Source organism: Acinonyx jubatus, chromosome B1, assembly GCF_027475565.1.
Source record: "Acinonyx jubatus isolate Ajub_Pintada_27869175 chromosome B1, VMU_Ajub_asm_v1.0, whole genome shotgun sequence".
NCBI classification, from domain to species: Eukaryota; Metazoa; Chordata; class Mammalia; order Carnivora; family Felidae; genus Acinonyx; species Acinonyx jubatus.
In genome coordinates, this window is record NC_069382.1 from 169,702,089 (window position 1) to 169,774,177 (window position 72,089).

At 41.7% G+C, this 72,089-nt stretch overlaps 1 protein-coding gene across 2 annotated transcripts; it reads right to left on the minus strand.

Moving 5' to 3' along the window:
- Positions 1-3,472: 3,472 nt before the first annotated feature.
- On the minus strand, positions 3,473-37,917 carry KLF3 (KLF transcription factor 3). 2 transcript variants are annotated; one of them, XM_027054819.2, is made up of 6 exons: positions 37,661-37,917; positions 22,946-23,041; positions 15,491-15,977; positions 14,661-14,811; positions 9,538-9,698; positions 3,473-7,485 (listed from the first exon to the last, which is right to left on the minus strand). In XM_027054819.2, the coding sequence occupies exons 2-6, from the start codon at positions 23,000-23,002 to the stop codon at positions 7,304-7,306; spliced, it is 1,038 nt and encodes a 345-aa protein (XP_026910620.1). In that variant the 5' UTR covers positions 23,003-23,041; positions 37,661-37,917; the 3' UTR covers positions 3,473-7,303. The 2 variants fall into 2 exon arrangements, with proteins under 2 accessions (XP_026910620.1, XP_014932437.2); XM_015076951.3 differs by lacking the exon at positions 37,661-37,917 and adding an exon at positions 28,230-29,730.
- Positions 37,918-72,089: the final 34,172 nt, after the last annotated feature.

The following is a 72,089-nucleotide window of genomic DNA, read 5'->3' on the forward strand; positions in this document are numbered from 1 at the left end:
ACTTGATCTGTCTGTGCCTCAAACTCCATCTTTACAGAGAATGATGCCTTACAGTGTTAAGAGGCAGATAAATAATTAATACTCACAAAGTGCTCAGAACAGTGCTGAGCATACAATAAATGCTCAGTTAATGTTAGTTACTATTACCCACTTCCTCCTTCAAAACACCTTCCCTAAGTACCATTTTGTGCCCTGCCCTGATACTGAACATTGCACACCTTAACTAGACTCATCTTTGGATGATCTGAGATCTAGTGAGGGAAGGTGGCAGACAGGCAAACTGACAATGCAGAGTATTGAATGCTAATAATTGAGGAAAACACAAAGATTATGGGGACACAAAAGGAACTAGGGAGAGAATATCTTCAGAGGTGGGGAGGATTCACCCAAGGAAAGCCCAAAGGGAAGGTAACTTTTGAGTGTCATTTGGAAAGGTAAGTAAGAGTTTGGTGAGTATCTTCCTAAATAGCTTGTGCACCTATCAAGTCAGAATCCGGAGAGTGTTTGAGGGTGCTTTGGGAAAAAAGAACAAGGAAAAGAAAAGTTTAATAATTATAGGTGAGGCTTTAAGGGGACTAGGGCTGAATTAAGAAACCAGAATCACATGATCAGATTTTTGTTTTGTAAGGATAGTCCTGGTGGCTGGTGTGGAGAGGATGGTCGGAGTGAGATGGTGAGTGAGGGACTCCACTGATAGTCCCAGAGGCCTGGGCTAGGGCAAGGGACCAGCAATGGACATTCAGGAGAGGTTTCAGAGGTGGCTAACTGGATGTGAAGGGGTGAGAAAAGATGTTAGTGCCAGGGCTTGGACCAGAACTCAGATTCACCTAATCTGTCAAGCACTTCTGATGTCTCTGTGTGTGCTGTGGAGGGCATGAGGTGAACAAATCTCACCCCAGCCCATGGGGTTTTCATTCTGGTGGGGAAGGGAGTCTTAGACAAATAATCAGAGTGTAATGAGTGATTTCAGGGAAGGCAGGGTCAAGTTGTATAGCATGAAGGAGAGGCTTGAGGATGATGTGGGAGAAGCTGGTTTGGCTGTTTGGAGGGATTACATGAGGAAAGCCATAGAGGCATGTAGCTGGCAGGGAAGCAGTTGGACTTTGCAGGAGGAGATATGGAGCAGATTGGCAAGCCTTGAAGGTCCTCAAAGGCCTCCCTCTAAGTTCTCTAGAGGCTGAGTTCTTAGCCTGCTGGAGTTCCTGAGCATAATGGTTAATTTTATGTCAACTTGACTGGGCTACAGAGTGCCCAGATTAAATATAATTTCTGGGTGTGTCAGTGAGGGTGTTTCTGGATGAGATTAACATTAAAAAAAAATGTTTATTTATTTTGAGAGAGAGAGAGAGAGAGAGAGAATCCCAGGCATGCTCTGCGCTGTCAGCATAGATCCCAACATGGGGCTTGATCCCAAGAACCATGAGCTCATGACCTGAGCTGAAATCGAGAGTTGGATGCTTGACTAGCCACCCAGATTAATATTTTTGAACCTATGGACTCAGTCAAGTAGACTGTCTTCCCCATGTGGATAGGTATCATCCAATCCACTGAGGGCCTGAATAGAACAAAAAGGTGGAGAAAGAAGGAATTTGCCCTTTTGCTTCTTCCCTGTGTGCTCAAGCTGGGACATTGGTCTTCTTCTGCCCTTGGACTGGGATTTACACCATTGGCTCTCCTGGTTTTGGAACCTCCGGATTAGAATTAATCACACTATTGGTTTTTCCATGTCTCTGGCTTGGGACTTCCTAGCCTTCATAATCATGTGAGCTATTTCCTCAATACATCTCTTCATGTTCTCTTTCTCTGGGGAACCCTGATTGAGTCACTGAGTCTTAAGAAGTGTGAGAGATATGGTCTAGGAACCTGAAGATCCAGCTTCTGTCTTCTATCTTTAACCTGGACCACTCAGGATACCAATAGGGAATGCAAAACCAGCACTCACAGCAATAAACCTGTCTAGATTTAATGAGAACTGCCACTTGCCAAAGTAGTAAATTTAAAAAGAATTCTAATTTATAGCATCCACCACTCTAATTTAGGAGTTACTATGTATACAGAACCATTACCAATGACTATGATTATGATTGGGTCATGTATAGGACCAGGTTAACAGGCTGTTTATACATCCTAAAATGAATGGACCCTTGAAGGACAATCCATTGTTTTGTGCATACACACAGGTCACTCTTGTCTCTAACAGTTTAACTTTTACATCTCTATGTAGGTGTTTTTACTATCACCTCAATTTGTCCTTCCCTGAACAGTCACTTCTTTCCTCGTAGGAACCCTAGAATTGATAACTTGCCCCCAAGAAGTCTCCTAATCTCTTCAACCTGACAGCATTTAAAATATTGGGCAATAAGTATGCATTTGTGTGTGTTTGTGTGTGTGTGTGAACATGCTTTGCTCACGCATTCCTCAAAAAATTTGGTTTCTTTGCATTTGTCACCATTCTGATCACTCACCCAGGCAGAATCCAACTTTCACATGGTATCTCCTGAGAAGGATGGGTCTGCTTTTGAACTCAGCAAATGCCATGTCATTCATACATGAAATATGGTGGAAGGATTATAGTTAATCACCTGCACTAATGCAAGCCAGTGTTCCATTGGGATGTAATGGTCATATGTTATACTTTTTGAGTTTGCAGTCAACTATCTCAGTGTAAAAGCACTGAAGTTTCCTGGAGAAACCTGATAGAGTACCCCAAAGTTTGGGTTCAGCCTTCTCCCCAACCTCCTTCCCCTCTCCAAGCTGTGGTGTCATGTAGTAAATGCCAGCCAGACATCATCTCATGTTATGCTAAGATAAAGTCCAGGCTCAAGGTAGCTGCTGAGAGATCAATAAGCCAGTATCTTAGTTTCAATTACATTTAAGGGAAGGGGGAGAGTAAAGAGGTTATTCCATTTTCCTTTAAACGAGAACTCTAAATCCCCATCAGAAACTATTTGTTGTTCCTGGGATGCTGAGGACATAGCAGTGTCCACGGACATGGCTTACTGAAGGCTTGAAAAATAATCATGTTTACCCAGAATTACTTAATGCTGTTACTGTCTTGCCCCCCAAGCTGTGAATCCTGATCTTGTACTTAAAAATGTAAAGTATTATACATTGTATCTTTTAATACAAGGCACTGAAAACCCTTGTTGGACGAAGGTGGGTGTCATAGACAAAAAAATATTCCAAGAATACAGCAAGTAAGTTTGTGGATTCGTGGTGGGTTGTCTACAAGTTTATGGTTTGAAGATTCCCTGTTGCAGAAGACTTTCCTACCAGAAAACCAGGGACATACCTTCAGAGCTAAGTTCACTCATTCAGTTCATCTTCCCATTAGATTGATTTTTCTTTCCCTGCATCAACAATTGCCTATCAATGATTCACTTTGAACTTTCTAAGTGACGTCTCTTACATGTCACATTGCTAAGTTTTGCTCTTAGGGGTCACTGTATGTATAGTAATCACATGATCTCACTTAATATTCTGATGGTTTTATTAACAAGTATATAATACATATATTGCATACTGTATATAGTATATGAGGACTGTACAGTACAAATTTATGTTCACAGTTTGACATGACAAAATGTCATTACTGAATTCCCATCGGACTACAGAGTAGAAACAGAGAAGGTACATTAAACATTCACATCTTTAGTAAGAAAGATTACCAAAATGTTTCAGTATTTGCAAGTATACTAACGCATGCTAAAAACCTTTACCCATTCAGTCTTATTAGCTTATAAAATATATTACACTTTATTAAAAATTTCTGCATAGTTTATACAAGTATTAAAGTACTGTAAATGTAATAATCCTGCTATAGTTGCAGGTATGGTTTAAGAGATGCTAAGCAGAAAGATTACTTTGACCCTCTAACACTAAGTACATGACAGCAAAAAAAAAAAAAAAAAAGTGCTAGTATTTGTAAAACGTAATATTATTGTAGCCCTCGTTTAATGCATGTAAAATGGCTTTGTAAATGTATTATTTAAGTGAATTTGCGATCATTTAGAAACTGTTAACCTTGACCAAGAAGAGAATAAAGACAACGCTGAGCAACTTCATGTATAACAGCAATTCCTTCAAGATGACTGTATATTTTCAAACCGAATTATTTTAAAATCTTAGATCTTTGAGATTGTCTTTAAAACAATCTAATCAGGAATGACGTGCAGATATACAGTATCAGCAATAAAGTCTTTCAAATTCCACATTAGTGCAACACTGATAGTGCAGATGGGTGTTTAATAAAATATACATTTACATCTACAGTTCCCTATAAATCTGTTCCAAGGCTCTTGAAACTTCCACGTATTTAGCATTTCCTTAGTTGAACACAGCTATGCTAACACATTCTCCATACCAGGTGATTTAGAATGTTAATGCCCATTTATGGTGTAGATTCACATTTTAGAACTCTAAAATATGATGGATTCAGCCTTAAACTTTCTGACTTCCCCAAGACGACACTTGGACAATAATCAAAAGAAACTCTAACAGAATTTATACAACACTAACCTCATGTTTACAGATCATTCGCATCAATTTAAAATATTGCAATTAAAACCACCTTTGATAGTAACATGGCACATCATTAAAACCACATGTTGAAGGGCATCTTATCCTGTATTTGAGGTCTTCCACGATAACAGCTAAAAATGTCTAAGAGACTAAATTTCTCAACTATCATAGTAAATACAAATATATATATAAAAAAAGAAAAATTTGGTTAAGAGCCAATTGGTAACTAAAGTATGCAGACCAGCATGGGAACAGAGAATGGCTTCTCTGGGTTGCCTTTTCTTTCAGAGTTAAAATGGATCTGTTAATGAACTGTTACCACAATCTAAGCAAGCTGAATAGTCATGTAATAGTCTTTGCAGGGTCTTGCTTGCTCTTTTCAACAAAATTTAAATATGCCATAACAAACACATCAAATTTCATGAGAACCTATGAAGCTTTCTATTAACTGGACTCTCACACTCAAAGCTAATTATTCAAAGATGATCGACTCTACCCTTTCTTGCCTTTTTTCCCCCTACCTTCTATATGGGTTGGAACACATAATCTGGCTATCTCCATTAAACAAAAAAGTTCCTTGCATTCCAACTTGATTCTTCAGTGTGTTGTATAAGAATCACTGCTAGAAACAAACACTTTGGCATGAATGTGACAAAGCATTTACAGTACAGACAATACCTACTTTCCCAAGAGCCATTTTTATCTTTCAATTCATGTCATAGTTGCAACAACACAAACAAACAAAAAAAAAGCCCAATTAGGATGTTTTAATATTCTAAACAAATTCTGCAGTGCTTACAAAAAAAAAAAGAGAGAGAGAGAGAATCACAACCAAGTGCCAAGAAGGTAACAAATTACTTTGTGTCTCTCCACATTTCCTTTCAGCTGGTTCAGAGGGCTGATGAGTGGGATCTCTTAGGTGCACAGTCCCTACAACTAACTTTTATTAACATAGCGCCGTCAAAGTAAGCTCCCCACATGATTTGCAGGCCTCCAGAATCACTCATTCACTGATGTTTTAAAAACAGTTGAACAATGTATTCCTCCCAGTTAAGGTTGTGTTGGATCCTGAGTCGCGCCTGGGCTGAATCTTCAGGATTCCATTCTCTCTTCTCTTCCATCCTTTATCGAGGGGTGAAGGCGCATTTCGTTGTATGCACCCACACTTGACCACCGTCGCCCACTTTCTTCAAATTGAGGACCAATGACATTTCTATGCATGAATTATTTTTATTGGCATTTAGACTATGGTGCTCAAAAGCCAGCTTTTGAAAACAAAAACAAAAACAAAAAACTTCCCCCAAATAATGGCGCTATTTATCTTTAACATAAACACGAGTCATTTTCAGCTTCTTCTGACGGGATACTTGACAATGATTGATTTCCAGCTCCTTAACAGTAAATGCTTGGGAATTTTTGAGCTATTAATATGCGAATCCCTGAACTGTGGTTTTCTTTATTTTTCAGAAATCTGTCCCCCGAATGAAGGTATGTGTGCTTCACAACTAGGTATATTTACAAATAGTGTCACTCGGGTCTCAAATTGAATGAATCTACTACAGCATTAGCAGATCCTTATTTATGATATGTATCACAAACACAAATGACGGCCACCTTGGCACCTTACAGTTCACACAGAAGAGCTTCTGTATAAAAGCCGTATGATTCATTTGATATGGGAATACAGTTACTGCTCAATGTTTTCCCTGTTTGCAAAAAACCCTGTGAGTAGGTTGGGTAAAAGAAAGGCCATCATCCATACTCTTATCTGAAAGATTTTTCTTACCATTACTGGGCAAATATTTTTGTGTCCCTACTATCAAATGCTTGATGATCCACATTAAGGACATCAGAGGAATGGAGACAGGTGCACGGACAACCCCATCAGCATCTGGCTCTGCTTCTGCACAGCCAAACACAGAGACGGCCGCTCTGGGAGAGCACTGCACAGCTAACCACACGATGAAACCTCACTGAACGAAAAGCCCCAGCCCAGGAGGAATGGCCGGCTTCCTCCTTTGCCCCCGCTGCTTCTCCCCTGATGAATGCCCCTTCGTTCAGGCTCTGTGCCATCCAAGTATAGCATCCAGCCTTTAACTGGCAGACATCACCGAACTAAATCAGCAACTCTGGCTCACCTCCAGGGGTGGAGAGGCCTCCTTACTAGCTGCAGGCACAAAGGAGTGTAAGGGACTTAATTTAGATGAAGTGAAATATCCAAGTTGACAAGCAGGATTTGTGAAGGACAATGGACGAGTTGACTGTCCTACCTGAAATCTTGCTGCACTTCTAGTTAATCTGAGGAAAGGGTCCACCCTTCTTGCTGGCGAGCACAAAATACGATCACAGGGCACAGAGGTATGAACGTCCCTGGCAAGGACTAGCAGGCTGGATACTGTATTTCTAATACATTTACTTTGACATTCTTTTGAGAAATACATGGAGGAACCGACAATTGGTTATTTTAAGTTTACATGTTCCCTTGTTCTCATTACATTAAACGTATCTGTAAGAAGGGTTTGCTTAGCATCCCCGGAAAAAAAAAAAAAAAAAAAAAAAAAGTGTTCACATTCTTTAGGTCTGACCCGTGGTAAGGAGAGGAGGATTAGAGAATATCTACTACTGACCATATGGAAGCTTGAATGATATAAATTCAGAGATTCAGGCCAGCTGAATCAAAATTAAAACGTACATGTAAAAAATGAGTTAGATAATGGGAAGGAGGACAGAGAGAGAGAGCCGGGAGAACGGGGAGCCACGTTGAGGCAGGGGACGGAGGCATTCAAACTAGCATGTGGCGTTTCCTATGTAGGGCAAGGTGGTCAGAACGGGAGAAGCTTCGGTCACAGTCTGGGCACTGGAAAGGTTTGATTCCAGTGTGTTTTCGGAAATGTCTTGTTAGTTCATCAGACCGAGCAAACTTCCATGTGCATCCTTCCCAAGTACATTTGTAGGGTTTTTCTCCTGCAAAAAGGAAAAACGAAAAGAGCTTATTTTTTCTGAGGGCAAAAGGCTATTAATTAGTAAAAATAGTGAAGCTAAGATTTTTGAGCTAAAACTCTTGGCAAATAGTTTCTCCAAGGTAAGTTCATCTAAAAAAAAAAAAAAGTGGGCAGCGGAGAAGGATGGGATTTTAAGAGTTCTTAAAGTATAAAGCCACTGAAATCCATTCTGAGGAGCTAGCAAATAATTTTGGTTTTGCCCTCAAGGGTAGGGATGAGTACCTTAGGCAACAGCTGGTGATCTGTATTTGTTTATCTCCAAGTCTTAAAGCTACCGAGGTGCTTAGTTATACGCGGTGCTAGCGTTTGTGGGATTTTTCTTACTATTTCAACAGTTTGCTAAAAATGAGAAGCCTCTATCAACCAAAAAATCTGGCAGCGATTTCAACATCTTCTCTTTTGTTTCATCGACTGCAATTATGCCTAAGTATAATGCTCTAATTCAGACATACTAAAAACACAGTAATTCCTTCCTGCCCTGTCAGAAGCCGGGTTTCTCCAGCCCTGTACTGTGGGATAATGGTAACAGGCAGCTGAGGAACAGGAGACCCTTGGGGGAAATCTTAGGGAGAGCCAGTACGAAGGCCCTTACAAATGAAAAGTATTGTTCGTGGCAATCTTACATGTTAATGGGCAAATGGGCATCACCACAAATTAATTCCCATTTACTATCACTTGTTCTCTAGACATTTTAAGGATTGACATCCCTTGGTATTTCAATGAGATATTCAGAACTGTATTGTCTGCTTTGCTTCACTGAATATAAACGCTGAGGTATGTTTCCTGCATCTAAATTCTTACTCAAATATTCAATGTCTTTTTAATCTTAGGTTGGAAATTTGTAATGTCTACCTGTAGGGTCCCATTAATGCCCTGGGGATGCTTTTACTAGTTTTCTTGGCATTGCTGATTGGATGTTCCTCTGAACACAAGGCTATCGCCCTCAGTTCCCTCTGTAATTATACCGCGACAAAGCCCAAGAACTCAGTGGTACACAAGCCGACTTCCCCTCTGCTTTCTCTCTCCCGGGGAGTCACTGAAAACTTTACTTCCACACCACCACCACTTTCCTTCCCCTGTCTCTTCCAAATCCCAAATTCTCCCTTTTTGTAAACATTCCCAATACAAATGACTCACAGAAGGCTCAAAAACAAACAAACAAACTACATGCTGAGTTAAGGAAACGTACACAGGGGACCACTGCTGTTATACTAGAATTTCACACTGAAGGGTTTGAGGTTAGGTCAGATGAGGCCTATTATAAACATTAAGGACCAATACTGACTGCAATTAATCAGGCGGTGTAAATCGTTTGTGTATGGGTTCCTTAAGATGTTTTGCTTACAAAATGTTCAAGAGCAAACGCAACAGTTTTATGTTTTCTTCACCCATATGATGAGTTTTTGTAAGATCCGGCTGCATGGTCGACAGTCGATACTGGACAGAATAAAAAAGACCCTAGAACAAATACGCAGGCAACAGCACAGAAGTTCCCTCAGTTTTAGGAAGACACAAATCACCCAAATATCTTTACTTTTCTTTCTTTCAATAAGTCTTCCATTTGAATTCCATTTCTGTAAACTGCTACATTTGTTTGTTCTGCATAAAAAACTGGGTTTTGCCATTGTGAATCCGATGATGGGCAACACTGATTAAATGATGGCCCATATGAAGGCCACATCCTTGATGAGACAGGCCCATGGTTAAGAGTACTTTTCTCTCTGCTCCCGCAGCCTTTCCATCCCTCTCTCTGTCCCTTAAACGCAGAGTACAGAACTCCACTGTTAACAGAATTAACCTTTAATCTACTGTAACTTATTACAAAAATAAGCCCTTCATCACAAGGCTCATTTTTCACGATGAGCAGAGACATCTGTAGACAACTCTGCTAACTTTCAAGACGCCTGGAACAATTTCAGTACAATAACCTCTGAGAGCTAGAACGTTTGTTCTTGACGTTCCATTTTAGTATTTCTTAAGAAGCAAGATGGAGTGAGTCTTATATTCCCGATACCTGTGTGTGTTCTTCTGTGCGCTTTCAAGTGGGAGCTTTTAGTATACACCTTGTTGCATCCGTCATAGTCACACCTGTGTATCCTCCGCTTCCTCTGGGTGTCCGGAGATTCCACAGGTAAAGGTCTCTTCCCCGGTTGCACTATGACTGAAGGGTGATTCCTATGAAAGCCAATGTTAAACGTAAAACATTGAGTGAAAGGCTCTTCCTTTTCTTCCGTCTACCAAAGGCATTAACGACACTAGGCAAAAACAAACAAACAAAAAAACCCAACGAAATAAATAAAAGGAAATTAGCGGATCAACCCAAGAAGCACTGCTATATTCATTCAACAAACATTGAGTGAGCACCTACCATGAGCCAGGCACTGTGCTTGGCACCCGGACACAAAGATGAATAAAAACAGGGTTCCTGCCCTCGAGGAGCTCACACTCTAGGGGGAGACAGACATGTAGATAAGTAATGACAGTAAGAAGGGTTAGGTGCTATGCTAGAGGGAGATGGAGGAGCTAGGAGAGTCTCTTTCCCTCAGTAAAAAGTTGCCTATTTATAGTAGCTTGTGGCACTAAGCGATGCTCAGCACTGCGAATGTCTTTTCGCAGGCTGTCCTGATTTTCATCACTGTCCTTTAGGGAAAAATGAAAAAGGTCGAATTCCCAAATCTCAGGCAATGCCTACTGTATCTACATTTTATCCTTTACCTAATTGGCATTTTGCTTCTCTCAAAGATGACCAATTCACATTTGAGTTTCAAATTGTGGCCCTTCAAAAAAAAAAAAAACAGAAAGAAAAAGAAAATAATAATGATAATAACAGCACTGCTGTTTTCACCACCTCAAACCTTTACTGGTACTGTTATTCCTGCCTGAGGGAGAATTTGGGTGCAGCGCTAGCAGTCAGGCAAGGAAGTGTCTCAGTCCTGACAATGGCTCCCAAGTGCAGCCCTGGGCTCTCACGGGACCTGGCGTCTCCCTGCCTTCCTGAGGCCGCTCACCCAGACCCACTCCTGCGTCGGCTCACCTTTCCAGGGTGGGTTTGAAATCAAATCATGTCCAACACCATTGCTCTAAACTTTCTCTTTTTCTCAAGGAATCTGGTGGAGAGAAGAGGCAGATGGGGAAGAGCTGGGGAAAGTCTGTAAAGCTTTCTCAGGCTTCCTCTGCTGATTAATGTCAGTAATTAAAAAATTCTAATCTATTCATTTGCCTTCCTAACGACTAATTACTTGATACATTACAAGCTAATGGAACTGGCCTCCAACAGTAATGAAAGACTCGTCTTATAAATTTGAATCCAAAGTTCTTAAAATGTTCCAAATAACCCATGAATTTTCTGTGCAAGCATGGACGAGGAGAGAGGGAATCTGATGAGCGTAAATGCTCAAGCTTGTGAGATTCAAAAAGGATGATAAAATTTCGCCATAAAAATCAAAAGGGAGCTCCTGAAATGAAACTTGCTTTTATCTTGGTAAAAATCTGAATACATGTTCCTTATCAGTAACTTTTCCAGGCATGCTAAGAAGTAAGTGGAAAAAGAATAAAAGGGGCATTGATTTTAAGTGATTTTACTTATTCCTCACATCTATTAGTAGCAAAGAAAACTGTCAGTTTTGAGTATCACTTTACCTTCCTACCTTGATGTTTAGTGGGAGCAATACAGAAGGATAAAATAGCCAAGTTCAGATACATGGAAAAGTGAACATGAACTAGTGGGGGAGGGCAGGGGAACAAGGACTTCAATTATATAGATGTAGAAACAGAGAAAATAGAGAAGTGACAGGTCTATGGACACGTTGCGTTTATAAAGCTAAATTATTAATTTAAAATCCTTCAATAAAAAGAAGAGTTGTCAGTTTATTTTATTTCTAACTTTCAACCTTAATGCCGTTGGTTGAAACGTTTCATCTTCATTAAGAAAACTTCAGGAAATAAAATGCTGGGGGAAAAAGCTGAATGGTTGGTTAATTTGTATCTCCTATGCCTCTGGGATACTGAGGGAGTATCCCAGGTGACTCTGGAAGTCTCTCCCAATTATTAGATTTTATGGGTTGGGAATGTGTCTAACAGTTTCTGTGCACTGGTTTTGTCTGCCTTTTCCAGCTCATTTTGCATACAAAGGTACATTACAAGGTTGTGTGCTCCAACATCAAATCCCAGCTCTGTCACTGCGAGTCCCTGTGACCCCGGGCAAGGTATTCTCCCTGTGCCTCTCTGTAGAATGGGGACGATGATAATAATGTGATCCTAGAAAGTTGTGGGTAATGTATACAACACACTGAAGGATAACATCTGTTCCAGATGTAAATCTACTAAATATTATGGTTAATTACTGTTACTATTTTGAGGTTCAGAAACCCAATTGCAAACTTTGCCCCTACGGCTGTTGAATCTCGTGAAGAGCTCTTTTGGGATGTCCCCACACCACAAAGGGAAATCTCTGCTCAAGCTGACATCTACCTTGAAAGGTGGCATCATTCACGCCCCATTTCTAAAGAGCCAGATACTGGTACAGGCAGGGGTTGGAGGGCAGGGTCTATAGAACTCACTCTTTCTGTACTCCCCACTTTTAAAGACGCCGTTTGGGATCCTTACAACCAAGAAATAAGAACAGCTATTACGTATCAGATACCTGGTCATTGTTTTGAGTTAAGCCGACCCCCCCTTAAGTTTGCTAGAAGTCACACGCAATTACATGGGGGAAATCTGACCCTCAAGCTCTTCACTCTAAATACACTTCACATATGTAAAGATACAAAAAAAAAAAAAAAAAAAGGAAGCTGATAGCCATTTGAGTGCCTTTAAAAATAATTCTAAAGCTGTCACTCTATGTCCAAGCAAATGGGTTTCCAAACTGCACTTTGTATTCCACCTTTGGCAAGGAAGGGTTTCAGAAGGCAAATATTATCGGGCCTGCCTCACTGCAATGGGACTAGGCACTTGATTTCAATCGATTCTTTCCTGGCTAGCTGGTTTCCTATGTGGGCTGCTACTGGGCACACTCCAAGACATTACTTAATCACATCTGTGAGAGAACGGCTTAAAGACTACACGTCCCAGTTGTGGCTAATCTGTTGAATTTCTTGAGGAGCAAAATGCATTCTTGGGTCAGCATTAACATAAGCATATTACTCATTAATCATTAAAAGCCACTGAGCTTGAGATCGTCAAAAGAATCTTAACTTAAAAGGAGAAAAAATATTTTCTTTCAGTAGCAGAATACAGCCTTCAAGTATTTTTCTTCTGTAATGTTTTACAATGTAATTCATAATAACCTCGACTTTGGAATAACCCTTCTTCAGTCAAGGGATTCCTCTCTCTTGGGCACGTGGCTTTATTTAGTTTTACAGCATCTTTTTCATCACCTGTGCAGGAACAATGACACGTGCAAGTCATGTTGCCAGTTAACTTGCCAGAGATGCCTGGCATCATAAAAAAAAAAAAAAAAAGGAGGTAACTCAGTCTAGAAGATGTGTCTATTTTGGCTAGTCCTTCTGTGTTCCCTTTCACCTGAGAGCAGGAGTGGGATGCACTGGTTAGATATGGACAACGTGGCAGGAAGAGCAGTCATCTGGTGACAGGAGGTCAAACCCAGGCCCCCCTGCTGTTCACAGTATGATTATAAGGCGAGTTATCTCATGTCTTGGCTCATCCGTTCTCCATTTGCTCTGACTCCCACATGCTTGTTATGGGGGAATGAAATAACTCCTTTGAAAACATCTGGGAAAGTTTCATGGGGGGACGGGGCATCATGCAATTGTGAAAGGTAATAATGTACAAGTCCATCAGACACACTCTCTCCCTGCTGATGTGGGTGGTCATAGGATTCCATTCTCTTCTTCGCCTATCAGGGAGTAAAGGCCAACTACCTCCTCCCCCGAAATAACTACGATTTGGTACAATGGGCAATTAACGTGACCTACTACGAAGGCACCTACTTGGGTTGACTGTGGATAGAACTAGAATATGTTTTAAGTTCCAGAAAATAGCTGTTTGAAAGCCAGAGAATTCACATTCTGTTGCAGAATTAACTGTGTAAGGGAGAGGGGAAAAGATGACGTAGGAAGGTGGGCAGAACATTGTTTCAAGTTGGAAAAAAGTGATATGGGAGAAAGAAGATGGAAGGGTCCCGGAGGAAACAATAACTGTTGCCTTTGTACTAGGAAGCTGGTCATTAAATCCAACCTTGAAAGAGCCATAACACAAGACAATTACAAGAAAAATAATTATAATCAATAATGCAAATAAAGAGGAAACAAGGCAAGATTAAGTGACAAGCCCAAGGTCATACATATGGTGGAGAGCAGAGCTGGGATCCAAGATGTCCAATCCAAAGGTCACCTTCTTAGCTACTACAAACACAGCCTCCAGTGTAATCACTGGTAGAAGGCAAGGATATCTATTGTTGCAAATCCCATCAATGATGCCATTTAACTTGGGTATGACGCCACCACATTATAGCGAGTTAGACCTAACACAAACTACAGTTCAGTGCTTGGATGTAGACTGATACAGAAACCTTCCTACTGGACGGCAGTTCTGAAGCAGACTGAACATTCCAAGGGCAGATGTGATTTTCAAACACGAGAGATAGTGGGTGGGTTACTCCAATGCTTAACTTCTCTGAGCTACATGGGCAACTTTCTGTTGCCACCACTATTCCCAGGCCTTTTTTGGAGTGACTCCTTTGGGCTTGTGATGCCCCTTCGTAGAAACAGTATTAGAAGTGACAATTGGAAGGACGATGTATGTCCTATAAAGTTTTCGTGATTCAACCTTAAGTAGACTATCTGGAATACCAAATTCAATCCACATGGGGATTAAGATTATGGGAAACCTATGTACAGTCTGGAAGGATTTAAAAAAAAAATAAAAATGATTTACATGACAAGGTGGCAAAATCACGAGTGACCGATTTACTGCAAACTTGACGTAAATGTTATAAGACAGTCCATATAGTGGGACACATTGTCTTTGGAGATTTTCCCGTTTTCCCAGTGGCGGCCCCCTACTGCAAGGTGTCCCTGGCAATCCACACCACACCCTGAGTTGGAAGCCTGCACTTCCATTCCAGGTCCCAAGATGCACGCTGCTACGCCAATGTCGGGTAGACCTGAACATACTTACTCTTGCAACAGTGCTTGCGGGGGGGACACTGAGTTCATTAAAGGGGGTGACATTTCTTCAGGATAATAATCTGTCCTCTGTGGTTCAATCCCAGGTTCTATTTTAATTTTTTTCTGTAATATAGGCTTCTCATAGGATTCAATTACAGGTACTAAAAAATAAAAATAGAAAAGTCACTCCATGTACAATTTACCAATTTCAGCTTTTAAAAGTTTAGTGCACAGCTTCTACCTACAACGCTGATGTGTGGAGTATCTGTTTGCCTTTAGCAAAATTATGGCAGAAACAAATCTGCGGGGTGTGTTTCCCCTGACAACCACTCTGGCAGCAAGTGGCATGCATAGGAAGCTGGACTTTGAGCACATCAGCCCCCAAATGGTTCTTCCTTAGGAATTTGCGTTATCACCTTTTAACCCCATAGTCTTCTGCCTCCAAACAGCCAGTAAACGAGGCGGCTTTTAGTAACCTTTAGTTATCACCATGATCAAAGGCATTTATTAAATTAATGTCTTTTTTGGTTGGCATTCAATGAAGCAAAATATAAAGTTGGGATCTTTAGTATCTCAAAGTTGACAATTACGCAGTAAAAGTAACCATTTCATGGCATTCATTAAACAGCCTGATTCTTGGGAGCTCTTCCAGTATCAACACTTGCCCCCCCCCCCCCCCCCAACAAAAGGAAACGCCTCAGGCGGGCAGGCTCTAAGGGGAATGGCTCCTTGAAGAGTACAGGGGCGCTGTCGCTGCCTCCTCTGTGGCCCCCGCAGAGCCGGTGGGCGCAGACCCCAATGCTAGGCGGGAGCCGCGGAGCTGTCCCCAGTGGCGGTTACCTTGCATGCTGCTATTTGAGTTTTCCATCTCCTCCGACAAGGAGACCATGAGCGGCTGCTGGAGGTGGCTGGTGTACATGAAGGGGACCGGCTGCACCACGACGGGCTGGATGACGGGCAGGATCCCGGGGCTGCGGATGCCGTGCCGGGACAGGGCGGCGGCCATCACCGGGGGCATGGACAGCGGCACGCCGAAGGGCTGCACGCCCGGGGGAGGCGGCGAGTACTTCTTCATCGGTGGGCTGGAAGAAGGCATGCTCAGGCCAGGCGAGGCTCTCCGGTGCGAGGGCTGGAACTTCAGTGAGGAAGGAGAATTCCCCGCAGAGGGCGGCGAACTCCGCTTGTTCACGGTCAGGTCCACTGGCTCCATCTGCATCCCGTGAGACAGGGCCTCCGGGGTCTGGAAGAACTTATCAGGTAACGGCGTGGAGTAGATGACTCCGTACTTGTTGGGCTTCATTGACTCCATGTAATTAGATGGGTATGACTATTGGGAAGGAGAAACAGAAACGTACGAGCAGTGACACAGGTGCATTCGCCTGAAACATGAACTAAGACGAAAATGTGCAAGAAGGTGCTCTCAGTTACATGGACCTCCAAAATTGGTTTACATTTAGATACCGACCCTGAAAACGCTAGGAGGGGGCTGGTCTAGTAAACTTTAAGGTTAATGGGATAACCGTGAAAAACCTCACATTTAATTCTGTTTCCCATGCCAAATGTTAAGGTTGAGGTTGACACCCGGCAAAATTCTGAAACAGGTTATAAACAGAAGACTCGTGGGCCTTTATCGGGAGAAGTTCCGTGTTGGGGTTCACCAACAACCAGCCAAGCCAATGAACCTCGTTGCTTTGCTGATGGGGCTTCTGGGTCGGCAGGAAATGCTCTCCATCCTTCACCTCAGCAGGGCATTTACAGTCTCACGACACACTTGTGTATAATACGGAGAAACAGCTGCACAGTAGTACCTTTGCGGGCGGGGGGCTTTAGTGGTGACCAACCGTGACTAGAGTGACCACAGTCCTGGTTTTCCCGGGATGGTCTGTGGTCTGGTTTTAGCAGTAATAGCCCTACATCCCAGGAGACATTGCAGTCTCAGGCAATCAGGATGGTCAGTCATCCTCCCCACCTATATTTTGAAGGTCACCCACCACAGCGTAATCATATCCATGGCCCCAACGCATTCAATGGTCTTATTCCAACAGTTTGAATGAAGCTGAAGGTGACCTGATTTCCAAATCTGTGCGTGACACAGAACTATAAGAAACAGCTAATATGACACAAACAAGGTCCCGTGATGCTTGAAGTGACTTTGACTTGCACACAAACCAAGGCCCAGTGTCTGCACCTCTATACCTTGCTACCACCTCATCAAAAGAGGATGATCAATGGTCTGTTTCCTCCAAAAAACTAAGGTCTGTCTTACAATTGACCTAATTTATCTTTAAATACCTTTCTCTCTTATGGATTCAGAATAATGGAATATTACCAACTTTAAATACAAATCAATCTTAATCATTGCATACTATGGGTGTGGTCCTTGGCCAGGGAATTCACTAGAGTTACTTTTTAAAAAAATGTTTTTTAAAGTTTATCTATTGATATTTTGAGAGAGAGAGAGAGAGAGAGCACCAGCTGGGGAGGGACACAGAGAGAGAGAATCCCAAGCAGGCTCCACACCATCAGTGCAGAGCCTGACACAGGGCTCAATCTCATGAACCATGAGATCACTGCCTGAGCTGAGATCAAGAGTCAGACACTTAAGCGACTGAGCCACCCAGGCACCCCTACAAGAATTACTTCTATTCCTTAACTAAACTTGAAAAAAAGTCTTTGTTGTTGGATGCTTTTTAAAAAATTAAACTCAATATAAGCTATTTCCTTTACTTGTAGGTATTTTAGGGAAGCTGAAATTTTTAGTGATAACATGTCAAGTCCATCTGCAGAAAACTACTTGTATTTGAATATTGTATAGTGAAAGTGATCAGCAACATGCTATGCCTCTCTTCCAGCTCTAAAAGCCTATACATTCCAGATTCTGAGGCAGTACCAGCTCATGACGCAACCAAGAAAACCCACCAATGGAGCTTAAATGCATGATAAATTTCTGGGCTACCCCAGTCCCACAGTGGCCACTATTGTGAGTAATAAATAATTGTGGGTCAGCAGTGGTGTTTTTTGTTTTTTGTTTTTTTTAACTGGGATTACTACCGAGATCACATCCTTTCCTTTCTGGGACTCCACAAGTGAAATCTCCACCTGGCTATGCATCAGAATCCCCAGAGCTGCTTCTAAAACTCCCTTCTCCTGGGCAGCATGGGACCTGGCAGTATTTATCTTTATCTGCTTTTGAAGTCATTTTCTCATCGTTAAGATTATGTGTTTTGTTCTTTTGTCCCTTCTTTATCCCTGCCAACGCAATCTCTGTAATCTCGTAGAGCAATGATTCTTGCAGTATGGTGCACGTCTCCCTGGGGGTACCAAAGATACTTCAAGAATACACAAAAAATACACAGTGCTTTACAATGGTTACGTGTTTATTTAAATGCGCAAGAAAAAAAAACTTTTTTTTACAGTAGTGATATAAACTTCCTTTTCAGAAAAAATTTATTACGTTAAAAAAGCAATTCTACAAAAAAGAGGGCAAGAAAAATTACTAAATATTAGAAGTGCAGGTGCCACGAGGATATGGCAAAACTTGTCAAGGTGACATTGAACACCCGTATCCTAGGAGGTCGTGAGGTTAAAATTAAAATTGGATTCAATGAGATAAGGAGCTTAACACACACTGTGGTGCTCGAAGTCCCTTCTCTTTCTAGACAAGGAGTTGCACTATAATGGATTTGAACTTCCCAATCAGGGCTTCTCAAACTTTACTGTGCACGAAGTCACCAGACGATCTTGTTAAAATGCAGATTCTGAATTTCTGGGGAGTGGCCCTAGGTGCATAGACCCCTTTTGAACAGCACGGCTGTAAATGATAAAGAGATACAGAATAAAACCACTGATTTCTAGTATGAAAATTTGGTAAATCATTCAAATACAATTTAGAAGGGGAAAGAATTTTCACTGATAATACTGCTTGAAAACAAGGATGTGGAAGGATATACAATCAGGAAATGCAAAATATGTAAGTGGTTGTCTTTAAAGACAGCTTTGAGTTAGGTATCAAGAATCAAAAGGGGAAAGGATCAAAAGGGTTCTTTAGAACCAGGCACACATAAGTCTACCAAAGGTGAGAGACCCAAACATGCAGCCATAATAATATTAAATACATTTACATTTAAATATTAAAATAAAGAACGTTAAGAGGCACAGATTCACTAACAGAAAAAAAAAAAAGAAAAGAAAACAAATTCTAGTATGTACAATAAGGGTTTGAAGACATAATTAAATACAGGGGGGAAACGATTTCTTCTGGTTCTCAAGGTTAACATGCCTTCTATAAATCTCAAAAGGGCAAAAGTTCTGGTGCTAGAAACAAAAATTTAGGAAGTGGAAAGCATTTTCCCAATTGTTTCTACTCACCAAAATGTAGCTGCTCCCATATTTTCAGCCCTATTCTTCAAAGACCTCCCTATGACCTAGATTTTAATGCCAAGTTATTGGCAGTTAAATAGAAAGCAAAATGAGGACACACTTTTATTGCTGTCATTGCTGGGTTTTTTCTAACTGTGAGGTGAGTTTAAGGAAAGTAGGAATTTAGAACCTGGGAGATTTGCAAATTTAATAATATTCTCAGGTTTCTCAAGCCATAAAAAAAAAAGAGAAAGCCATACATAAAGCCCAGGTTTAGAAACATGATGCACATTTCTGCTGAGTATGCTCTCCAGTGAATGCCCCCCCACTCCGTCCCCCATTCCAATGTGATGGGCGGTGTTTGCAAGGCTATGGGGCCAAAAGGAGGAGGGTACACATTTGGATACACAACAGAGTACACAATTAACTATCTCCAGTCTGACTGCCTTGTAAAAGGGTTAAGAAATGTGGTTTCTCAAACCATCTCACTAGAAAATTCCTTAGCAATGTTCATCAGAACCTTCTATAGGACGTATGTGCTTTAGTTATTTGGGTGGAGCACACAAGCTACTACAATCAGCCTGCAGCAATCTGGTTCTCCACAGCCTAAGGACCCATCCAGGGCTTGCTGTGGGTGTGTGCCTTAACTGAGTACACCCTGGTAATAGTTGCTTCTGCTCTGTTCCAGACCTTTCCAGTCTTCTAACAAAGCAGTGCAAATAAGTGCCGCACTAGCACCAAATCCAAATAGGAGGCAAGTGCTGATGAAGTAGAAAAGGCTCCTCTGGCCACTGATGGACACCCAATGCCCCGGTGCAGACTGCTCACCCAAGGATGCCTGATATGCTGGAGCAGAGCAGCCTGCAGACCAGACTCTGGCAAGGGTCTCTAGGACCTTCTGGCCTTCACTAGGGGTGGCCGTGGGTTGTACTTTCTGAGTTGTAACTGACATTCACGTGTTCAAGCCGCACACCACATGTAATTCATTTGAGGATCGCTTCCTCTCATTAGAATGAGAGATGAGGGTCTGGCATGGGTGCTCACCAAACACTTGATGAATGAATGAAGTGAATTAATGCACCCTCTGAGCAAGTTTTTACTACTGTCAAGACTAAGGAAAGTATCAGTTCTTTTGATTCTCCAAAATAATGATTTTAATTGTGACGGGGATAAAGGCACAGGGTTTGGATGATTTTTCAAAGCTATCACTGTACTTAAGTGAGAATTTCAGTCATTTCTTGTTTTATGGGGAATGGTTTTGGTGAGTTTTCCATCCCAAGACAGTTTAAGTGGATGGGGTGACTGCATGAAACATGGATGGAGTCTCTATTTCACTGCTCATTCATATGAAAAAAAAGAGTGAACATCCGTGACAGGGCAATGGCAAGTCAAAGGAATCTTCATACCAAGGGTGGGGTTCCCAGTGCAAGAAGGCGTGGTGCGTGTATAAACAGACACTCTGGAAACAGCAAATGTCATACCCTTCTATGCAAACAAAAGTAGAAAGCTCTCTTTCTACCAGGCTCAGAAAAGTCATGTGTTTCTGTTGGAACAGAACAGAGGCACTACTGATTTTAAGTACTTCTCAACCTGGAAGGAGTCTGTTAGAGGGACAATTTTCATTACAAGAAAAAAACAAAAAACAAAAAACAAACAAACAAAACCAAAACACTTCCTTTCTTCAAAACTAATCTTCCTATAGGGTGTAGCAAAATGCCAAATAGGTAATCAGCCTTCAGGTCAAAGGTGGAATTAAAAAAAAAAAAAAAAAGGAATAAAGGAATAATAAATTAGGTTTAGCACACTCCACCTACAGAGGCAGGAGAGATAAAATTTGAAGATTCCAGAGTGGAAACAAAAGCTTTTTATTTAACTTTGTTAACTAAAATAATAACAACATCCCACTCCCCAAATGTTTCCACTAACTGAGGTTTTGCTGAAGCAGGAAAAAGAAATTTCATTGTAAGGACTGACACTAACTTTTGGTGAAATGATCTAATTAAATTCTCTAAGTGCTAGCTGAAAGTTGAAAACTAGAGACCATTAATTGCAAATTTCCTTCTACATATTTTAACTTCATATATTTATATAAGTTACAGCATTATAACTGTTACTTCAAATTCATTTTATTTCCTTTTTTTTCAGTCAAGTGCATTTCCTTACACTTAATTATATCACACCAACTTAGCAATGTGGATCTTCATTTGAGCTTTAAATTGGCTCTTGAGCCATATTTTCATGCTTGATTAAAAGCATGGGAAGTATACTGAATATTAAATGCATCAAAGATGGTTCTGCATCATTTATAAAATTAATCATCTTCTCCAGTACTAAAAACCTATTCATATTTCAAGGATATAATTAATAGGGAAATTTTACACCTCAATTTTCCTCCAATGTGATCATGCAATAGTTTGGTGTAAGGGGTTGATGAATACGGGGACAGCACGAAATAACATCAGAAGTCAATTTACTTTTTTGATTAATGAAGTTCTTACTGCTCGGTTATTATCACATTCAGACACTTGGTTATCCAGTTATCATGCTGGAATGTAAATGTTATTTCCTTAAAGCCACTTGGACCTAACTTTTCATTGTACACAGTGGTAAACACTTCACTGGCTTAGTAATATCCATGGCAACTCAGTTCCAAGGGCCTCCGAGTGACCCCTGTGTCTTGTATAAACATTTTTGGCAGAAGCCTCGGCAGCCGATGCATAAGGATGATCTAATTTTGCAAGCGTGTCATTACCAACCTTCAGATACACAACGCAGGCCAAGTTTTTCCCCTTGTGACCATTTTCCAAGCCATGGAAGAAAAGAGCAAGGCACAGTGGGAGCACTGTCTTGTTACTTCATATTCACTCAACCAGATCACCGTAGGTGGACGCCACCCCCTGACTCGAAGTCCTTGGACCCCTTTCTGTCCTTGTCCGTGCCCCATGTTCACAGCACCAGGGCTGTACCTACGGAAACACCTGGCCAAACTCCTAGCCACCTGCGGGCAGAAGCATCTAGATGGGCCGGGCCCACAGAGGGCTAGCTTGGCACAAAGGTGTTGAAAGACACACGGAACAAGATTCCCTCCCAGCCAGACTCTCCCAAGTGGAAAGGAATCCCGTTCTCCCCGCCAAGTTCTCTCCTTCGCTAGCTTCTCCTCAGCCATCTCATACAGTCACAGCTCAGCATAGCTGCTGTCATAGGTTTTTAAGCAAATCTTTTTATTCTGAATGCATTTACATGCAGGAATGAGGACTTTTTTTTTTTTAGGTTTCATCTTTTTAAATCAGCTCTGTGAAGGACATGCTGAACGCCAAATGAGACAAACTGGAATATTTTTTTTCTTCCTGTATTAAAAAAAGGACATTCACAAACATTTTAAAGAAAATCTTCTTTCTATATAATTGGGGTGATCTTCAATTAAAAACAAAAACAAACCTCAAAATAATCATGTTCTTGATGCAGATTTCTTATAAAAGTACATTCGAAAATTGCTTCCTAACCATGATAAACATTGAGTACAGGATTTTTCTTCTTTTTTAATGTCCCCAGATCCACATTAATTTTTAAAAATCAGTCTGGCTGAACATTTTTTGGCTGAAACCAATAATCCCGAGAGCCCAAACTAAAAAGCTGGTAACTGAGGAGTTTCTGTAAGTCTACTTCTGTCATGACCAGATTCGCCTATGACCCAAGTTCGGTGCGATCACACCCTGAGGAGCGTTGGGCACAGGTCTTGAGATGTGGATCTCATTTATACAAGGGCGCACGGTTGCTGGGGGGTATTTGCTCCACTTACTCCCTGAGGCTTTGAGAAAAGTTTGTTCACCAAATGCCTGTCAAGTGATGAGTAACTTTAAGGAATAACACAACACACAATAATGTTCTTGCCACTTGGAATAGATAAGAAGAGGTGTTCAATTTTGGAAAACTTACCACGGAGACAGGGTCCATGGCCTCTTGCTTGACAGGGACTGGGTCAAACATGAGCATTCTCTTAGTTAAGCTTTCTAGGGTGCTCTGGTGTTTGGCCTAGAAAACAAAACAAGGTGTCCAAATAAATCCCAAGGTTACCTTAATATAAACCAGTAAAAATAAAACGTAATATTCCTCAAGCCCCCTCTCTGCTCCTTCCTCTCCCCTAGCCCCGGAATGGCTGGAATTTATTTTCCTTACCTATGAAAGATGCCATTTTACATAATTAAAACCAGATTCCATGGTCATAAGTAGATGAGAGCCAACTGGCATTTCTAACTCAAATACATAAACCCTGACATTTCTGGAACAATACGTACAGCCCCTTCTGAGCAACAAAGCTTGCTTAAGACTGCTGTACAACTCAACAGAAGTTCACATCACATATGAATGTGAAACATTTTTGCTTATGTTCATTACAGAAAACTCAAGAAAAAAACAAGACAACCAAAAGAAAACCTAGAACCAATCATCATTGATATCTTTGTTTTTATCCTTCCAAACTCTCTTTTTAAAAGGATTGTAATATGCATGCTCATAATTTCACTTGACAACTGACTGGGCAAATATTTTTCTGTAAGTGTGGTTCCATACCATCAAATTCCGTGTGCCACTGTGCGAACAGATCAGGTTATTTATATTATCCCTTTCTGTTGGGCAGTTAGCTTGCTTCTAAATTTTCGCCATTATGGATGGCAGTGTCTTCATACTCATGTCCTGCACATTCTTAAATGGGGTAAATTTTACGTAGGGGAATTCTTGGATGAGAAGCACGTGTATTTTCCAAACCATTTGATGTATCATCCAGGAAAACTGCTCTACTATTCCCACAGATAAAATAGAACCCATTTCCCAACATGCCCACCTGCAATGTGTATTACCACTTAAAAAAATAAAAACTGCTAGTTTGTTTCAAAATGGCAAACTATTTATATTCGAAATTGATGTGATTATTCAAGTTGAATCTTCTCCATCTTTATGTAGCACCTGTATGTCTCCTCGAGTGAAATGCCTATATTCAGGTCTCGAGCCGCCCCCCCCAGCCCCCCTGCCCATTGTTTTCTAAGCACGTTTCACACATGAAGACTGTTAGTCTGTATTCACTCCAATTCCTCATTAGGAAATAAGCCAATCTTTAGCCTGATGTAAAGGAAATGTCCATCTTAATCTTGTCTGGCCTTCCTCTTCTCTTCTACTGTTATGCTCCTATTATCCCTTCCCTCCTGTGTTCTGTACGGGTTCACTTCGGCAGTAATCGACATCAAGCCAACCCCTTCCCCACAAGACAAGATATTCAGTCTGCTCAACATACAACTGCATTCCATAGCTTTTGGAATCACTGCCTGGCTACTACCCAGATCTTCAACAACCTGCTTCAGGCACCTACTATTCAAATTTGGTTTAAGGGTTCAGAGCTTTGGTTAAAGGCAAGATCTTTATTGGACCACTTTGGTTCGGGTTGAAAAGTGAATTAAGTTCCGGACTGCATTCTACCTGAAAAAGCTGCAGAAGTCTCTAGTTCTAGGTTACTTCCTGTATTTCCGTGTTAAAACTCCCCATTCCCACCCCAACTTCCACGACAGCGGTCCTGTAGTGCGTCATATCCATGCACGCTGCGTTATATACTAAGAAACCTTCACGTACAATTATAAAAGTAATACTGTGCATTCTTAGTGCTCCCTTGCTCTGTTGAAGAAACACTGTTCTGGGTCTCATGACAACACGTGAGTCTCATCGTTAACTCAACATAAGGCTCTGACTTCGAATTTTATTTTCCTGCATCACAGTATGTATTATAATCTGTGAACACAATTTGATACCAGGCTGCTCAAATCAATGGTGCTAATACCCTCTTATGTGTGCCAGCAAAAACAAACCCCAACAGCCAGTGAAAAATGGATGATTTCATAATGAAGGATGAAAACCGCTTTTGTGTCTTAGGATCTATTATTAACCAGTTCCCAGCCTCGCAGCTGCAGAGATGGATAGGGTTCTAAGAATCGCTGTCCAGTGCCTTGCAGTGGAAACAAAGGATGTGAGATCTCCTGCTTGCATCAATGAGGTCAGGTAATTCAGCAGCCCTGACCCTTGGCTGGCCACCCCTCCCCCAAGCCTTTTAAATTTAATTTACTCTTAGGGATTCATCCACTCTACTAGAGGGTATCTCGATGAGAATCCTTCTAAATAAAAGCACTCTTCTTCTCAGGTGCACAGTGAAAAAGCCCTGTTCTCCGGATTCAAGCAGGAGTTGTGCCTGAGACCTGACACAGGACTTAGACCCACCATAGGACAACCCTTCTCCCATGTTAAAATGTAGATGACCCCTCCTTTACCTGTAATGTTTTAGGAAGATCAAATGAAATTTAAAGCAAAACATAACTCTTTGTGCTGTGAATAGTTTCTACCAACAAATACGTACACAGGTTTTGGATACACATGCTGTATACGTGATACTAAATCTGTTGGTTCCAACTTCTGGAGCAATGCCAAGTATTTGCCTCTTTGCTAAGAGACCTAGCCTTAGAGATCCGTCCCCTCCACCCTTAAAAAAACTCACACTGAATTTAGTTCAAAAGTGACTAGCTAGGCAGCTACATCCTGCCTGAGGTCACATGAGACCTTGTCACTTCCCAGCTGTACTATGGCAATAGCTTCCCAGCACGTGCACGCCTCAGGGTACCTTACCCTCTTGACTACCAGCTAAGAGCACACAAAGGCATCAGGAGATGGACTCTGGGTCAAATTCTAATGCCACCATTTAGCTCATAAAGCCTTTAATGACGTTTCCTACTGCCCACGGCAGTGACGACTAAATCCATTTAGAAGTGAATGACACATTAGCCTACTATATCTCTTATCATTTCAAGACATTATACAAATCACTGGCATTTTCAATTTTTACCTTTTATCTAAATTTAAGGAAATTAATGCTTCATGAGACTTGTAATCATGAGAAAAAAGTTTCGCAGAAAGCATGTGCCCTAAGGAAACTGGTTTATCTAATTAAAAAATAATTGTAAAGGTATGCTTATTTGTTCAGAACTGTACCTCAAGAGTAACTCAATCGCCGGCCAAGGGCTATTTCTCATTATAGAAGTATTTCAGCTAGTAAATGAAAAATGAGTGGTAGAATTAGAATATCTCATTTTGAAACTCCTAGCTGACCAAGGCATCGCTGGACAATAAAAATCTGTGCAGAATTCGAGTATCACTGCAAACAGAAGGAAACTCACTCACCATTCCATCTACATGTCTAACTAACACTCTGCTCCCAATTTGGTTGTTTCTAAAATGACTGACCATACTTTCAGTGGTAGCTACAGGATATGGAACAAGAGAAGGTGAGGGACACACAAAGAAAATGGAACACTCTGAACTGTTCACAAGACAGCCCTTCCTGGGAGGGGCGGTGGGATGGGACAACTTCACACAAATCTCTGTGCCAATTTTTAAATGTATTACTTCTATAATTAAAACTTTTAATAGAAACAAGAGAGGGAAGCTAAGCTAGAAAGAAACCAAATTTAGGAAGAGAATCAAACACATTAACACAAATCGGGCTTCTGTTTATTGATTTTCAGGAAAACTTATACTTTGTAACTACTGTGCCTATCTCTGAAGAGACCACTTTTGCTACTGGCATTGACCTTGTCTTTGGATTTTGGTCTAGAATCGGAAGAATGACTGCAATGTCTCCAAGGTGCATTCCGTAGAACTGAGAAGTAGTTTATGCACTGAAAGAATTAGAACTTAGTGGCTTTTGTTACACATGGGCACCTCATGTACCAGGGATACAGCCCTCCTTAGAAAAGAAGGCTAAGTAAAACGCAAATGCTGTAGGAAATCTAGTTCACCAACACTGACCGCAGTCTTAAGTAGAACCAGTAGGTGGCGCACTACAACAGGTATTAGAGGCCAAGGACGAAGGAAGTAAAATGAGTTTGCCAACCTCAGGGTCTTTAAACCTAGTGGGTTTTAAGCAGGCCCAGGAATTCTGGTAACCATTTTATGTAGGTATCCCAGAGATGAGGAGCCCCAAATGTGGTTCTGTTTTTTTCTAACAACTATTTTCCAATCATTAATACATTTCCATCTTAGTTGTATTTAACTTGCCAAAATCATTTTCCATAACTGGAACAATGTCATCTTCCCTGTTTTATTTTGCTGGGAAGGGCTGATACAACTGCATTTTCTCCCAAAAGGAAGAAAAAGATTTCCCTTCACTCTCTCTACTTACGCTTTGGACTCTTCAGAAGTCAAAATAAGGGCCAGATTTTTGCCAAAATGAAAGAATGTGTGATTTATGTATTTAAAAGCTTTGGTGAATCCATTTACATAGTTTCAGAAGCAATATAGTTCCATCTCACAGTCCTATCCAGTCCACCACCACCCCCCTACCCGACAGTTGCTTTACGAGGGTACAAATGAGGGACAGAGCTTAGAAACAAACATAGCCCTTAATGTAAGAGGTAGCTATGATGTCACCAAACTTCCTTTGAAAGTAGCTTGTCTAGAAGCTAGAGCAAGTTTTATTATAAAAACAATCTTATAAGTGATTGCCCCTTCCTTAGAAGCATGACAGAGACATAGAGAGAATGTGTGTGTGTGTCTGAAGCGAAGTTTCTTGTGATATAGCAAGATTTGCTTCTGACATTCTCCCTTCTGGGGCACTTTCCATATCTCTTTCCTCAGATCCTCAAAGGGTCCCTGCATTTTCCTACGTGGCTTGTTTGTAGTAATCTTTGTTTCCCAGCTGACCTCAGCAAGGTGTAGGGAGAAAAACAGTGAGACCAAAGCGAGACACCATCTGCAAGCACCTTAACTCTCCCGGAGTTTGGATGTAAAAGAGGAAGTGCACCGCCTTCCCTCACCCTTTACTCCCCAAAGGAACTGCAGGGGATAAAAGAAAAAAAAACCCAAAAATTGTGTGTGTGTGTGTGTGTGTGTGTGTGTGTGTAATTCTTGATCAGGAGAAGAAAAAGGGCAGGCAGGCATCCTTGCAGCTGAAGTTCCTCTCAAAAGAAACACTTCTTTCTTCACTTCTGTACCCAAACTCTTCCATAGTTCCGGAAGAGTCAGATATTTAATGGCAGTGGCCCTGGCCAGGAGTACAGGGGGCCAGGCAACAGATGTGAGAAAGCATTTTTAAGTTGGAGGCTCCTTCCAGAACAGCCAGATGCTGGCACCTTCCTGGAAATGCCCCCCCCCACCCCTATTTTCATATTCCTGGTTGAGTTTCACCTACCTTTGTCTTCTATTGTTGGTTTGAAAGGAAAAAATTCCATGGAGTGTTTCTAAATCTTTGCCCCTCACAAATTAGATTTAGCTATTCTGCATCAAAATGTTTTGTAAATGGGAAAGAAGTTAATTATTTAGTTTTAGATTAAATATAATGATCCAGTGAGCAAACAATCCGCCCTCTCTCCTCTCTCTGCTAACAAGCCACCCAATTTTACTTTCCTGCCTCCACCCATTTGCTCCACCCTATGGAGCGTTGCCAAGGCGAGTTCGACTTGTCCAAACAGGACATGGCTTCAGATAAGATTCTGTCCACACCCTGTACTTCGGAAAGACCGAGTGAAGCAATTGATTTTGCATGTAAATAGGGACAGGTGCAAAGGTAACAACCAAGCAAAATCCCTACACATTTCTAGACCGAGGCCCGGCGAAGCAGGGGTGGGAGCTGGGAAACCCAAACCCATATCCTTCAGGTAAACTCTCAAGTTCAAGGCTACCTGGTTAGTAGCATTCCACACCTTTCTTAAAGAAATTTTCTCGCAAATGCAAATCATTCTGCCTACTAAGGTTACACAGCTGTTTTCCTTCTTTATGCTCTCAGACAATTCTGTGTTTTAGTTTACTGAAAAATGCCCATGATGTGTAATAATCAATCCTTCAGTGTACGTATCTTACGAGGCTAGGCTCAGCCCTCACAATTCTCTTCTGTGAAGCGTTATATAATCAAACCCAGACGGGCTGCGTGAGGCCACACTGCCTCCCACTGGTGCCCTATCACTGGACACCCACCCCACTCTACCCCAAGGGGCCTCCACCCATGGGGCCCCACCCGGGAGGCAGTGGGAGGCTGGGAGGGGCCAGCTGGCTCCCGTCAGCAGCCAGTTCCTGGAAATTCCGGCCTGAGCAGGGATGGCTGGAACCTTAAAAATAACCAGAAAGAATTGTCAGGGTGGTGGTAATTCCCTCAGCTCCTGAGGAGCCTCCATTAAAAATTTTACCTCTCAGAGCCACCAAGCCTCTGGATGTGAAACCGTGAGCTAATACTGCCCTTAAGCTTCAAAAGTAAACAAAAGAGAAGAGAGGAAGGCATTTCGAACCACTGCTATGTGAGAGAATTAATTCAACATGTCCCCAACCCAAATCCTCCTTCTCCTTGCTCCTGCCTCAGAAAGGCTGCTTGCAGCCCCCCACCCACCCCACCCCCCAACCCATTTGCGTTATTTTCTGGTCATTCACCATGGAAACCTAGAGGTCATCTTTCAAGTCTTCTTCCTCACCAACTTGTCTTTCCATTCCCTACTACTGCCACTGGGAGCCAGGCCCTCAGTGCCTCAAGACTGTGTTACTGGATTTTCCCTCCACTGGTCTCCCCACCGCGACCCTTGGTCCCTCCAATTCGTCCTGATCTTGCTACTTGCTCCTGACAGTTCTCAAAGCCCTCTTCTCACCCAAGCTCACAAACCTTCCTCCAAAGGGACCCCCAGGGCGTGCAGAGTGGGTCCAGGCGCCCATGCTCCGCACCCCCTTTCTAACCGGCTGCCCCCCACTCCCCCCCTGCTCAAAGCGCCCCTCACGCTGGCGACCCCGTTCCCCCCACCCCCGTGCCTTTGTTCATTTTTGGCCCTGATGCTGGGCAACCAGTGTGGAATGCCCCGTCCCCTTCCGGCTTATCTAAATCCTCCTAATTCTTCAAAGACCAGCTCAAGGCCCTCCCCACGCAGTGCAGCAGGCTGACTGCGCCCCGGCTGATCTGAGGCCACCCCTTCTTACCTAGATGGGCGGGTCTTTTAAACGGTTTGTCTCTCGACCACCACCTGGATTGGGAGCACCTGAAGGACAGGAGTGCCTTACATTTCCTTAGTGGCAAATGGGCGCCCCCCTCCCAAGTCCTCAGAGGAGGTGAGGCTTGCTCACTAGTTTTCTGGCAGGCCTGAGGAATGGCTCTAAGAGCACTCAGCCCGTAGTAGGACCTCCACGGCCTTTGCTTTTCCTTTTGCCCTTGAGAACACTTGAAATTTCCCCCTACATACGTAACAGGGGTTAGAGGGCCTAACCTGAAAGGAAACTTGTTAAACCAAACTTTCTTAGAAAATGTTACGGCTCCTACCCTTGACTTGACTGTTAGGGGTCCTCTAGAGACCTTATTAGTATCATCCTCCAATTATTTTGTATTACCTACCCAGGGAGATCTTCTAAACAAATCGAGTGTCACGGTCTCTCATCCTCTGTTTTAAAACCTAGAATAGAAGAGGCGGGAAGAAAAAGAAAGAGGAAAAAAAAAAAGAGGGAGGGAAGAGGCAATATTGCGTGAGGAGGGAGGGGGAAGGAGAGAGAGTTTGTAGGTTTTTTAAGGATACTTCTATTGACCAAGGAAAGCAAGGGGCTAGGTGATGTCACAGGTTTCCTGCCATCACAGGATGATCACCATCTTCATGACTGAATCTCCAGGTGCTGTTCTTTACATGGACTGTGTCACTGAGTGCCTATCAGGTGGGTGGGTACTATTTTCCCATTACTTCTGAGAACAACGGAACAGAGAGGTAAAGCAATCTGCCCGTGGTCATACAGCTGCTAAGTTGTACAGCCAGGATTTGAACCCTAAACAGTCTGACTTCAAAACTGGTGAACTTGGCACTCTACTCTGCTCCCTCCCCAGGCAGAGGACAACATTACACCACAAACAGCGATCATGGGCTAGCGATTCCTTCGAACACATCTGTCCACAGGGGATGTGGAATGCAGGGACCCAGTAGTTATAGTAGTGGCGACTCAACTCCTCTCAACCGGCCCCTGCTGCTGACCCAGTGTCTTAGTGTGCACGCTTGGACACAAGATCAAAAGACACATTCTGAAGGCCCCAAACTAGGCTATTATTCTTCCTAGCCAGTGCACCTGCAATTGGTCCATAAAACTGCTTGGAAAAAAACTGGCAGCTTTACCCAAGTAAATACGGAAACCATCATAATAGCTGTACAAAGGCGGAAGGGTCAGGCCCTCACCCCCATTTTAGGAATGAGGAAATGGAGGAACAGGGGTGAAATGACTCGCCCAAATTTGCAGAGCTGGTTGGAGCTGTAGCCAAGACCAGAAACGCATCTGCCTGCAGACCCAGGGCGCTTTCTGCTCTGCTTCAGAGTCTGGGCCATGGGAAGGGTTTTTTTAAGCAGTCATCTCACACTGGGGTCACTCCCCGGGTAACAGAGGGTATGGGATGTGTGCAGTGCCTGCTGGCCCAGGTTAGGCAGTGCCGTGGGGAGGTTCCAGAGGGTAATTAAGATTTCAAAATGCCTTTTCAGGTTAGATCACTCGGGACTTACTCCATCCTGTGGCATAACTAATAATAATGACTGCACATAATTTGAGATTAGCCCTAATGAGTACGTGCTCAATAAATACTTATGAGATGAATAAATGAATGGATGTCAAACTACCCTTCTTACACGTGAGGATAAAAAGAAGGGCAAGGGCCTTGCAACGATTGTGTACCAGGTACCATACTAGTGAAACTTGCCAGGGGCCAGTGAAGCTAGCTAGCCTGAAGATCATCTTCTAAAACCTAAAACGCAAAGTTAGTGTGAAAAGTTTGGGAGGCTCGGGAGAGGAAAAACTTCCTTGTTTGGAGAAAGGAGCAGAATAGGAACTTGAAGTTGGTAAGGAAAGTAGTTTTAGGGTGCAAAACTTTGGAAGGTATAAAGCACAAGAAGAGCTGAAGGAGTGGATTTCAGTGATTAGACCGAAGCACAGAGGTTAGTAGACAGAAGGTGTACAGGCCAAAGGAGAAAAAACCCACAGTTCATTCACAGGTCGCTCTCCAGGGTAGAATGCACTGCCCTCAGTGTCCACTTGATCTCTTATGTCTAGATTTGGCCAAACTCCACTGATCTGGATTGAGACTAGCCCCAGGCCATCCCTGGAGATCCCCAAGCCTTCCAGAGATTGGTAACCCCCTTAAGCATGTCCCAGGCTAAGCTGGGCTCTCTTGAGAGTCCTCTGGGTCAGGGGGCTACCTTGGAAAGCACCCCCTTCCTAAAATTCAGGGTAAGAGTTAGACCCAGGTTTGTTCGGAATGCATGGGCTGAAGGGCCACTTAACTTGCCACATTCGGTCTCCAGCTCCCCTTAATAATTAGATGGAGGAAATGATAATGTATTCAGCCTGCCAGCACAATAGAAGGAGTTTCAAAAAGCTCCAGGAACCTGTTTTGCTAGAAAATGAACTCTACTATTGAACACCCTGACCAAGGGATACAAATATACGGATCCTAATATATATATTTTTTTAATGTTCCATTGAACTGGTAGGTAACATTCCAGAAAAAGCACAGATCCAATTAAAAGGATACTTTTGCTTTGGGAGAAAACAGTCCCAGTTAGGGTGCAGAACTGTGTCTATAGCATAGTGTCTCTTTTTCATTACTACCAAATTTCAAGGAAGGAGAGTTGGGGGGGCGGGGGGCAAAGCTACCTCCTTTAGACAATGCTCTCCCTTATCAGGGCAGACTGCTGTCTGGTTTCCTGTCTCGAGCTCTGGCATTACCGCTTCAGATGAGAACTGGGGTCTAAGAAAGGGACAGATCAGGCTTGAAAATGAGAATGCTAAAAAGCACCACAATCCTCCTGCAATTCACTCTAAGATGAATTTCGACCAGAACATTACACATTAGCAAACCAGATAGCAATGGTTTTATGCCTCTAGGGATTTTTTTTTTTTGAAACCTAGAACCAGTAAATATGAAGCACTTCAGAAAGAAACCCAATTTCCAGAATAATGTAATTCCTAGTATTTCAAGGAAAAGGATGCGTATATTTATTTTTTCTTAAACACAACTGGTGTGAAAAAACAGAGTAAGAAGTACGACCTAAGAAAGCTGTTCTTTACAGCAAAAATATTGACTTGGAAATATTAAGAAGGCAAGCATCTAAAGGGGAGATGGAAATAAAATTGAATTAAATTAGGAATAATGATTTGCATGGTCAAGAAATGAAATGATTATTCCCATTTTTTCCTTTTGTAATTACAGTAACTATCAACTGGTATAATTTTTCCAAATTGTTCAGCTTAGTACTTAAAAGCTTGCAAAGTTTTTTTCTTTTTTTCCTGATAAAATACATTAGACCCTAATCATGTCTATTAGCCAAACTCCTCCCTTTTTTCCCCAAAATGGGGAGGCAAGAATGAAGCTGGAATAAGCCAAATAAAAATTGTCTGCTTAAATCTAGTTGCATTGTTAACAGCTTTGGAACTAAAATTGAAAAAGGTGCTTCAATTTGGGTTACTTACAAATTTTGGTTTAAAGGCCTCTTATGCTACAAGTCAACTTAATATTTCAAGTTCGCTTCTCCCAAAAGAGAAAGAAAAATCTTATTGAAAGCTTCCAAAACTCCCATCTTTTTTCAAGGAAGGTCATCAGTAGCCTTCTATTTGATTCTAGTAGCTTTCCTAACATCATATTATATATTTCCCTTCATACGTAAAGAAAGAATGCAGTGGCATGTGAAGTTAAAAACCAAAGTACTATTAACATCAATTTTGGGGAGGATAGGGTCTGATTTGCTGCCTTAGCAATTCTGAATTAATTCCATTAGAGAACATTGTAGATAATTCCTTTAGATGTTATAAGAAAACCCAAAAGTAAGTTTAAAAAGAAACCTGCAGGTTAGTTTTCTTATCCAACTACTTCTTTAAAACTTAGTTTCTGAAGAACCCACAGAAAAATTTAGTAGGTTTTGAAGAGTTAACCCAGAAATGTGTTCTCCCGCAACTGACAGAATATACAAAAAAAAAAAAAAAGTGGGATTATGAGAAAGTTGGCGTTGTAAAACAGTAAAAACAAGAGTGTTTTCCTTCTGTTTTCAAAATATAAGATTAAACTTTTCCAAACTATCATTAAAATGAATTTCTCATTTCCAGTTCTCCCTTTCTCTGGGCTTTTTATTCTTCAAACAGGCCGGAGATCAGATGTAGAATACATCTTTGTCCTTAGGAAAATTATCCTAGCACTTATAGCTTTGTCTTTAAAAGAAATGATCCTGGGACTTTCTCAATATATCTTATGTTTTGTTTCAACACTTTTTCTAAAAGCCTAGTCTGCCAAGACAGCTTGGACTCTCCATCCAGTGAAGCCTCCTCTGCCTAGAGCTCCAGTGTTCCCTTGCGAACAAGGGTGGGCCACATCCTTCAGAGAACAGCTAGGTCGTCTAAACTCTTAGGTGGTAATTCCCCCTCCAAAATTGACAGCTTCAGGGCAAAATGCCCATCTCCAAACAAACAGCCACCCACCTCAAAACAAGAAATGAAAAACAAATGCAACCTCCTTCAGATTTCTGGCGGATCTGTACACAAACGTCTCCAAATCGCAATCTGGCCATGATAAATGTAAAAAGGTACAAGTATTTATTCACTCATAGAAACACACTGGAGCAAAGGGTATATGTAAAAAGGTTAACTGACTCCTCATTATGACATAACACAGGGCTCTTAAGCAATCATAAGTGTGTAGAGACATGATAACTCCCTGGGTGGGGATCGGGAGTTTAGGGGCAGGGACCATGGCCTGGTCTGGGCTACTGATCTACCAGAAAACAGCCTGAAACAGGAAAGAGCACACATATGCCACTTGGAATGTATGACGCAAACCCCAGCCTTGAAACAAAGAACAGGAAACAGCTCTGCTGGCTGTACTGGAGAGCAAGCACAGAGAAACATTTAGCCGGCCCTCCCTGACCCTATATTCATGAGCAGCTGGAGTTTTTTAAGACAACAACAGGGGGGTGGAGGTGTTTGTTCTATGGGTGTGAATAATAACACCAGCTTTATACAGGGGACCTGCCCTATTTACAAATAGGAGCTTCCACATATAGTAAACATCATAAGTGAACATGTGATTTTATCAGATTCAGGCAGCAGAGACCTTCCTAATTAACACCAGCCTCCCTTCCAATTTCTTTTGTCTCTTTCTCCCCCATCCCAATGGCTGGTCCCTAGCCATGATCAAATTCTGGGTTGGGGTAATGATTACTGTTCAGTCTCAGCATCATGAGGAAAATGAAGACAGCACTATTAAGAATTCAGATGACAACTGGGTTATCCCACATAACTGAAAATTGAACCAGTTTTAAGTGTCCCTTAGCTACGGAACTAAATTCCTAGACACAGTGGGATATCTAAAATCACCCCAAAATTTTACCATATTTTTCAACTGCATAGTTAGAAACCTATCTGCACACAGCTGCACATCTGTTCTCCATGTACACACACTGAAAGAAATTCACCTTTTGAGAATATGATTCTGCTCCTGACATTTCATTTAACCCAAAAGTGTTACACAATCTGTACAACAGAGTATTGATTTTTATAAGATATCCTAAAATGTCTACTTTCCTTTAGGTATATTTAAGGTAGTAAAATCCATTTATAGTCTTGTCCCCATTATTATGTCTATTCTGTTACTTAGCCAGGGCTGTTCAACTCAGGTTTCCATTATCAGAGATTTAAGAATCTGTGTGTAGACAAAACTACAGGTAAAAAAAAGAAAGAAAGAAAAAAAAAAGGCATCACTGTGCCCATAGCAACCAGAAGATTGGGTTTTAATTTAGAAACTTTGCAGTGAAAAAACAATAGCATGTTTTATATCTGACAAGATTTTGTGGTCTTAGCAGCTACTTTGCTTTGTTATTCACACTAAGATTTTTACACTTGCATTCTCCTTCATGAAAGCCAACTGTTCCTTAAAGTCTATCTTTACTGAACCTACAATAGTACATTAGGCTGTTTTCTTCTAATACTTCTGCTGCAGACCCCACTGACTGTAGAAATTGAGATATCAGCTTCTCTAGGGAGTTTAATCAAACATCTCATTTCAGATTTCTGTTAACAGGCTCAGGTCAACTAACATACTCCATGATTCAAGCCAGGAGAAACTCATTTGTCCACTCTCTCTTTAAAAAAACAGTAATTTGCCAAATTTTGGAGATGTTAACGTTATCAGATTGTTTTGTTCTCTAAAAGCAAGTCTTCCCTCCGGTTAGGTGGATTATCATCCAGATGGATTTCTTATAAAAATGCTGCTCAAATTCATACAGAAAACACTAAAAAAAAAAAAAAAAAAAAAAAAAGTACAAAAGTGTCCAGTGGAAAAACCTATAATGAACAACTGCCCTGTTCCCCTACTAGATTTTGCCTAATAATTAGATACTAAATGTAAATGAAATCAGAATACCATTAATACACTTCTCCCCAAATACCAGACTCTCATGAGAATTTAATCAATATATTTAAAGTATCTTAGGTGATGCTAGTGAAAAAATACATTCTGAGCTAGTAAAAAATCCAGTATAAAATGTTTATTTTAGTGAAATCCAAGAAGGTGTGCAATTTCCAATTTCCGTTTAACCTGACTTATTAAAAATAAGTCCAGTTTACATGTTCTCCATCTATTATTACTGTGTATTGCTGTAAGATTTAAAGCAGAAGATTCTCCCTGATATCTGCCAAAGAAGCTATGGCAATTCCAAGTATTATCTGCCATCTCCAAGAAAGCCACTCTGAAATGTTTAGTAAATCCCAAGGGTCCAGGTCCAGGGATCAGTCTCCGTCCCCACACGGCTTGAGTCCCTAACGCTGCAGGCAGTTGCTTAAGGCGCTCTCCGCCTCCAGCCTCGCTGCAATCCTTGCTCCAGGCACTGCGGCAGGTTCTCTCTGTGCCCCCGAGGAGGACTCTCCAAACCCGGCCAGCTCTTTTCTCCTGCCCCCGAGGATCCAGACGCCCTGGCAGCTCTTGGGCTCCAGGATCGAGAATGGGATGCTGCCTTCAGTCCCAATGGCCCCAAGTTTCTTCCCAGAGGCCCCGGGAGGCTGCTCCAAGTTTTGCTCCGGCGGGCGAGCGGTCGCGCGCCCCGTCCGAAGAGGGGGGCGGCGGGGGGCGGGGTGGGGAGGGCATGGGAGCGGGGGGTGGGGGACCCGGAGGGGGAGGAGCAGGAGTGCGCGGCCTCCGCGCTACCTTTCTCCAAACAACGTTGCCACACGCGGAGAGCACTGAGATTTCTGAGGCTTTGGAGGGAATCGCGGGCGGGCGGGCGGGCGGCAGCCGGGGGACCACACAGGTGAGCCCCCGCCCGTGCCCTCGCCGGGGCCGCGGCGGGTGCCGCGGGTCTCGGTCCCCCACACCGCGGGATCCGCACGGTGGCTCCCTCGAATCCCACACTTTAAACCGCTGAACCCGGGGTCCCCCCTCCCCTCCCCTCGCCTCTCCCTCCGTCCCCACCCCCGGCTTCGAGGAGCTGTTGCACTTTCCCAAGCCCACAGGCGCCCCCACCCCCGCGCTGCACCCCCCAGCCCATTCACTGCGGGCCCCCCCCCAGGGAAAAAACGAGACCGGACGAACCCAAACGGGCGACAGCAGGAGTCGGGGCGAGGAAAGGTGAGGGAGAGGGGACTTACTTTTCGAGGCGCGGTGCTGAGCGCTGCAGACGAGAAATAAAGGCCCGAATCCGATCTGCCTTGAGCCCCGCGAATGCAGTAATGTCAGCGCGCCAGCCCGGGCGGCTGTGGCGGTGGCGGCCGCAGGGCACAGGGACGGGGACGGGCGCGCGTGCGGCAGGCGCTCGCGCTGCGCTCCGGCTCGGGCCCCGGCTCCGCGCGGCTCCGCTCCTGGCTCCCCTCTGGCTCCTGGCACCAACTCCGGGCAGTCACATGACGCCGGCGCCGCTCGCTCTGTGAGCCTCCCGGGGCTGGCGGGGTAAGTAGAGGCTGGGACCCGGGGTGGGAGGGTCAGGGAGGGGAGAGGGAGCCGCCGCGGCCGCCCGGGCTGGGCGGGTCCCCACCCACTTGGGTGGAGGCAGCCGCCGGAGGGGTCGGCCGAGTCACTCGCGCAAACACGCACCCCGCCCTGCGCCCTTCCCCCGCCACCCCCGCCTCCCGCGCCGCCTCCGCCCCGCCCCGCCCAGTCACCCGGGGACGGCCTGACAGACACTCATTATTCCCCCGAGCCGGGCGCCGCCCCGCCGGCCCAACCTGTCCGGCGAGGCGCGGCGCGGCCGAGGGGCTGGGCGTGAGCGGCGCGGCCCCCGCCCCGGAGCCTCCGCCCTCTGTCCCCCCGCTCCCCGCCCCCCGCCCGGCCCGGCCCCGCGCCCCCGCCCCGGACTCCCCGCCCGCGCCCCCTCCCTGCGCCCTGCGCCCTCGGTTCCCCGCCCGCCGGGGACCCGCCGCCTCGCCGCCGCCCCAGCCCGGGGGGAAGGAAGGGCGGCGCTGCCCGCTCCGGGCGTCACCGGGCTGCAGCCCGCTGCGCCGCTTCCAAAACACACAGCCGGGCGCGCGGGCCAGCCGAGGCGGGGAACCCGGGTGGCCGGGCCATCAATCAGCCGGCTCCGGCGGGAAGGGCGGCCCCGGGCGCGGCGGGAAGGGCTGGGCCCCACGGCCAGCGCGGCCCCTCCTGGGTCGAGTGCGTGCAACTCTCTTAAAGAAAAAGCAGAAAAAGGCACCGGTGGTGAAGGAGCGCGGGGGTGGGGGTGGGGGGGGGGTCTGGGCGGATTCGGGGCCGAAGAGCGGCGTGGAAGGGGAGGGCAGTGGGGATGACTTAAACCCTAACATGGTCCCGAGTTTCCAAGGTCATTCGACACACTGTTAGAGCGCTCTTTCTTTGTATCCGGGTTGCCTGGTCCCCTCGTCGCCCGCCCCGGAGAGGGGCGGCCCGGGTGGCATCCCCCGCCCCCTAGGACTTCTTTGAAGGCCCGGAGACCCCTGAGGCAAACTTCCCACGGGCCGGGCTTGCCACTGGAGCGAAAAGGCAACCGGTAGCAGCGGTATTTGCTCAGCCAGGCCTGCCTGAAAACTTGGCAAACTCCGGTCCGGATCCTCCCGCCCGGAGGGAGAACTCGGGGCCAGCCGAGGGCTCGGCCCGGCGACCTTTTATTTCACGTAGCTTCCCTGGGACCCAGTGCGAGCTAGCTTGGTGCGCGGCGGCGGAAACGCTGCTTTCTGTCCTAGCCAGGACCCTGGGAGAACTTGGTGCAGCTTAGTCCCCGAGTTTAATGCGTTTTGAATTTCTTTTAAACAGTATTAATGTAATAAAGAATGCAATAAAAAGAACAAAGGACAAATTGGTTCAATTGTTTTAGTCCTGTGTAATGTTTAAAAACGCCCTGCTTCAGTGTATGGCTTGTTATTGCTTCAAGATGTTTTAAAGGCCCTTTAAGTTCACCATTCTCACTTTGATGCTTCATCCAGGCATGGTACTACTTAAAACTTAGAGATACAGTATTTACCGAGCCCCATCATGCAGCTACGCAGTATTATAAAATTAGTACTGGGTAACCTCAAGTAGTGAAATTGCATGTTATAAAAAAATGCACCTAAGAGACCGCGTGGAGAACACGCAGAACTGACCCTGGTTCGTGTGCCATCCTGCTGTCCCATAAGTTTATTTATTTATTTTATTTTATGTTTATTTTTTAAAATACTTTTTGAGAGAGCAAGCGCCCACGCCCGACTGGGGGAGGCACAGAGAAAGAGGTAGGGAGAGAATCCTAAGCAGGCTCCCCCGCTGTTACCTTGGAGACCCTGAGGTTGGGCTCCATCTCACCAACCATGAGGTCATGACCTGAGAGCGGAAGGAAATCAAGAGTCCCACACTTAACCGACTGAGCCACCCAGGTGCCTCAAGATTAATCTTTACATGTAAGGGAATGAGGAGGTGTTTTTTTTTTTTTTTTTTTAATGAATAAAGGACAAATGTAAGAAAATAAGTTGGGTTCATGTCAATTACTAATTGCAATTCATTGATCACTGACATCATTAAATGTTTGATTGGATGGCTTAGATTTGTATTGGGTGGAAAACCGTATTAGTGATGACCCATGAAATCGCTTTGTCTTTCAGTGTCTGGCTCATCGCAGGGGCTCAAAGAATACAGGCTTTGCTCAAAGGACAAAGTGGTGAAAACCTGAAGCACATAAACCATGTTTTTTACGTGGTTCGTGTGGGTGTGGACCCAAAGGAGAGGACTGAAATAGGTCTGAGAAAAGTGTGATCCAAGATAAGTAGGGAGTGTCTTCAATATGAAGGTGGGGGAGGGAGGAGAAAAGTCATAAAAAAGTTCAATTAATGAACATACTGTGTTCAGTGCCCTGGGGGAGACAGCTGAAACACAACTTGTACAAAAATGAAGGATCCAGTGAAGGAGACTGCCACCTGTCCAGGTATTGCCTGAAGTCATCCTTGACTCCTCCCTTCCCTTTGTGGGTTAGAGCCTAGTCATTCACTCAACCCTGGACCTCCTCAGTCACTCCCCACTCCTTGACCACCACTCTGGTCCAGCCTATTGCCACTGTGTCTTGTTGGTCATCCTGTTTGTAGTGGGGCTGAAGTATGGGGAAGGGTTTGGAGCAAAGCAATAAGAATGCTTTTTCTAAAATGCAAACCTAAACGTGTCCATCTCTTCGTTACATTCACTCCGGATAAAGTCCAAGGGTTTACTACTCATGCTGACCTTGCCTCCATCTATCTTTGTAGACTCATCTCTTCCTAGTTATTCCCCACCCCAACTCTTCCCTCCAGCAACACTGAACTTTTCCTCCTTTTTTACCCTCCAACTCACTCTCCCCATCTCTGGCTCTTTGCACATGCTAATTTTTCTATGTGGGCTGCCTTCCTTTCTCTCTCCCCCAACTCCTGACCTCCGCTCATTTCACTACGTTCTGTCCATCCTTTAATTATTGACTTAAATGACATTTTCAACAAAATATGTCGTCTCTTACCACCTTCCCTCACCCCACCTTTGGATGAGTGGAGGTGCTTCTTCCTTCTTGGTGCTCTGATAGCACCCATGCTTCACCTCTTGTAACTCTTTCTTATAATTTAACTCTCTTTCCGTGGCACTGACATAGAAATTCTGTGAGGTCATGGACATTGTCTTTTTGGCAAAATCATATCCATGTGGCCCACCTGTTCAATGAATATCTGTAAAGTGAATAAATGTCAGCTGTGACTTGGGAAGATGAAGTCATTCAGAGCTAAAGAGATGAGAGAAAAGTGGCGGGCTTCAGGGTGGTAGTGGCCATGAACTGTACCTTTGAGATAGTGAAAAGGAGGGAGGAGGGAGTTCCCCCTCCCTGAATGTGAGCGGTAGAGCGAGATGGTAAAAGTAGTGCCTGGGTCTTCTTTTCATCCTTAACATTAGCACAGTGCCTGCACATGCTCAGGCGTTCAAAACATCCCGCATAAATGAAATATCTCAAGCTTGGTCCTGTGGTAGCTGCCCCACTCTTGTTCTTTGAGGACAGGAGGCCGGTCTGGTTTAGGTTTGGGGGCGGCACATTCTGAGGGAAGGACACCCCTCCCTGGCCCCAGCCTTCTTGCTCCCAACCAGTCACTAAAGCCCCAATCTCTTTTGCCAGTGACTGGCTGGAGAGTAGATATGTGACCTAGTTGTGGCCAGTAAGACCTGAAGGGAGGTGTGCTGGGGCTTATTTTTCATTCTGATTAAAGGAAACTCTTGCAAGCATAAACCCCCACACCTGCTTTGGGAATTATGTGACGATATGATTCTTGAAGCTATGGCAGCTATCTTGTAATCATGAGAGGAAATCAAGGTTTCAGATTTCCATACGGATAACTCTTTTTTCATCATTAGTTTTCAGCTCAAATATTACATCTTCAGAGATGACTTCCTTGACCACACAATCTAAAATATCCTTCCCTTCCCCAATCTCTCTCTAGTGGTTCTTGTTCATTTTTATTTTTTATTTTTTGGTACCTTTTTTCCCCCATTAGAACCTAGGCTCCATGAGAGCAGGGACATTGTATCCTTCACTTCTATTTCCCAAGCTCCTACAACAGTGTCTGATAAATAGAAGGTGTTCCAAAAGTGTTGATTCGGGGCTGACAACTAGACAAGCACCAGTATTTAGGAATGGGTTCAGAACGTAGTGGACACAAGCCACTACAAACCTCAGTTCCGTTTTAGGAGGTCCCTTTCTGCTCCACAAAGACATATTCTTGAGATTCTATCTCCTTCTCCCACTCTCTTTCTGAGCTTTTCCATTCTTTCCCCCAGGAAAGTTTTTCCTTTTCATTTGACAAAGTTATGAAGGCAGAAAAGTGTTGTGTGCTTAAGAAATTATGAGCAACATAGCTACATCTGCCTTAAAGGATAACAAAACCATATAGTTTTTTTTTCTCTCCCCCCCTCCACTGCTAGCTTTATTGAGATATTATTGGCCTATAACATATGTAAGTTTAAGGTGTGCAACATGATGGTTAGATACACGTATATGTTGCAAATGATTGTCACAATAAGATCAGTGGATATTTCCATCCCCTCACATAATTAGTAGTGTGTGTGTGTGTGTGTGTGTGTGTGTGTGTGTGTGGTGACAACATATAAAACTCTCTTAACAACTCTCAAGTATACAATACAAAATTGTTAACTATACTCACCATGCTGTACATCAGATCCCCAGACTGTATTCATCTTGTAGCTGGAAGTTTGTACCTTTTGACCAATATCTCTCCATTTCCCCCCTAATCCCTGGAAACCACCATTCTACTGCCTGTTTCTATGAGCTTGACTTTTTTAGATTCCATGTGTCAGATCATACAATATTTGTCTTTCTCTGTCTGACTTATTTCACTTAGCATGATGCCCTCAAGGTCCATGCATGTGGTTGCTAGAGGTAAGATTTCCTTTTTTTTTTTCTTAAAAGTTTATTTTTGAGAGAGAGAGACACACACACAGAGTGTGAGCGGGGGAGAGGCAGAGAGAGAGGCACAGAATCCAAAGCAGGCTCCAGGCTCCAGGAGCTGTCAGCACAGAGCCCAACTCGGGGCCGAACCCACAAACCGCGAGATGGTGACCAGAGCCACAGTTGGACGCTTAACTGACTGAGCCACCTAGGCGCCCCAAGTATTTCCTTCTTTTTTAATGGCTGGAAAATGTGAGCTGGAAAATGTAGTCACATTTTTTTTATCCATTCATCCATCACTGGACACTTTGGTTGTTTTAATATCTTGGCTATTGTAAATAATGCTGCAATGAACAGGGGAGGACAGATATCTCTTTGAGATAACGATTTCATTTCCTTTGGATATACATCTAGAAGTGGGATTGCTGGATCATATGGTAGTTCTGTTGTAAACTTTTTGAGGAACCGCCATACTGTTTTCCATAGTGGTTATATCAATTTACATTCCCACCGACAGTGTGGAGGGTTCCCTTTTCTTCACACCCTCACCAATACTTCTTGTCTCTTGTCTTTTTTATAATAGCCATTCTGACAGGGGTAAGGTGATATCTTGTTAAGGTTTTGATTTGCATTTCTCTGATGATTAGTGATGTTGAGCACCTTTTCACATACCTCTTGGCCATTTGGATGTCTTCTTTAGAACAATGTTTATTCGAGTCAAGTCCTTTGCCCATTTTTTAAGTTTATTTATTTTGAGGGAGGGAGGCAGGGAGAGGGAGAGAGAGAAAAAGAGAGAGAGAGAATCCAAAGCCGGCTCAGCTGTCAGCATGGAGCCCAATGTGGGGCTCCATCTCACAGACCAGGAGATCATGACCTGAGGAGGAACCAAGAGTCAGATGTTTAACCGACTGAGTCCCCAGGTGCCTGTGCCCACTTTTTAAAAATTGGATGGTTTGTTTGTTTGTTTGTTTTGTTATTGAGTTATCTGCGTTTCTAATACATTTTGGATATTAACCCCTCATGAGTAGATGGTTTGCAAATATTTTCTGCCATTTTGTAGATTGCCTTTTCATTTTGCTGATTGTTTCTTTTGCTGTGAAGAAGCTTTCTAGTTTGATGCAGTCCCATTTGTTGATTTTTGCTTTTGTTGCTTGTGCTTTTGGTGTCATATCCAAAAAAATTGTTGCCATGACTAAGGTCAAGGAGCTTTTCTCCAACGTTTGCTTCTAGTAGCTTAATAGTTTCTAGTCTTACATTTGAGGTTTTGTTTTTTCTGTTAAATGCTTATTTACTTTTGAGAGAGAGAGGGAGAGAGTGTGGGGCAGGGGCAGAGAGAGAGGGAGACAGAAGATCCCAAGTGGGCTCTTCACCTACAGCAGGGAGCATTGGGGCTCCAACTTGCAAACTCTAGATCATGACCTGAGCCAAAGTCAGACGCTTAACTAACTGAGCCACCCAGGCGGCCCTTACATTTAAGGTTTTGATCCATTTCAAGTTAATTTTTATGAGTGGTGCTGAGATAGGGGTCCAATTTCATTCTTTTGCATGTGAACATCCAGCTTTCCCAACATTGTTTTTATTATAGAGACTATCCTTTCCCCACTGAGTATTCGTGGCTCCTTTGTCAAATATTAGTTGACCGTATACGTGTGGGTTTCTTTCTGGGCTTTCAATTCTGTTCTGTTGCTCTGTGTGTCCCTTTTATTCCAGAACCATAGTATTTTGATTACTATAACTTTGTACTATAGTTTGAAATCAGGAATTGTGATGCCTCTAACTTTGTTCTTTCTCAGGATTTCAAAACCATATGTTTTGAAAGAAAATTAGAAATACTAGACTAAGGGTCACCCATCTCAAAAGCTTTATAAAGGGTCCAGAGATTCTCTTTGGCTTCTCTACAAGTTCCACCAATATTATCTATCCACTGATCCATCGATCCATCCATTCATTCAATTTTGGTTTGCCAGGAAGGAACATTGGGGTAGAGTTAGGTGACTAAGAGTTATAATAAATATGAAATTGGATGTATGATCTCCTCCCTCCCCCAACTCCTGATCCTTCCAGGAGTTCTCAGCATTTCTACTACAGGTGGGCAGTTGGAATTGTCCTGCATTATGTTTGACAGGATAATGCAATTGAAAGACAGTGACACAAAAATAGTTGAAATGTTGGATCTTGGGATCTAAGTTGAGCTAAAACAGAAGAGGACACTAGAGAGATAGCCAAAGGATAAGTGAACTGGACATTTCAAATAGGTTGAAGAGAGGGCATATTGGGATTAACATAGTGAATGACCTGAAAGGTTAGGAGATGAGCAGAAAGTGGGGACATGTGGCCTTAATATTTAATTTTTTAAAATGTTTTATTTTTGAGAGAGAGAGAGAGAGAGAGAGAGAGAGAGAATGAGCGGGAGAGGGGCAGAGAGAGAGGAAGACACAGAATTCAAAGAAGGCTCCAGGCTCTGAGCTGTCAGCACAGAACCTGACACTGGGCTCGATGTTGTGAACTGCGAGATCATGACCTGAGCTGAAGTTGGACGCTTAACCGACTGAGCCACCCAGGTGCTCAGGTGCCACTTTAACATTTCAAAGTGGCACAGTACCAGAGATGACATGGCTCAGGGTGTATCCTTGGGAGGGGAGATGAGAGGGGGTGGTTTGATCAAGGGAAAGAATGACTGCGGTATTGAGCAGGTTCATGAAGCCTGAAATTACTCAGAATTATGGCCAGACTCAGGGTCAAGAGTAAGACCTAGGCCCTCAGGCCACATCTTCATTCCTTGAGAAAAGCACTTTAAGAAACTGGTGAATGATAGCAATCAAGAGAGAATGGTTACATATAGCCTGCTTATTCTATAGTTAAATTTGCTTTCCTTCAATCGTGATTATTTGAATTAAAAATAATCATTCATATTGGGCTGTTTATTGGTTATTTTACTAGTAAAATATGTCAGTAGCTTTATTTTCTACTTTTTATTGCAAATGTACTATTTCTGCTTCATTGAGGGTTCAAATCTCCCTTTGGGAAGGCTTGTCAGGGATTTTAAATATTATTTATTATATTATTTCAAAGGAAATGAATTGCAATTTCCAAATCAATGACCTACACATATAAAGATGTAGAATGTAATTTATTTCTTTTTTTTAAGTTTATTTAATTATTATTTGAGAGAGAGAGAGGGAGTGTGTGCACACATGAGTTGGGGGAGGGGCAGAGAGCGAGGAAGAGAGAGAATCCCAAGCAGACTCTGTGTTGTCAGCACAGAGCCCAACATGGGGCTTGATCTCATGAACCATGAGATCATGACCTGAGCCAAAAATCAAGAGTCAGATGTTTAACCGACTGAGCCACCCAGGTGCCCCAAATGTAACTTATTTCTAAGCTGGGGACCACCTAGATTTCTCCTTGTTGGGAGGCAGAGTGAATAATGAATGGGGGATCCACAAAGTAAAACAAACTACTTGCCATTTTTCAGCTGTTTTTGGAATAAGCCTGGCTCTTTATGTTTCCAGCACTCTCCTCTCAGGGAAAAATTCTTGGCATTTAAGTCCTGGATTTAAGTTAGTTCAGTAAGTACGGGTTGAACATTTACTGTAGGTTTGAGTGGGTGTGGGAGTAGCCAAGCTACCAGAGAGGGTGTGTGAGTTACGTTCTAGAGAAGTGACCTCGCCACCTTCCTTTTTCTGCTCACTCCAAGTGTGTTGCACGTCTATACCCCAAACCCCAAAGTCTGAAGCACTTCCCTCGGCGTCAAGGCACAGTTAGTACTTGCCCAGGGAGGAAGACTTAAGCCTTTTGTTCCTTAGCCTTTCAAGCTGGCAAGCCAGTCCACATTTACCGATGCTTTAGAAGTTTGCTGATACATTGTGGGGAGAAGTCAGCATATGGTAGGATCATACAAACAGTAGGGGGTTCTTTATCACCCTCGTAATTCAAAAAGATTTGCAATCCGAAGACAATATTGAAATCATAATAATGGTCCTGTCAAAATGATAGGGAGTAGGGTGATATTTTTTTCTTTGTCTTTCAATACTTTTGTTTTTTTTTTCTTTAATGAGCATATATTTCTCCTGTGATAAGAAAGAAGCGTGCTTTTCAAATAATTAGCTGAGAAAGAAATGGGCAAGTTGTGTATGATTAAATGTAGGCCCTCAAGCACAATTTAGCAGGAGGAGCCCTTGTAAGTGCCCTGGACCCAGAGGTGTGGTTCTGTGCTTGTGAATTTTGCAGGAGGGTGGGGTGAGAAGGGAGGGGCTCTTAGGAGGCGAGGGTAGTGGGAGAGGGTCAACAGCTCCTTTTTATCGACTCTAACTTTTTAACTGTTGGTTGAAGAGCTGGACCTGTGCAGGCTCTTGGAACTGGAATTCTTACTCAAAATAGTATGTATTTACTTAAAAAAAAACACTCCAAAGAGTAAAAGTTAAACACAAAAACAAAAATAGAAAACCCAGCACACTGGACTGAGTAGAGCCCAAGTTCCTATTTCTCAAGAGATAGAAACATACTTCCTGGAGCACAAGGTCCACTCACCCTCTCCCCATGGTCTTTGCCAGGATCTGTTGATTCAGCGGGAAACAGAAGCGTCAGCAGTTGTACTGGATGTGACTATGTGGGAGGCTACCTTCAGCTTCCCGAAGCACCGTTATCACAGGGGGCACTGTGTCGTTTCAGCTACTGGGGTTCTAGCTCCTCTCAGATTTCTTTCTAAGCTACAATTGTTTGTCTGTTATTGTTCTTAAAGTTTTCTGGGTAACTATAAGCAACAGACCTTGTTAGTTCCTCTTGAGATTGCCCACTACTCCCCACCCTTATTTCTCACCTCCTAGCATCCTGTTTGTCTCCCTGACTCTGTCCCCCGCCCCATCCCCACCCCCTCTCAGCTCGTAGGCATGTTTCTCTTCCCTCAGTTAGTTAATTTTAAATTTCTATTTTTATAAGTGTTCTTATACCAAAGGATGTATGCCATATATTACATTTTTATCCATTGATTTGTGCTTTCTTCTATCGTGAATACCTTTAAAATACATGTCATTTACATTCAAGGTGGGTCTCCCCCTACCTTGTCTTGAAGACACTGTATTTCCAGAAAATTTGAAAGAGAAAATATGGGCAACTTTAATTTATGCACAGGACTTTTTTTTGGTGATGTTTGCCTATTTAAAAATTATTCTGTTATGATAGGAAGAAAAATCTCAATATATACTGTATTTATACTCATATCAGTATAATCTTCAGCTTATTAAATTTTAAAGAACATTTTGGCCTGTCAATAATTTTATATGAACTATTTAGACTTACATTTCAATTTTGCTTAGTATTGTTGCAAATGGCTCTATTAGCTATTAAACACTCTGGAATCCAGCACCTGTCTTGCGGTTTGGAGAAACAGTAAAAAAATGTTTAGAATAGCACCATAAAAAAGTCATCAGTACCACTGAATATATAGTTCTGCCCAGTAGTAGTATCTTCACAGAAGAGAAAATTAATTTTCTAAAAAATGGAGGAAAACACTTTCAAATTGATTGAATTCAACTTTTGCTCCACAGTAATTTATATAACCCATTTCCTTTTCTGTACTGCACATAAGAAAAACAGAGACTCAAAAGAATCAGAAGTTGGTGATGGTATATTCCTAAACTCCTTTCTCCTAATACTTTGTAGATGTCTGAAAAGTTAAGATTCACCCCAGATTCACACAAATTTCTCTCCTTTCCATGTTTGCTTATTTGGAAAATTTCTCGACTATAGTTTTCTTTCTTTCACTTAATGCTAAGAAGATGAGGTCATCTTTTTTTTAATTTTATTTATTTTGAGAGAGAGAGAGAGAGCACACAAGTGGGGTAGAGGGAGAAAAGGGGGGAGAGAGAATTCCAAGCCTGACGCAGAGCTCAAACCTACAAACAGTGATATCATGACCCGAGCTGAAATCGAGAGTCAGACGCTCAACCAACTGAGCCAGCCAGGTGCCCCAGAAGATGAGAACATCTTAAAGAAGATCCCAAGAAGATTCAGGAGGAGACAGGAAAGGTCTTTACAAAAAAATTTTTTTTTAATTTTTATTTTAGAGGGAGAGTAAGAGGGACAGAGGGAGAAAGAGAGAGAATCTTAAGCAGCTCCACACTCAGTATGGAGCCCAATGCAGGGCTCGATCCCACAACCTTAGGAGCCAAAATCAAGATTTGGATGCTCAACCACCTGAGCCACCCAGGAATGCCAACAGGAAAGGTGTTGATGAGGATTTATTACCATGTCTCAGGAGAGATGATTTGGCAGAATCTCAACGTGCTTGCCTGCCCTCCCCTCAAATATCTCAAGGTGTTCCCTGTTCTGTTGCCTTTGAAAGTACTTGGCCAAAAGTCCAGTCCTCGGGACTTTGCGGTTTTGATTAGATATAAGTGCTAGCAAATGAGTAGTGCCATTTGGATGACAACACTTGTCACGTTTCTTAATGCATTTCCCTTTACTTCTGTATTTCAAGCAAAAGTACACTTAGATCCTTAAAAAAAAAAAAAAAAAGCCCAGGTAATTGAATCTATGCCATTTGGTACAGACGGACCTGAAGAAGATGCATTGTCTGATTCAGACACAGTGACTGCTATGTCTGATGCCCTCCCTAATAGCACTGCTGATGATGTTATTTCAAGTCTACATAACAGTCTTCCTATTCCATGGTCTTTAAAAACTAGGGAAGGGAAGCCAACTTTGTTTAGCTTATTTTAAAGAAACCTTTTCTTGTATTATTAGGTTTTTTTTTTTAAAAGAGTATAATTTAAATTTTTCTTTTGAGGGGCTCCTGGGTGGCTCAGTCGGTTAAGTGTCCGACTTCGGCTCAGGTCATGATCTCGTGGTCCGTGAGTTCCAGCCCCGCATCGGGCTCTGTGCTGACCGCTCAGAGCCTGGAGCCTGTTTCAGATTCTGTGTCTCCCTCTCTCTCTGACCCTTCCCCGTTCATGCTCTCTCTCTGTCTCAAAAATAAATAAACGTTAAAAAAAAATTAAAAAAAATAAATAAATTTTTCTTTTGAATCTAAGAAAGAGATATTCCAAAAATGTTTCAAAAATTGTTTTTAGACTCTAGAATTATCCCACCCCCCTTCAGATTCCCTGTGCAATTTCTATTTCTAGTTGGCTTGAACGCCAGTAGTTAAGGGCTTTAGCTTTTCACAGCTCCTGTTACAACACTATACTTAACAGACAATTCTATATTATTCCAACAACTAATTGCCTTGACAATATAAATGACTTTTTTTTCTCATTAGAACTTATTTGTCTATGTAAGAATGCCTATACTCTGATTTATATAGTATTGATTTGCATTTTTATATTTTATACCTTATTACATATTACTTGCTTTAGTGTCTCTGAGTTACATTCCTGAAATTATAAGCTTTGCTAAGACAGTATTTGTTATTACAGCCTAATTTTTCAGGGAAATGTTATAATTAAATATTATATTTAAAATATTGTAAATATTAGTATATTTAAAATATTGTAATTAAAATTTCCATTCAAAATGTCCTCTTTATATTGCATAAAAATGGAGAGAAAGTTAAACAGGGGATTAAATAAAGAATGGTTACGAAAGTAGTCTAAGACTGTGACATCCATGCTTATCTGTGAGGTTAGGACCCTCTTCCAGTTATCTGTATTTACCATTATTGCCTGAATCCAATTAAATGAAAAGAAAGAAAGAAAGAAAAGAAACATAACAGGACATTTAAAAGTCCTATGAAGGTGACACCAAGTGATCAGGAAGCAACTTGAGGAGTATCACACTCATTTTTCCTAAAGGCTTTGCCTTAAATCAAGAGAAAAGACTTCCTTATACTGGCGCATGTTTTGTATCAAGGGAATCAGAAAAATCACGGACATTAAACAACAACAACAACAACAACAACAACAACAATTAATTAATTCTGGACAGCATTTCTTTTACCTGTGATTACACAAACACACTCTAGCTGTTTGCCAAAGCCCACAGAGGCAGAGATCTAACGAATTTCCACATCCTGCTGCTGATTTATCGGAGGTAAGTGGCTATTCGAACAAAAAACACCCAAGGGAAAGAATAGTAAGAATCCTTGGAAAGGAGAGTCCCAGCATGAATTTAAAAGGCATTATGAAAAAATCGGATGTTTTTTAAATTGATTTCAATGGAGACGCTATACTTACTTTTAGTGTGTCCAGCACCACTGCTAACTATGTCATTACTATTCTCTATTTCCCACTCGTGGTAGGATTTGTACCCACGTTGTCAGAAGAGATTTGGATTTGCCCGTGCCTTCTCTGGCTCTTCACAGCGTCAAGGCTGCGGTTGGGTGCGAATGCTTATATGCCGCCTTCCAGTGACTCGATTAAAAATGTATTTCCAATATTTTGCTAGACCCCTACTTAGATGGGGGTAGACTTAAGTATTTTTCAAGGTTCCTGTCCTCAGAAACTTTAGTTCGAAATGGGAACCAGATGCAGTTCTTTACACAAAAAAGGCTACTGGTATGAGGAAGTCAAGTGATATATTTTTTAAAAAGTAGTCCAGGGGCCCCTGGGTAGCTCAGTCGGTTAAGCGTCCGACCTCAGCTCAGGTCATGATCTAACGGTTTGTGGGTTCGAGGCCCGTGTTGGGCTCTGTGCGGGCAGCTTTGTGCCTGGAGCCTGCTTCGGATTCGGTCTCCCTTGCTCTCTGCCCCTCCCCCGCTCACGCTCTGGCTCTCTCTCAAAGATAAATAAACATTAAAAAAATAATAATAATAACAAAAAAGTGAGAGTGGTATCACTTTGACTCCAGAGAGTCAGGGAAGGCTTCGTGTGAGACCAGCCCAGCCTAGAAGGATGGTGTAGCCAGAAGTGAAGCACAGGCCACTGTGGTTCCAGCAAGGGGGTCCTGTGGACTTGGGGAGCAGGTTGGAAAGACAAGCAAGAGCTGAATGAAACAGTGCTTAAATTTAGGCCGAGTAGAGACATCAAACCGTTGACGATTTATTCTACCGAAGCTGGATTTTCCAAGACCGGCCTGAATATCATGACATTTTGCCCTTTTCAATTAAGGTGTTTGTGAAGTGTGATTTACTTTTTAAAGTTTTACAACACTTACATAAATACATTTACATAACTATTTTTTTTCTTAAATGATATCCTGATTTGATATTTGGAAACTAAAGTAATGTATTCAGTCTTAACAATATTTGCTGTATATCTTGGGCCAAGTACAGGACTGAACATTTATGTAATGTTTCAACAACTATTTATTAGGGGTACTCGGGGTACAACAGAGACCCCGAGAAGGATGTCTGTCCTCATGGAGCTTTTATTCTAGTGGTATATTAGCTTGCTAGGACTGCCACGGACTGTTTTAAACAACAGAAATTTGTTTTCTCACAGATATAGACACTAGAAATCTACGATCAAGGGGTCAGCCAAACTGGTTCCTTGTTAGGGCTGCAAGGAAAGGATCTGTTCCAGGCCTCTCTCCTTGGCCTGTGGGTGGCCGTCTCTCCCTGTGTCTCCACATCGTCTTCCTTCTATGCTAGTCTGTATCCAAATTTCCTCTTCTTCCTTTTTTTTAAATTTTATTTATTATTTTGAGAGAGAGAGCATGTGCGTGCAAGTGGGGGATGGGCAGAGAGAGAGAGGGAGAGAGAGAATCTCAAGCAGGCCCTGTACTGTCCGTGTGGAGCCTGATGTGGGGCTTGAACTCATCAACCATGAGATCATGATCTGAGCCGAAGTCGACACTTAACCGACTGAGCCACCCAGGTGCCCCCAAATTTCCGCTTCTTATAGTGACACCAGTCATATTGGATTAGGGCCCACCTTCATTTTAACTCATTTGGTAAAGACCCTGTCCGCAAATATGGTCACATTCTGAGGTACTGGGGGTTAGGACTTCAACATAATGCATTGTGTAAAGGACACAATTCAGCCCATAACGAGTGGGTGTTGATGACAGAGCCGCGAATGAAGTCTAGGACTTGGGTAGTCCTGGTTGCTGTGTACCAGGCACTGCACCACAGCTGCTCATGTGCAACGCTGCATTTAGCGCTGTAACCAGCCCATGAGGTGAGTATCATTATCCAAACTTTACAGACCACATTAGTTCATAGGGGGGTTTGCTTTAGTGGCACTGTGTTTAATGTTGTCATTGGTCAAAGCCTTGGAAACGAAAATTGAGCCACGGCTGCATGTGTAGGGTGTATGTTGGTGGCTAATTCAGACTCAGAAGCAATTTCTGAATGCTCATGTAGAGAGGGAAGGTTTGGTGTTTTTTTTTTTTTTTTTTAATACATTAGGTTCTAAAGAAAAAAAAAGATAAAAGTAATCTTTTATAATTACCTTTTTCTCTCTATAAATAATCCAATACATTATTTTGTAATTAACACTATTATATATAATAACACTTTATTATAAATAACCATAATTATTTATAATAAATATACAACTATCTATTAACTAAATCCTACATTTTTTATAGCAATGATCACTTTCTTTGGATTAGTTAGATTCAAATAAAGTTCCAGATTGCTTCTGACTTGTATCTTTTGATTCTTCTCCAGACTAGGAAGTGCCTTGGCACTTTTCCTATGGAAGGAATCCTTCTCACATTACCTGTTTTGCCTGTTTCAATCATTATGCTCGTCTGGTGGACAGATTCAGATTCAGCACATTATTATGGAAGACCTGCTATCATGTGGCAGGCCATTTCACAGAAATCCATACCTTTCATAAATATGGAAAACCAAAGGATATTATGATGCTTTTTTATTGAGCATCAATTTTATTCAATTATTTTATGGAAAAAAAGTACCTAACTTTTTTTTTTTTTTTTTTTTTTTTTTGCTTAAGGTAACCAGGGAACAATTGAAAACATAATTTAAATATTGAAACAATATAAGTATATATTATAGTATAGTATAAAATGCAAAATGTACATGAACTTTCAAGATAAAACCTATTTTAAAGAAGTAGCTTTTGTTTTGAATGGTGCCTTTAGTTCAACAGAGATGCGAAACTGCCCTTCTCTTTCCGACGGCCCCGGCTGGGGCAGCGTCTCGGGAGAAAACATTTGAAAAGTTCGAACATTTTCTTCATTCAGTCTTCCTAACAACCATGTGAAGTATATTATCCTCATTAAGAGATCAGAAAACAGAAGTTTGGATAAATTATCTTGCCCTAGTTAACACAGCAAGTAAATAGCAGAGGCAGGTGTTAAATTCAGACTTTTCTGACTCTAATTCTGGGGCATTTTATATTGCACTACACCCACTCCTTGGATGAATAGGCTTCAGTCCTCCAGAGACTGCATTGGCCTCACAGTTGTGCATTTACACATGTTCCAACCTCACTGACTCGTGGATTCACACACTTATTTGTGCATTTAATCAGTAAATATTTATTGAGAGCTTGCTATGTGCCAAGCTTTACACTGGGTCCTGAGGACACAATGGTTAGCAATAAAGGCATAACATATAATCCTTTCCCTCCTGGATCCTACAGTTTAGTGGAAGAACAAATGTTAAACAAATACCAAAAAACACTCATTTACAAACTTGATCAGTATTATAAAGCAAAAACATAGGGTGCCATGAGAGAAAAAAAAAACAACAGGTGAGTTCATTTAGATTAGTGATCAGAGAAGACCTCTTTAAAGAAGTGACCTTTGATCTAAGGTTTTGAGCATGAGTTAGCTAGAAGAAAACTTACTTGCACTTAAAGTAGTTACAAATTGCCATCCTACAAAATCCATCACTACAATTCCCTCTATTGTCACTAGATTCCTTCTTTTGTCCACAGCAAGGTCAAATTCTTACCCTCAGCCACCACATTTATTTTCTATTATATCCATCCATCCATTCATCCATCCATCCATTCATTTAGCATCAGCTATGAGCCTGGCACTATCATGCGCTGAATCCTTTTCTTTTTCATCTTCACTCTCTTCTCCTTTTTCTCCTTTGATTGCTCTAATCTCCTTCCTCTTTATCTGATTCTTGAATCTATTTTTGACTCACATATTTAATGTTATGCCTTTCCTTGCCCGGTCACTTCCCTTGCCTTGGGCTAAACTATCATTTCTCATCCTGTTTTCAAAGAATGGATTCTTTCCTCACATTTTTCTGAAAATTTTGTAAGCAGGTGCTGAAAATTAATGAAGTTTTGTTTTGTTTGTTGTTTTGTCAACTACTTGGTGTTTCCATCCCTTAACACAGACTATCATTAATATAAAAAAACTTTTCTGGAATCTTTCTCTCTCTCTCTTTCTCTTTCTGCCTATATACCTATATCTATCACCTGTCTATATTTTGGATCATTTCTTTCTTTTAATGACAATTTTCTGGAGATGGACAGGTCTATCTGTGTAACTTAATATTGCACCTGGAGCTAATGGTAATCATTTCTTAAGCTTTTCATATACTTTTAAAAGAGTCAGAGCACATCCTTTATGGGCCTGCTAGTATGTTTGATGTACCTCTGATATAAATGCACAAATGAATTCAGAAATTCACAGTCCAAGATTAGGCTGCTTTCAGCTTCTCCTATAAAGTCATCTCTGTCCTTTCTGTCATAACCTGGACATAAAAAACGCAGGTCAGCAATAATACAGTGTGTCATCAACTATTTAGGCAAACATACACTTACCTCTCTATCTCCACACAACTCAGAAAACCTCCTTTGGAAAACCTGAAGACCCAGACTGCACTATCTAGAAAGTTCTACCTATCAAAAGATAAGTAGAGGAGATTTCTCTTTCTAGGCATGATGGGGCACAAGGACCAAACTTAAATGCCTACCATAAATAATTAGAAAGCCGAATAAAATATGAAACAATGAATTTCAGACATCGGACAATAGTCTGCATAGGGCAATGATTACTGAATGAAGAGATACAAACAAGTGAGCTCAGTAATTCCCCTGGCTTTCTGCCTGGAAGCAATTTCTAGACTGTGGACTCAGGAAGGGGGGATCCAAACAGATTTTGGCAGCCTTGCTGAGTTGATAAGATGGAGGTCAGGGTTTGAGGAGGCTGAGATGGTTAGAGGTAGTGAGACAGAGTTCTGGGAAGAGGGAGCTATGCAGAAAAACTGCTCCAGAAATAGGTATAGGAATCTCTTGAGTCTTTGCTGAGTACCAGGACATAAGTGTATAGCATGACACTCCACAAGGCTGGACAGAAAAGACTGGTGAGTTGTAAGATGAATAAATCTCAGGGCACACATGGACTGGGAGAAAGTTTGGTTGGCCAAGGGGAAGAGTCCTTGCTCATCCTTGGAACATTCAGTGGAGATCCTAAAGTAATCATATGTTAGTAATAGTCTGAACTCTCCTTCGAGTGAGATACTCTCGACCAGGGGTTGAAAGCTTTTCTTAAATTACAGATAGCGATTCTTTTTGGCTTGTAGGTCATATGGTCTTCATCACAGATACTCAGTTCTGCCATTGTAGTGTGAAAGCAGCCATAGACAATATTAACTGAATGGATGTGGCTGTGTTCCAATAAAACTTTATTAAGAAAAAACAAGTGGCCAGCCTCTGAGCTGTAGTTTGCTGACCTCTGCTTTAGATCACCACTGTCCAATAGAAATATAATGCAAGCCACATATGTAATTTAAAATGCCTAGTAACCACAGTAAAAAGGAAAAAGAAGTAGGTAAAATTAATATATTTTACTTAATCCTATATATCCAAACTATTATCAGTGCAACATGTAATCAATATAAAACTTATTAATGAGGAAGTTTGCATTCTTTTCCTGGTACTCAGTCTTCAAAATCTATTGTATATTTTATACCTATAGCACATCTTAATTTAGATTAGTCATATTTTAATAGCCACATATAGTTAGTGACTACCATATTGGATAGCACAGCTCTTGTCTCTCTCTAGTAAAGCTTAAAGACAGGTCTTGAAGGGAAATCAAACCGATGGAACAATTAATTTCACTGCCTGCCAAAAACAAAGCCCAATGCTCTTTAAAGAAAGACAACACAAGACAGACACTAATAATGTAACAATATCAATATTGGCATCAAATAAAAAAAATTACTGGCCATGATTAAAAGCAAGAAAAAAACACAACAAGGAGAAGAATCAGTTAAGAAAAACAGTGAAATGACAAAATAATGGAATTAGCAGACATGATGTTAAGATCGATTTTATCATTATGTGTAAGCATTTAAAGGAAAACATAAAAATAACCAGAAGAAAAATGAAAGAAAAAGAACCACCTGCAATATATGAACTGAAGATTTCATTGGATAAGATTAACATCAGATTAGGCACTGCAGAAGAAAGGATTAGTGAACCTGTAAACATGGCAATTAAATTGATCCAAGATGATCCACAGAGAGAAAAAAGGTTGAAAAAAAAATAGATGAAAAGAGGCTCGGTGATCAGTGAGATAATATCAAATGATCTACCATAAAGAGGAAAGGAAAGAAGAAGGGGCAGAAAAACATTTGAAGAAATAATGGCTGAAACACTTCAAAATTCAGTGAATACTGTATTTCATAAATCTGAGAAGCTTAAAAACTCATGAAAAAAAATCAAGGCACATAATAATCAAACTACTGAAAACCAGAGTTGAACAGAGAATCTTTAGGCAGTCAGAGAAAAACACACATTAAGTACAGAGAAATAAACATTAAAATGACTACAGGCTCCACTTCAGAAATTTAGGAAGCCAGAAGACAATGAAATAACACCTTCAGAGTGCTCAAAGAGAAAAGTCAACTTGGAATTCAATATCCAGTGGAAATAGCCTTCAAAAACAAAGATGAAATAAAAACATTATCAGACAAACAAAACTGGAAGAAGTTTGTTGCCATAGTATATACATACTAAAAGAAATGTTAAATGAAATTATTCAGGCAAAAGCAAAATGACAGCAGATATAAATCTGAAATACCAGAAATGGTAAATATGTGGACAAATGGAAAAGATTTGTTTCCTTATTTTAAAATTTCTTTAAAAGTTAATTGACTGTATAAAGCAAAAATAATAGCAATGTATTTTTGAGACTTATCAAATGTGTAGAAACAAAATGTATGACAATAGCTTGAAAGACAGAATGGGAGCAGTGGGAAGTCCATAGCGTCAAGGATTTTATGTTATACATGAAATGGTATAATACTATTTGAATATAAATTATGAGTTAAAATGCATATTGTAAAGTATAGAGCAATCACTAAAATAAAATAGTATATGAAAATATATCTCACCAACAGTGGAGACAAAATGGAATATTAAGCAGTACCAATTAACTCAAAAGAAGCAGGAAAAGAAGAAAAAAGTAACAAGAAAAGATGAGATAAAGCAAAACCCAATAGTAAGTGGTAGATTTAAACTCAACCATCCTGATAATTATATTAAATGTAAATGATCTAAAGAGTCCAATTACAAGTCAGAGATTGACAGTCTAGATAAATAGTAAGATTCTATCACATACTGTATGAGCAAACCACTTCAAATATATGGACAAGATAGTTAAAACTAAAAGGATGGAAAAGATATACTATTGCAAACATAAATTATAACAAAGTTGGAGTGACTATATTAATACCAAGTAAAGTATGCAATATAAAAAGGAATATTACTGGGAATAAGGAGGAAACTTTCATAATGATAAAGTATTTAATTTATTGGGGAGATATGACAAGCCTAAATGAAACAGAGCTTCAAAATACATGAAGCAAAACCTGACAGAATGAGTCAGAGGTCATTTAAATTCTCTGAAGTGAATCATTTGTGTGGAATTGGGAAAATCATTTAATCTGCGAGTGAAAGTTTGCTCTCTTGTAAATAAAAATAATCTACACATGTCATGGGTATTTTGTGAAAATTAGATAAAAGTATATGTGAAATTAAAAAATACAAACCTAACCTGATGGAACTGAAAGGACATTTAAAAATCCTCAGTTATAGTTGGAGTATTCAACACTTCTTATTTACAATCAATAAAGAAAGAAGGCAAAATCAGCAAGGATATTGAAGATTTAAATGACACCATCAATCAACTGTACCTAATTGGCATTCATAGAATACTCTACCCAGCAACAGCAGAATATACATTTTTAAAAAGTTCACCTGGAACGTTAACCAAGGGAGACCATATGTTAGTCATAAAACAAGTTCTAACAAATTTAATTCATAGGGTTTGTCCTCTGACCATAGTGAAATTAAATTAGAAATCAATAACAGCTATTTGGGAACTCTCTAAATATTTAGGAATCAAATAGCACACTTCTGAACAACACATGGGCCAAAGAAGAAATCATAAGGGAATTAAAAAAAATATTTTGAACTGAATGAAAATGAAAACACATATCAAAATTTATGAGATGCAGTTAAAATAGTATCTCAAAGGAAATGTATGGCGCAAAGTGTTAATATTAGAAAAGAATAAAGGTCTAAAATCAATAATCTGAGATTCTACCTTAAAATGCAGGAAAACAAGAACAAATTAAACCTAAAATAAGTAGAAGAGAGAAAATAAAAAAAGATAAAAGAGAGATGAATGACATCTAAAACAAAAATAATAGAGAAAATCAATGAAACCAAAAGCTAGTTGGAAATTTTCAACAAAATTTATAAACCTCTAGAAAGATTCATTAAGAAAAAAAGAAGACATAAATACTGAATATCAGTGACACACTACAGATGCTACAGACATCATAAGGATAATAAATGAATATATGAATAATTTTAGGTCAATAAATGCAACAACTTAGATGAATGGGCAAAGATACAATTTGCCAAATATGACTGAAGAAGTAGAAAACCCGAATAAGCCCTATATCTCCTAAAGAAATTAAGGATGTAAATTAAAAAATTTTCCTAGAAGAAAACTTTAGGCCCAGAAGGTTTCTCTTATGAATTCTATTAAATATTTAAGAAACATACCAATGTCTCACAAACTCTTTAAGAAAATAGGAGGATGGATGGGGCACCTGGGTGGTTCAGTCGGCTAAGCGTCTGACTCTTGATTTCAGCTCAGGTCATGATCTCAGTTTTGATGCTTTCATGGTTTGTCTGCTTACAGTGCACTGACAGTATGGAGCCTGCTTGGGATTCACTCTCTCCCTCACTCTGCTCCTCCCCGCTCTCGAAATAAATTAAAAAACACTTAAAAATCTTTAAAAAAGAAAGTAGGAGGTTGGAATATTTCCCATTTCATGAGCATCACTTTAATATGAAAATCTGGCAGTGATGTTACAAGAAATAGAAAAAAGAAAAACAACATGAGATCAATATGACCCATGAACACAGACACAGAAATCCTTAGCAAAATACTAGCAAACTGAGTCCAGCAATTCTAAAAGAAACAACACATCATGTTGAGGGGTTATTTCAGCAATGTCAGAAAACCTAGAGGAAGACCTTTGAAGGTGGGGGTGGGTGTATGTCAATGGGAAGAAAGCAGTAAAAAGGGAGCACCTTCAGCTTCAGTAGTCTTGTTTCCATTCTTCTAGAAGCTGACATTTCTGGGATTTACCACATTCTAGGAAGCATGTTCAGAGCTATATGTGTAGTCTCTTGTTTAGTCTTTACAAGAACCCTGTGAGGTAGATACTCTTGTAGGCATTTTATAAACGAGTAAACTGAAGCAGAGAGAAACTTAAAAAAAAACAAAAAACTGACCATAGTCCCATAGCTATTAGGATTTGGACCTAGGTTGTCTGTCCCCAGATACTGCACTGCTTGCTAATGTACGACTCTTCAAAGAACTGCTCATTTTCTGTGCTTTTGCCTAGCAAGGCTTATTTCGTCACTCCTAAACATTTATCCACTTTTCAGTCCATAATTAAGAACTCCCATCTGAGTCAAAATACTAAGTAGTTCCAAATGCAGGATACTTCTAAAATAAAAGTATGTATATTAAATTATAAAACTTAATGATACTAGTGTGGGAGATGTACTCCGTTATCCTCTCCTACATTTTTATGTGGCTACAAATGTTGTGGTCTCCAAGAAGTAGGAAAAAAAAAAAAAAACCAAAAAACTTTCCCATTCCTATGTGTAGAACAAAATGCTCCCCCTGCCCCAATGTGTAGACCTAATTTCAACACTGGCACTAAGACTTGATGGCATATGAACTTGGGTAAGGTCTTTAAAGCCCTATGAGCTTTAGCTCCCAGATTTGTAACAAAATGGAATGGTGTTGCCTCCCATGCAGAATAGTGTGAGGATGAAGAAGGTATCCAGTGTACCTCATTTTCTTTTCTTCCCTAGACTTTTCTCCTTCATGATGCTTCTTTAGAGATTCAGAGATTAGAAAAGCCTTTTCCAAACTTTTTTGATCCGTGTCCACAGTAACCACTTCATAAACCACTAGGACAATTATATACATAAGTATATGTAATGAAAGTGATCCCCTAACTTATTGTAAAAATTGGGAAAATTATTACTTTTGAAGATAATAACTGCTGATCCAACAGGAATAAACTGGGGGTGTTCTTGGAAAACGGAGCCACATGTCAGGAAAACACTTAACCTTATTTATTTTGATGCATCCTGTTAATTTATCATGTATTCTAGTTAATTATAAAAATGCTTTTCAGTATCTATTAAATTGATTTTGTAACCCACTAATAAATCCCTACCCAAGTATTTTGATTCCTTCTAAAGTCTTGTCTGACCGTTCCACCGTTCTTGGGATCCAGAAGCGCTGAAGATTAGCATACACAAATATGGAGAAGTTCTGGAAAACTGAAGGGGTTCTAATTCCCATAGGTACACATATTCTGTTTCTCTTCATTCATTCATTACCTATTTTTTCATCCACTCATTCGTCAAATACTTGGGGCACTTTCTGTATTAACAAGTGCTGGTAATGATCAGATCCTGGATGCTGGAACCTGGTGGTCCCTACCCTTGAGGAATTCTTGCCTTCTGGCGGGGCAAACGCATCTGAAGATACATCATTTCAGGACAGGGAGATGAGTGGTGCTGTACAGAGATGATCAAAAGGTCTTAGGAACCTGGAAGAAGGATCCACCAACTTCGGCAGGGAGGAAGGAGGGTTCCGGGGAGAAGAGTGACATTTAAATGTATGAAGTTCTCAAGGAAGGCATGGAGGCATCAGGGCGTCGGCTGAGCTACCGCCAACCAGCCTCTAGGCTGCTCCACGTGGCTCTTTCGCAGGGCAGGAGCGGTTCTGGGGCTGACTTGCAGCCCCATCTACCCCTGCGGTATTTCTCAGATTTATTTTAAACGTCATGAGTACTCAACCCCGCTCTATTTTGGTCCCCCCAAACTAGCTGACCCATCCAACTTACCCTGCTTGAATTTTCTCCTAGCAATTTACACCTTCTAAATACACTATATAATTTACTTATCCGGTATGTTTACTACCTGTTTCGTCCTCCTGGAACTTAAGCTGAAGGAGAGGATTAGTCAGTTTCGTTTGCTTCGGCGTTCTGCCCGCCCCTTGCCTAGTCCGTTCACAACAGGTTCCTGATGAATAATGGGCATGACCTGAAAGAGCAAATTTCTGTATCCAAGACATAATTTCCATGGGCTCATTTCTGAAGGAAAGTGTAGAGGAAAATCAAGACCTACAAGGAACCATTTCTAATAACAGCCTTTTTGTCCCTGGCTTCAACAGTGTTTATTGATCACCTGCTCCCCATCAGCCCTGCTTTGAGCACTTGGATTTCAGAGAGGAGGACAGATCTTTTCTGTCTTCTTGGCGTTCACCTGCCGGAATGGAAGCAGACGTTAATGAGCTATGTAATTGCAAATCTGAGAGATCTACAAAGGAAAAAGAAAGTACAGGATGCTCTAAAAGCCTGAAACGGTAATACATGACTTGGGCTGGGAGGTCAGGGAAGTGATTTTTAAGCTGAGTAGAAATGAACTCAGTAAAAGAGAGGGGCGGGAGAGAGAGCATTCTAGCATAATTACAAAGGTCGAGGAGCGGGAGGGAGCCTGTGTGTGGGTGTGGCCTAGACAGTGAGGAGGAGGGGCTTAGTCTAACAGCGGAGGTGGGCGGAGCAGACCAGGTAGCTCCCCGGTGGGTGCATCAGGCGTTAAGGGACTGGCACTTTGGTCGGGAGCAAAGGGGAGCCCTGAGAGGGGTGTCACCTGGGGGATGTTGAAATGAAAAAATAGTCAGGCTTAAGTGCAGACAGTGGATTAGGGAGTATCGCAGAGCAGCTATGTGGGAGTCCTAGAGGAGGGTGCTGTGGAGCTCAACGCGAGGTGTGATGGTCGGAGTGATGAAAAGCTGTGTGTAAGTTAGAGAAATAATTAAGACATAAAATGGAAGTTAATGGCTTTTCTGTACTTTCAGATAGATCGGTGACGGCTTGTATGTATAAGGCTTTTGTATGTTTCAATGAACCAAAGTAAAAATAAAGAAGCCTCTTGAATTGTTTGTCAGCAGTCTCTGTGATATGTATATGGTTGTTAGTAAGAAGTGAGCCCAGTCCACAGCGATTTAGTAGCCCCTGGGTGGCTGGTGGGTTTTCTGGGGATGCAAATGAGGGAATGCTATGGGGAAGGCCTGGTACAGACCAGGGGGAGATAATAAAAGGGGCCTGCGTACATGCAGATAACCGGTCATGCAACAGGACCCTCCCTCCTTTCCCGTCCTTCCTTCCAACTGTGCTTCTTCCTTTCCACATCCTTCTCTCAGCCTACAGTTTATGATTAGCGGTTCTTAATGTTCCTTGGAGCTTATCCCGAGAATAATGTGCATCTAATACACACAGAAAATGTCGCATTATATATCCAGGAGCCCTGGGGCCCCAGACTGAGAATCTCTGACCTGTAGGGTTTATAAAATCGCAATTCATAGACAAAAATAAATATATCTAGCCAATAAGTATATGAAAGGTGGTCAAGCTCACTAACCATCACTTGAACCAACCGGACATAACGTCTTTTATTGATCAGATCTGTAATGATTCAAAAACTTGATACAACCCAGCTCGGCCATGGTGGGAGGAAGTGAGTCCTCTTGTACACACAGGATAAGCACAAGATGGAACAGCTTTTTAGAGAGCAACTAGGTAGTAGCTTTCATAATTTTAAATGCCTAGATCCTTCAACCTAGTGATTCCAATCTTAAGAAACTATCCTTTAGGGAAACAAACATACGTGTGCAAATAGTCAAAGGTATTCATCGCAGCAATGACTAGAAAATTGGGAACTGCCTAAATGACCACCAAGAGGAAAATGGTTATATACCATTTGGAACATACCCATGGCATACAGCACAATACTATGCAGTCCATAAGAATGAGCTTGGTCTGTACTGACAATATACTAAGTGAAAAAGGCAAATTGCAGACCAATATGTGTAGCACAATATAGTCTCTATCAGAGAACTCACAATATATCAGTGTTATATATAAATGCTTTTGTATACATTTAGAAAATAAATACATGGATGTACAAGAAACTCAAAATCGTGATTAATTCTGGGGAGTAGGATTTGGTTGAGTGGATGAGGGAGGGAAGTCTCTGAATTTTCCTCCTTTATTTATGCACTTCTATACTGGTTGAATTTGTTTTAACAAGCCTATACTACTTTATCTTCATTCTTAAAAATAAAAATAATAATAATAATAATAATAATAATAATAAAGGTAGCATGAGAATTCTTCCCCTTCAGATTTTTTTCAATTGTACAGATCTAACTTTAAAATTTGAGCTGGGAAAAGAAGCAAACAGTTAAGATGTACCCTAGTGTCCTCCTCTGATGAAAATATTTCAGGGATGTCCCATGTGTCAGGGGTCAAGTCTAAACACCTTCCTGTAACACTTCAGGTTCTCCTAAATTTAGCCACTCATCTACCCCTATAGTGTCTTCAGCAATCCTCCAACTCACAGCTTCCAGCCTCACTGGAACATGCTAGGATGTGGATTCCCCAGGATTATTGCTGCACGTTAGCTCTATCAGGTTGCTCACGCACCTGTGAAGACATCCCCGGCTGCCTAACACTCATTCTGTTCTCTGAGAGTCAGTTCAAGCATCTTCTCCAGAACATCCAGCCCTTTAGCCAGCTGCGCCCCAGTCTGGTAGGGTGTTGCTCTGAAATGTTCCATATCCCCAGGCATACACCCTGCATTATTTTACTTGTTGTACCCTACTGCCTCTTTAGTTTAGTATCCCGTTTCCCCTCTAGATGAGAACCTGCTGAACGCAGAAGTTGTGTTGTGTGTCGCTTAGGTACCCAATGTCTATCCCAGTGCCTGGCTGTTGGAAACTCTTACCAAGTGACTATTGGGTGGTACAGTGCTCACATCCTCTTTCTGGAACCCACTTATTGGCAGCCTCAAAGAAATACGGGAGACCAAATTTTAAAATTCCTCACGAGTTACTTTTTTTTTACATAGAGCATAAATTAAAATTTAGAACCACAAAACCACAGCACTTTAGACCTGGAAAGGACTTAAGAGTTATCTAGAGAAGTTGTTTTCAATCAAGAGTCTGTGAGCTAGTGCAAGTCTGCATGCTCTGAGGCAAAATGAGAAAAATATGAGCAATGGAGCAGAGTTTTTAAAAAATTATGTTAGATGCATTTGGTTTAAATGATGCTCTCTTATTCAGCTATTATGTCTCCCTTCCATTTTAAGGTTATTAATCAATTATGTGTGTATAGGGATTGTTTTTTAGTTTAGTTGGTCTATTATATAAAAAAATCTGGAAACCCCAGATCTTGTGTCTTTCTCCTCAGAACTGAGACCCAGAGAGATTATCACTTTGCCCAGAGCAGACAAAGAAATACACGTTTCAGTTTAGTATCCTTCTGCTGGTGTGTGTAATGCAATTGTGTATGTATACAAGTATTATATATGTTTGGTGTAATTGGTTTTTTATTCAGTATTTCAAATCCAAAATGCAGCAGTTAACATATTTGTTGTATTACAATGAGAAACAGGCTTCTTTTCGACAAGTGTCTATAGCCATATAGTATTTCTGCCTGTTAGTATTTGGTGAGGTTTGAAGAAACGTCAGTCTTGAAATTATATATACGCAATATTATTATTGACTTTGGTATGGAAATAAAGACTGTTTACTCTCAATTTTTGGATGCTTTCTAAGTTTGAATGTGTTGCAAGTACCTTAAAGAAAGAATTTAAAGTGACTTTGAATTTGTCTATTGCTTCAACTCTGATTTTAAACATCTGAATGCTGTCCGACTAAGAAATTCCACTTCTAAGAGTTTATCATGAGAAAATAATGAGAGATGTGTTCGTTAAAGCATTTGTGGCAAAGATTAGAAAAAACACAAATGCCCAATAATATGGAATTGGTTAAATACATTTTCACATAGTTATGCATGGCTGTATGTTGATCTTCTTTTGGATACTTGTTTGTATCTTCTCATTTTTATTTACCACCCCTTATACTTAGATAAGTAAAAAGTTTTAAAATCCGCCTAGCTTAATATTGTCCAAAATAATGTTTCTTACCTGCTTTTCTTACGCTTTTTTCCAATTTGACATTATTGATTAATACAATTTGATAGCCAATCAAAGTTCAGTATGTATAGACTCCAAATTTTATTTTTTCAAGTTTAGCTTTTACATCTTTTGTTATTATGTAGCTTAGCTTAGTTTCAATACGCAACACAAGCTGCTGTCGATCAGCACACAGTCTGATGGAAAAGCAGTCATTCTCATTTTGAACACTATGCTCTCTGGCAAGTTCATGTTTTAGACTTGTACATTCTAATTAACTATCAATAAGGACCAAGCACAACCATAAACACAAAGGTCTAAAGACATTTGAAGATGTAATCGGTCTCAGTATGTATTTTCCCTCTAGACCTGGCTGCCTCTTAGCTCAGAGTAGAAAATTTGGCCATAGGATTTACCAGGGTTGCAGGCTGTTGGCCAAAAAACCAGAAGGAATAGCATCCTTAGCATTTCCAGACCCCCAAAAAGCCTCTTTGAAAGAGGAAGACAAGAGATGCTTTATTACATCATAGTTATGTATGCCTGTGTGTGCACCTGCATGTGTACCACTGTGTGAATCAGTGTGTGTGTGTTTGTGTGTGTGGCTGAGAGATGGGAGGGGGAGGCGGTGAGAGGGAGTGGGAAAGGGGAGAGGGAAAGGGAGAGAGAAAAGGTGAGTCAGACTGTGTTAAAGGTTCCTGGACTCTCTGGCACTACGTTGATTTTTTTTTTTCAGGTAAGCTTCACACCCAGTGCAGAGCTCAAACTCAGAACCCCGAGATCAAGACCTGAGCTGAGATCAAGAGTCAGATGGTTAAACGTCTGAGCCAACCAGCGCCCCTCTGGCACTAGATTAATTCTAATTTGCTGTTATAGCTTCTGATGGTTCTTCCCAGTAGTTGTTCTACTTTTAATTGGTTAATTAATGAGTTGTTCAAGGTCTGACTCTTTCTAGAACATAAGGCACACGAAGGCTGGAACCATGTGCCAGACCCCAGTACCTAGCCCAGTGCTATTTGCATATGTAGTGAGAATTTAATAAATGGTTGGTAGAATAAATGCCTGTATGGGTTTTAAAAAACCTTATTTATTTCTGTTTGTACCTTGTCTAGCAGCTTCTATGGCTAGTATGGCTTTACATCTGCCAGCTGCTTCTTAAAGCCATTTCTACAAGAGGACCATTTTCATCAGACTGGGAGAGGGGCTTGTTGGCTATTTTCTGCAGCGGGAGGGGAGGCGACCCTTCATCTTTACTGAACTTTGGAAGGTGGGATCCAGGCCTCAGCTCTGTTCTGTGGTAGGCTCCCTCTTTCCTAGCTGCTCCTACACTCTAGATAGTTTGGTGACAAAAGCCAAGCATCTGTTTCAAGATTCTCAGGAACACAGGGCTGCAGACTTTTTAGGACAACAGATTTGGATCACTGTATGGCTGTGGGAATTCCAGCCTGCTCATAAACAATGTATGTCTCCATCTTTAATCTGTGCAACATGCTGTGCTTGCCTCCAGAGAGCTTGGTGAAGGCAGTGATTTTTGCCTGGTTTGTTTGTTGCTCTGTCTCCATCTCTGAGGATGATGCATGAATGCCTGCTCTGTGGGCACTCAGAATCTATTTGCCGAATGAATGAACAAATGATGAAATGTCCTCATGGCCTTTGAATACCATCTTGTGTTTGATGCACCTTTTGGCTATAGCTCACCTGGTTAAAAACTTGAAATCTGTGCTATTTATGAAGAGGGCAACCCTTTGCTAACCCTCGCCCCCAAATAACAGTTCCAATACTCTGCTACACAGTCCTAAACTGGATTCCACTTCTCCCATTTCCTCTTACGGAACATGCCAGACCCTTACTATGGGCACTCATGTGCTAGTCTGTATGTTATAAATTTCCAGATTTTCTGATCAACCACAGATTTTATAAATGTAAAAAATCAGCTTTTTGGGTTTTTTGATAAAATGCTACATTTTCAAATCATTCTTTTCCATAAGAATACCAATTTTTGCTATGTGATTCGGAATTAGACAAGTGGAGATAAATATACACTAAATTTAAAATTAGTCTGCCTTCTTTTATAAACAACAGAAACTTCGTCACTCTCAGTTTGCCTTGTCTGGCAGGAAACTCAGAACTAAGATTTGTGCCCTCTTGTGCTATCTATATTTACCCTCAATTTTCTGAAACCATGGTTTCACCTCTGTTTCCCTTCCTTACCTTGTTCTTTTAATCTTCTAAAAAAAATAAATGGCATCATATTTTGTTGAAAGTGCCCTCAAATTCTTTTCCAGTAAATCCAAAATTATAATTAATGAGAAGAAAACTACTTCCCAAACCATTCACAGGTCCTTTTCAAAGCCTGCATTCCAAGAGTCTATCAGTGCCCCCTTCCAACTCACTGGATATCAACTTTCTTAACGAGTTTGATTTCTCTAGCACTCACAGGCACCGGAAAACACGCATGATGTGCGAGAACATGAGCGTGCAGCAGAAAGAACCCGGGTGTGCAGTTAGGGTGTGCAGACAGCAGAACTGGGTTCTTGTTACAATTCCACTTACTAGTGGAATAATCTTGGACAAGTCACTTAACCTCTCTGTGCCTCAATGTCTTTTCTGGACACTGGGTATAAAATCATGTGCTGTGCTTACTGCATTGGGTTCTTGTGATGTGAATGAAATAACACGTGTCCGTGTGTTTTGTAAACATTACAGTTGTCTGCATTCCTGTGCCCCCCACACATCTGTATGTTCTTCAAGACCAGGGAGGACACGTGGTTCATACTGTGTTCCCAGGGCCTTGTTTGTTGACCTGAAGATGTACTTTAAGAGAGGGCACTAGATGTGGGTGAAATGAAGTTACCCATTCTTTTATTTCAGAAATGTGTCATTGGTGTCTGGTTATTAACAAACCTTCATTGGGCAGCTGGATTTAATTGAGTACCTTCTGCATGCTTTCTTCTGCCTCTAGGATATTGAATTGAAGAAGAAGTATAGAAAATAAACAGAAAAATGGAAGTACATGACACACATACACTCATACACACCCCATTATAGATTCATAAATGTCAGGGGTCACAAAATGGTGACGTCAGGGCGAAATCTGCCTCCAGACATGCCTTATTTGGCTCAAACATTAATTTTTTTTTAAAATTTTTTTTCAACGTTTTTATTTATTTTTGGGATAGAGAGAGACAGAGCATGAACGGGGGAGGGGCAGAGAGAGAGGGAGACACAGAATCGGAAACAGGCTCCAGGCTCCGAGCCATCAGCCCATAGCCCGACGCGGGGCTTGAACTCACGGACCGCGAGATCGTGACCTGGCTGAAGTCGGACGCTTAACCGACTGCGCCACCCAGGCGCCCCTCAAACATTAATTTTTAAGATGTAACCCAATAAGGGGCGCCTGGATGGCTCAGTTGGTGGAGCATGTGACTCTTGATCTTGGGGTTATGAGTTCAAGCCCCGTGATGAGTGTAGGAATTACTTAAAAATAAAATCTTTTAAAAAATGTAACCCAATAATTTGAAATCCAAAAATGTGGATTTTGTTTTCTTCTCTTGAAATTGTGAATGGCTGGCCACACTAGGCCAGGGACCTCTGAGCGGGATAGCTGGCCGATGCAGCAGTCACCATTTTAGGCACATCCCTGACAGTTCACCACAGAGGCAGCCCCATCACTTCCTGTTGTCTCCTGAACACTAAGGCAGATGGGAGCTGCTGCTTGTTATTCACATTTATTATGTTTGTGCTTAAATAGCATTTGCGGCACACCAGTCACTATTGTATGCTTGTTGGTTACCTCCCTACCTATTACAGGTAAAGAAACTGAGGCAGAGTCAGTGCGTGGTGGATCCAGGATCCCAGCCCTGTTCATCTGGCTTCCAAGTTCTCACTATTAGTCACTCAGCTATGTCACATCTCGGCGGGATGGGGGGGGGGGGGGTGGGCGGGGAGGAGGAGATCAAAAATCATACCTAATTACAGTGCAAAGTTGTGCCAGAGCCCCTGGTCCAGAGCAATGTGCTCTGTCTAATTAGAGAAAGATTCACAAAGGAAGTGTGCAAAGTTGAAGAATTTTGAAGATAAAAAGAATCATGAGCCCAGGCATGTTATATGTGCTGTGCAGAGGCTCGCTCGAGACCTGAGAGCCGGGCATACGGAGGGCAGGCCTGGCTAATGCAGCTGAATGAGGCGTTGACAGAAGACAGACAGGAGGTGAGGTGGGGTAGCTGTGCCCCGCGGCCTGGAGCTGGGATCTGATACCCAGCCTGGAGCTGGGATCTGATACCCGAGGAAAGTAGACTGACCTGGGAGGGTGAGGGAGAGAGGGAGGCGATAAGGTCGAAGTCCTGTTTGACCAACGCGATGTGGGATGAATCGGCATTCTTACAGGAGTCCTGCTGAACTTCATTCATTGCTTTCACAATGTAAGAAAGTTTTGTAACACAGGTGTCCCTATAATACTGGCCCGACTGTTTACTTCTGCTTCAGTCCCTGAGCTTATGAGCAAATACTTCAGGCACTATAACGAGCAGAAACTTGAGACAGAGCTTATCTTGTAATGCTGGGTTTTGCATCACATCCAGGGTGTGGTGTTACTTTAGAAGGCAAGTTCAATAATTACGTGTTTACAGATTGAGCAAACGTGCATGCATCCTGAGACGGCTCAGAATTTATACTTTGAGAGCCCAGTGGACTAACTTATTCAGCTGGACAGGAGGCTCAGTACCTGGATGTATCAAGTGGTCGCAATATATTCTCTCTCTCTCTCTGTATGTAATATACACATACATACTATATATATGTATGTACATATTCAATATATATGTGTATATATACATATGTATTTATACACATACATACTTACATTGGACATTTATGCAGCAGCTTGTACTTAATCATACTTATTTACAAAATAGTTCAGGAAAGCTTGGAGATGTTAAGTGAAATGAAGCTAATTCAGGCAATCCCAGGTCATTGACCTGCTCAGTGTGTCCTCTATTTTTCACGTGTGATCTATTAACTATAGTACTTTGTGTTTTGATGTTCTCGAATAACCTAATGAAGTGACACAGATTAAGGTTACAAGCATTAGGGTGACCTAAACTGCCTTTTTTAGAAAATAAAAATGCTGATTAAACAGATTCTTTTTCTCTCGCCTGGAGAGAGATTGGAACCAGGTTGATTTCTCTGCTCTTGATAGAGCTTGTCAACTATTGTCATACAGTAAGTGTTTATAAGCATCAGTACTAATGATCTACAGCTCACACCTCCAGCTGGTCTCTGGTTTTCCTGGTTTATTACCCTTAGATGATTTCTTCCTTTTCTATCTTTGCATTTTCAAGGACAGTGCAAGGCATAATAGTTATCTGATTCAGGGCTTTCTAAACACATTTGAAATATGGCGATCACTTGTTATTCTAGCTCAATAATAAACCTAAAGGCAAGCTTTCAAGCACCGACTTGTCCTTTCCCTCCTAATTCCAGCTACTGCTCACTTAAAGTGCAGGGCTTTGAAATTATCTGCTTAATTGGGCTACATGTCACTGCTGTCTGTAGAAGTGGCTTTAAGATGCAGGTGTTGGCTTTTTGGGCCTCCTTTGTTGTGATTTTACATGTCTTGTTTTCATTGCTACACTTGCTCCCAGGACCAGGCAACATCCTTAGGTTCCCCTGGGGCAAATAGGAAGGGGCACACCTTAGATTGTTCTATTCCTTTTGAAGTAGAGGCCATCTGAGTTTGGCCCTCCTTTGCTCTGGTTATTCAGAGGTTCTGGACTTCAGTTTCTGCCCCTT

Excerpts from the sequence above, each read along its gene's own strand:
- KLF3 (XM_027054819.2), bottom strand. The coding sequence starts at position 23,002 with ATGCTCATGTTTGACCCAGTCCCTGTCAAGCAAGAGGCCATGGACCCT. Across the intron at positions 15,978-22,945 it reads CCATGGACCCTGTCTCCGTG|TCATACCCATCTAATTACAT; the intron begins GTAAGTTTTCCA and ends CCTTCCCAATAG. Across the intron at positions 7,486-9,537 it reads GCACAGAAGAACACACACAG|GAGAAAAACCCTACAAATGT; the intron begins GTATCGGGAATA and ends TCCTTTTTGCAG.